General features: G+C 37.1%; 1 long non-coding RNA gene across 1 annotated transcript; it reads left to right on the plus strand.

Annotated features, from left to right (window-relative positions):
- The first annotated feature begins 13,164 nt into the window (after positions 1-13,164).
- LOC126948270 (uncharacterized) lies at positions 13,165-49,225 on the plus strand. The gene is made up of 4 exons (XR_007723386.1): positions 13,165-14,783; positions 44,664-44,729; positions 46,783-46,971; positions 49,074-49,225. It is a non-coding gene; the product is annotated as an uncharacterized LOC126948270 (long non-coding RNA).
- The last annotated feature ends 22,864 nt before the right edge of the window (positions 49,226-72,089 follow it).

Here is a 72,089-nt window from a genome sequence, read left to right on the forward strand (position 1 = left end):
AAACAAATGATCTGGATAAGAATCCTAGCTTCTCTAAGCCTGGCCTCAGTCTTCCTGGTACAGCATAGGTATAAAATGTACCTTTATTTTTTACTGAAACTGTATTTTCTTTCTGTAAAAAGCCCCCATTCTGCTTGAAGAATAAAACAAAAACCAAAAAACAAATATTAAACCCACCTGATTCTAATCACTCCCAAACAAACAGACTCAAATTTAGTGATGGAGTTAGTGACTGAGTTTTCATTGTCCAGCCTACACTGGCATTCTTCTGAGACAACCACATCCTAAAGTAATCCCTGGCTGGGATTATTTATTATTAACTATGTGCAGTTATGCATATCGTTGCTGCTACAGAGCCCCTTTTCTTAGCTAAAGGAACCAACACCAGGTTTTATCAATCCCTTTCTCATGCAGCTTCTCTACCCTTTCTTTTGGGTACTGAGAAGTCTTAGCTGCTCTCATACACCCCTCCAGGGTAGCCCGAAGCCATAACATGTTCCTATTACCCCTCATAGACTTCTTGATTCTAGTTTTCACACCTTTTAATGGGAGGGCATTAGCAAGGCTGCCAATCACCAGAGTCTGGAAGGGACTGGGAGTTCATAGGTCTTCTCAACTCTCTGAGAAGTCCTATTGCTGCTGCGAAGTCCACCTCAGATGTATCCTGGGAGAAGGTGGAAAGCAAGGCATGGAGAACCACCAATGTCCAAATGCTTTCAATTCTCCTCCTCACTTTATGAGAGTTTTATCTTGTCTGGATACGGATGGAAGTAGGATAAACTTGTTCTGGCTGAACACTGTCACATCCTAAAGTATCCTTTCATAAACTTTGTTGGAGGTTACATCAAAAAGCTATAAATTTCGATCTTTGATCTCTTGTCCCTTTCTGATGCCTCTTTGCTAGGCAAGATAACTCATATCTTTTAGCCCAAAAGAACATTTCAAATTATTAACCTACCACATTATTTCTTTCAGTTGGGCCAGAATCTGGTGAAGTTGTAAAAATGACACCTGTCACATTCACAAATTGAGTACCTGCAAAGGCTTTTGTCAGAGGAACACGTTCTTAAACTTAACTCTATTTGGCATATACTTTAGGATAAAACTTCGTAATTTATGGATTACATAAATTCTCCATAAAAAGTGCATATTCTTTTTTTAAAAAAACATTCTCAGAACAAGAAGAAGGGACATTATTTTTTTGGTGGCAGGTTTTTTTGTGTTAAAAAAGAATTGTATTTTTAAAATGAACCTGAGCATTCAGAAAAAGAGAGAGAGAATACTGTAAGTATAAAGAATACAGCTGAGATAGGTAAAAGTCAAACGGGCTTAAAAGTCATATTGCTACGAATATGATATATTCATTCAGAATACGTATTTTGGAAGCAAAGAAAAAGTATTCCATAGTTTTAGTACCAGCTGAAAAACATAATTGTGCCATAATGATAATTACTATGTACTAGGTGCTTCCATAAACTAGATGCTATACTCTGCTTTTTTCTGCAAATCATTTCTTTGTTGTTGTTGTTGTTGGCCAAAACATCTTCCATTTTTATTTTCTTCAACTTCTATTTTAGATTCAGGGGATACAAGTGCAGATTTGTTACCTGTGAATATTGCGTGATGCTGAGGTTTAGGATAGGAAGGATCCTGTCACCCAGGTACTGAGCATAGTACCCAACAGTTAGTTTTTCAGCTCTTTCATCCCTTTCTCCTTCCCACCCCTAGTAGTTCCCAGTATCTGTTGTTCACATCTTTATGTCCATGATTAACCAATATTTAGTTCCCACTTACAATTGAGCACATGCAGTATCTGATTTTTTGTTATTGTGTTAATTCACTTAGGATAATGGCCTCCAGCTGCATCCATGCTGATTTCTTGTTTGTTTTTTTTCTTTTTTAGATGAAGTCTCGCTCTGTCGCCCAGGTTGGAGTGCAGTGGTGCGATCTCGGCTCACTGCAACCTCTGTCTCCCAGGCTCAAGCAATCTTCTGCCTCAGCCTCCCAAGTAGTTGGGATTACATGTGCCCGCCACCATGCCTGGCTAATTTTTGTATTTTTAGTAGAGACGGGGTTTCAAGATCTTGGCCAGGCTGGTCTTGAACTCCTGACCTAGTGATTCCACCCCCTTGGCCTCCCAAAGTGCTAGATTACAGGCATGAGCCACCACATCAGGCCGATTTCATTCTTTTATGGCTGCGTAGCACTCCGTGCTGTATATGTACCACATTTTCTTTATGCAATTGTTTACCCTGTATATGTGTGTGTGTTTATACAGAAGTTCTTTAGTTTAATTAGGCCCTACTTGCCAGTTTTTGTTTTTGTTGCAATTGCTTTTGAGGACATTGTCATAAATTCTTTCCCAAGATCGATGTACAGAGTGTGTTTCCTCGATTTTCTTTTAGAATTCTTATAGTTTGAGGTTTTACATATAAATCTTTAATCCATCCTGAGTTAATTTTTTATGTGGTGAAAGGTAGGGATCTAGTTTCATTCTTTTGCATATGGCTATCCAACTATCACAGCACCATTTATTGAATAGGGAGTCCTTTCCCCATTGCTTGTTTTTGTCAAAGATTAGATGGGATGGCTGTAGGTGTGTGGCTTTATTTCTGGGTTCTCTCTTCTGTTTTATTGCTCTGTTTTTGGACAAGTACTATGCTGTTTTGGTCACAGTAGCTATATAGTATAGTTTTTAGTTGAGTAATGTGATGTCTCCAGTATTGTTCTTTTTGCTTAGGATTGCTTTGGCTATTCAGGCTCTTTTTTGGCTCCATATGAATTTTAGCACAGGGCTTTTTTTTTCCCAATTCTGTGAAAAATGATGTTGGTGGTTTGATAGAAATAGCATTGAATCTGTACATTGCTTTGGGAAGTTTGGCCATTTTAATAATATTGATTCTTCTTGTCCATGAGCATGGAATGTTTTTCCATTTGTTTGTGTCATCTATGATTTCTTTTTGCAGTGTTTTGCAGTTCTCATTGTAGAGATCTTTCACTTCCTCCATTAGATGTATTCTTAGATATTTTGTATGTGTGTGTAACTATTTTAAGTGACATTGCATTCTTGATTTGACTCTCAGCTTGGACACTATTAGTGTATAGAAATGCTACTGACTTTTGTACATTGATTTTGTATCCTGAAACCTTGCTAAAATCGTTTATCAGTTATAATAGCCTTTTGGCAGAGCCCTTAGAGTTTCCTAAGTTTAGAATCATATCATCAATGAAGAGACAGGGTTTGACTTCCCCGTTTCCTACTTGGATGCCTTTTGTTTCTCTTGTTCAATTGCTCTAGCTAGGATTTCCAGTATTATGTTCAATAGGAGGAATGAGAATGTCTTGTTTTGGTTCTCAAGGGGAATGCCTCCAACTTTTGCCAATTCAGTATGATGTTGGCTGTGGGTTTGCAATAGATGCCTTTTATTATTTTAAGATATGTTCATTCAATGCTGAATTTTTAACATGAAGGGATGTTGAATTTTATTAAAAGCCTTTTCTGCACCTATTTAGATGATCATGTGGTTTTTGTTTTTAGTTCTATTTATGTGGTGAATAACATTTATTGCTTTCCCTATGTTGAATCAACCTTGAATCCCAGGAATGAATTCACTTGATCATGGTGAATTAACTCTTTGGTGTGCTGCTGAATTCAATTTGCTAGTATTTTCTTGAGGATTTTTGTGTCTATATTCATTGTCTATATTCATCAGTAGTAGTTTTCTTTTTTCATTGTGTCTTTGCCAGGTTTTGGTTTCAGGGTAATGCTGGCTTCATAGAATGAACTAGGGAAGAGTCCCTCCTCCTCAATGTTTTGGAATAGTTTTGGCAGAATTAGTACCAGCTTTTCTTTGTATATCTGGTAGAATTCTGCTGTGACTCCATCTGGTCTAGGGCTTTTTGCTGGTGGTTTTGGTGGTAGGTTTTTATTTTTTAAATTACTGTCAATTTTGGAACTTGATATGCTCTGTTCAGTGTTCCAATTTCTTCCTGATTTAATCTGGGGAGATTGTGTGTTTCCAAGAATTTACCCATTTCCTCTAGATTTTCTAGTTTGTGTGCATAGAAGTGTTCATAATAGTCTATGAGGATCTCTTTTTTTCTTCCTAATCCTCTTACACTCATCTGAGGATCTTTTGTATTTCTGTGGGGTCAGTTGTAATGTCACTTTTGCCATTTTTGATTGTGCTTGTTTGGATATTCTCCCTTTTTTTCTCTGTTAATCTAGCTAGCCATCTATTGATCTTGTTTATCCTTCCAAAGAAACAACTTTTAGTTTCATTGATTATTTGTATGGATTTTGGGGTCTCAATTTCATCACTTTCACTCTGATTTTAGTTATTTCTTTTTTTTCTGCTAGCTTTGGGGTTAGTTTGTTCTTGTTTTTCTGATTCCTCTAGGTATGATGTTAGATCATTAATTTGAGATCTTTCCAACTTTTTGAGGTAGGCATCTAGGACTATAAACTTTTCTCTTAACACTGCTTTTGCTACATCCCAAATATTTTGGTATGTTGTGTCTCTGTTTTCATTTATTCCAAATTTTTTTAAATTTCTGCCTTGATTTTATTGTTTACCCGAAAGTCATTCAGGAGCAAGTTGATTAATTTCCATGTAAACATGTGGTTTTGAGAGATCTTCTTGGTATTGATTTCTATTTTTATTCCACTGCAGTCTGAGAGAATGGTTGGCATGATTTCAATTGTTTTAATTTATTGGGGCTTGGTTGATGGCTGAACATGTGGTCAATTTTGCAATATGTTCCATGTGCAGATGAGAAAAATGTATATTCTGTGATTGATGGGTGGAGTATTCTGTAGATATCTATTAGGTCCAATTGGTCAAGTACCAAGTAGAAGTCTAAAATTTCTTTGTTAGTTTTCTGCCTTAATGACCTGTCTAATGCTTTCAGTGGGGTGTTGAAGTCCCTCACTGTTGTTATGTGGCTAAGACTTTTCATAGGTCTACAAGTACTTGTTTTATGAATCTGGTTTCTCAAATGTTGGATGCATATGTATTTAGTATAATTAAGTTTTCTTGCTGAATTGAGCCCTTTATCATTATGTAATGCTCTTTTTTGTCTTTTTTTTTCTCACTGTTTTCAGTTTAAAGTCTCTTGTATCTAACGTAAGAATAGCAACCATTGTTCTTTTTTGTTTACTGTTTGCATGGTAGATCTTTCTCTAACCCTTAGAGCCAGTGGGTGTCATTACGTGTGAGACAGGTTTTTTGAAGACAGCAGATAGATGGATTGTGTTTTTTTTATCCAACTTGCCACTCTGTGCCTTCTAAGTGAAACATTTGGGCCATTTATATTCAAGGTTAATATTGATATGTGAGGTTTTGATCCTATCATGAAGTTTTTAGCTGGTGGCTTTGTACTTTCTATTAGGTGGTTGCTTTATAGAGTCGGTGAGCTATATACTTAAGTGTTTTTGTGGTAGCAGGTACTGTTCTTTTGTTTCCATGTTTAGAGTATCTTTAAGGATCTCTTGTAAGTCTGGTCTAGTGGTAACAAATCCCCTTAGCACTTGCTTGTCTGGCAAATATTTTATTTCTCCTTGCCTTATGAAGCTTAGTTTGGTGTGATAAAATGAAATTCTTTGTTGAAATTTCTTTTAAGCATTCTGAAAATAGGCCCCTGATCTCTCTTGGCTTGCAAGATTTCTGCTAAGAAATGTGCTGTTAACTTGATGGGGTTCCTTTTGTACATGATCTGCCCTTTTTTTCTAGCTGCCTTTAAGATCTTTTTTTTTTAGCACTTACCTTGGACAATCTAGTGCCAATCTATATGCCTTGGTGTTGATTATTTTGTATGATATCTCACAGATGTTCCCTAGATTTCTTGTATCTAAATATCTACTTGTAGCAAGATTAAAGAAGTTTTCTTGAATTATTCCTTCAAATATATTTTCCAGGTTGTTTACTTTTTCTCCTCTCTCAGAAATGCCAGTAACTCACAGATGTGGTTGCTTTATGTAATCCCATATTTCTTAAAGACTTTGTTTATTTCTTAAAAATCTTTTTTCTTTATTTTTGTCTGACTTAGTTCAAAAGACTGATCTTCTAACTCTGAAATTTTCTTCTGCTTGGTGTCATCTATTGATAAAGCTTTTGGTGGTATCTTGAAATTCCTTAAGTGAGTTTTTGTTTTGTTTTGTTTTGTTTTGTTTTTTTGGTTTTTGTTTTTGACATGGAGTCTTGCTCTGTCGCCCAGGCTTGAGTGCAGGGGCGTGATCTTGGCTCACTGAAAGCTCCACCTCCTGGGTTCCTGCCATTCTCCTGCCTCAGCCTCCCAAGTAGCTGGGACTACAAGCACCCACCACCATGCCCAGCTAATTTTTTTGTATATTTAGATATTTAGTAGAGACAGGGTTTCACTGTGTTAGCCAGGATGGTCTCAATCTCCTAACCTCGTGACCCACCCACTTTGGCCTGCCAAAGTGCTGGAATTACAGTCATGAGCAACCATGCCTGGCCTTAAGTGAGTTTTTTAATTCCAGAAGTTCTGATTGATTTTTTTTAAGATGCTTATTCCTTCCTTCATTTCCTGGATTGCTTTAGAAGTTTCTTTGTGTTAATTTTCAACCTGATCTTGGATGTTACTGAGCTTCCTTGCAATCTATGCTTTGAATTCTTTATCTGTCATTTCTGAGTTTCCATTTTGGTTAGGAACCACTGCTAGAGAGCTAGAGCAGTCCTTTGATGGTGTCACCACATTCTTACTCTTCATGGTGCCAGAATTCTTATGCTCTTTCCTTCTCATCTGGAGATGCTAGCACTTCTGATTTTTGTAATTGTTTTTGTGTGGGTAGGATTTTTTCTTTTTTGTTCTTCCTCAATAATATTATTATATTATTTTTATCTTTCCTTTTCCCTTTTTCCCCATCCCTAGGGGTTGTGACTGTAGAGAAAGCTGGGTAGGGTCGTATAGCTTTGCTTCCATAGCCACACACACTTCTTTTAGCAGGTGTTATATTGGACTGTGGAGTATAATCTACAAGCCTGCAGATGGCACTTACAGGTAACAGCTGGCTGTGGCCAGTGTGGCTGTGTATATACTTGATCTTCGTTTAGTGGCAGAAACTCTCTGTTGCTTCAGGCAATGAGATGATTTGTGAAATGTATGGTTGTCTGATCTCCCTGCTCAGCCCTGGGGAGGGGTGTACAAGGGGCAGACCTGGACTGGGAAGGTCTATGTACGGATGCTCCGATGTCAGGCATAGACACCAGTGCCAAGGGAGAATACAGTGAGAAGCCACCAAGTGCCTAGAGGCGTGCCTGGATGCAGAGCTAGGAAACCACCTTGGCTCTAAGTTCTCTGCACAGAGAGATCAGGGATGCCCTAAACTACCAATCCAGGAGAGCGAGTCCTCCAGATACCTGGAGATCTGCCTGAGCATGGAGCAGAGAGGAGACCCCTGCACCAAGATCTCTGGACAGGAGGGGTGGGGTAACTCAGGCTGCTGAACTAGGCAAGCAGGTGCTCTGAATACCTGTGAATCTCCTTGAGCATGTAGCGGAGAAGACCCCGCTGCACTAGGATCTCTACACAGTAAAGATGGGGTGGCTCAGGTTGCTGATCTAGGTGATCTGGTGCTCAGAATGCCTGGAGATCTGCCTGGACATGGAGTAGAGAAAACCCCACTGCAACATGGAAATGATTTTTTAAAATGAATTCCTACAACTGACTTACTGAGATAGGTATTTTTATCTCTATGAGGGAAATGAAAAAAAAACTCAGGAACAGAGAGAACATGTATCTTGCCAAATATACCTATAATAATTAAGTAATACTTCAAAATAGGTATTTCTGACTCTAGAGTTCTTAAGAATATCTTGAATTCTCAAGGCAAATATCATTGGTCTTGATCAGTTTTAAATTGTGGTTCACCTGATTTATAACTGTTTTATTTTTATACAAATTTGATCACAATGACTTAAAGCTATATAAACATTTGAAAAGATTATTCAGCTGGATTACTCATTAAGCATTAATTTTGATTAAAGGATATAAATACATATATATGTATTCAGGGTATATATATTTTGGTATTAATTTGTCTTCTTCTAAGGAGGGTAAACAAAATGTTTAATTATAAAGATGCATTGATTCATTTGGATCCCTGAGAACATTTTACAAGAAACCAATTCTAGTCATTTTAGTCATATCAATTGAAAAATTACTTATAAAGAGTGATAAAGAAGTAAAATATCATCATAAATATATAATATTTTATATTCAAGGTAATATTTTTTGTCTTTTATATTTAATGTGTCCAAAACTGATCTTTGTAACTATTTTCCTATTAAATCACCACCTACTATTTTAGTAAATTTGAGTAAGGCAGGTTCATCTTAATCTTGAAAATTTTTTGCTCCTATTAAGCTCCTTCATTATGAAAAATACTCACTTGGATTCTCTGAGAGGCTGATGAGCTGTTTCTAAAACCATATGTCCTCGAATCTGAGGGTTGAGTGACCTTAAATTTATATTTGAATTATCCAAATTATTTATAATTTAAGACAAAGTTCAAGCAAGTGAATTTATTAGATTGTCCTTTTCATTGAGGATCTTGCTTGGAGTTGGATTACAGAAGGAAGCAGCACAGTACCTAACTTCCAAACTCATCACTCTTGATAGATGTTTAGCTATGAAACCATTACAAGTGAGGATCAGAGGCTTAATGCTTACAAATAAATTTATTCATGATGCCAAGTATTATAGCTAAAGTAATTTACCTCTCAGTACTACATTTCATTAGGAAAAATTAGATGTAAATATATATCTTAGCAGAAAAAAATATAAATGTATATCTCACTGGAACAAACAGAAATGGTCATGCTTTTGTTCTGAAGTATATTGTGGTGAAAAAAGGCTAGAGGAAAAGAGAAAAATCTGAATACTTTCTGTGAGAACTCCACTTTATGAGTTTTATACAAATGATAAAATTTAATTGACAGGAATCTTTTATGATCACTTTTCAGGGGGACTAACAGCATTTCTGAGTCTCCAGAGTCAATACCGTGTGAAGTTTCATCATTTGGCAGTAAGGAAGCCAACAAGATCAGCAAACCATGTGTCAGCTATTTGTCTGCAGGTACTTCTTTCTGTGTGTGCTTACTAAATTATTTATATTTATAATCTCATGTAATCAAAGGGAGACAAATGATTTTGTTCATGTCACAGAGGAAAAAAGTTACTTGTTATTTCAAGTGCAAATGTGTGTAGTAACTCCTGCCTACTAAGAGGCATGGCAAATTTTTGTCCATAGAAATAGTAATCTCCTTACTGCTCTATTCCTCTGAATTATCTATTTTAGAATAGTATGCCACAAATGCAAACGTCTTGTGTAAGTGGGACATTTATGTTCCAGTCGTTTTTTCAGTCATGAAGAAGGAGAGAATTCTGCATTTTGATCAGCTCAAGTGCAAGCCCACAGTCTTGGGAGAGGAGATTCAAGTGAGAATCACAAGAGAGCAGGAATTATGAACCTAGGGTGATCACAGGAACCTAGGTACCTGCAATACATGGAAATCTAATGGGTCTACACAGTATAGGAGGCAGCATGTGTGGGTAGGTATATTCCAATGTGCAATATGTGCAAGTATAGTATTATAATAAGGGTATGACTCCATTTCTTAATGTTCGTCTGCTAGCAACTTTTAAGCTTCTTCTCTTCCTTTTCCTCTTTTGCCCCACATGTGGGCAAGCTGATTAGAAGCCTAATACTTTCTCCTTTGGCACCTGCAGGAAGTTCAAGCCACGTACAGGAATCCTCACCTCAGTCTTCCTCTCTAATTACCATAAAAACCCCATGCTAGTCTTTTTTCCCTCCTCTGTCAAATTACTTTTGGATTTGCTTGAAATCTTTATTCCTCAGAGAGCCTCATTATGTGAGTAGTAAACCTTTTCTTTTAATTAATTAATTATTTTTTGAGACAGTCTCCCTCTGTCTCCCAGGTTGGAGTGCAGTGGTGTGATCTCAGCTCACTGCAACCTCTGCCTCCCAGTTCAAGTGATTCTCATGCCTCAGCCACCTGAGTAGCTGGGACTACAGGCATGCGCCACCATCCCTGGCTAATTTTTGTATTTTTAGTAGACATGGGGTTTTGCTATATTGGCCTGGCTGGTCTCAAACTGCTGGTTTGAGACACCACATGATGTGGTTTCTCTGTATCCCCATGCCAATCTCATCTTGAATTCCCATGTGTTGTGGGAGGGAGCTGGTGAAAGGTAATTGAATCGTGGGGGCAGGTCTTTCCCATGCTGTTCTCATGATAGTGAATAAGTCTCATGAGATCTGATAGTTTTATAAGGGGGTGTTTCCTGCACAAGCTCTCTCTCTTTGCCTGCCACTATCCATATAAGACATGACTTGCTCCTCCTTGCCTTCCCCCATGATTGTGAGGCCTCCCTAGCCATGTGTAACTGTTAGTCCATTAAACCTTTCTTTTTGTAAATTGCCCAGTCTTGGATATGTCTTAATTAGCAGCGTGACAATGAACTAATACACCACACCTGGCCAATAAACTTTTTCATACACTCTTGGTGTAACACTCTCAACATTCAAACAAATTTTGGATATAGGTTCATTCCCTTGTGTTACATAAGCATGTAAGTACATTTCAGTATATATACACAGTTAGATTTTAGGTTTAGGTTGAATTTATATGGAGAACCCTACTATCAGAAAGATAATTCAAAACCTGTGAAAGGAAATAAGAGATCTGAGTAAATATTTTTCTGAAGTCTGTGTTTAAAATTCACATTGAGTGAACATAGCTAAAAAGTCATTTGGAAAATTAAGGAGCTTCTGAGAAAGAGATAAGCACTTTTAAAACAGCATCTAATACATAAACTTTTCTTTTTCTTTTAAATATCAGTGAGGTTTTAAAATCTCACCCATAGTTACAGAGTACAAAATAGAGTTTCAGGTGACTGTGGCAGGCATAGATATAGATTAACATAAGTTCTTGTATTTGCATGGCTCTAGTCAGAATCAAATCAAGGACAGAAATAGATGAGATAAAACCAAATATTGATAGAGTCTATCCATGAACTTGGCACTGTTAGAGATGGAAAGCCTGAGTATTACTTCTGTCAATTCTGGTGCAAGGTAATTAGACTGGTAAGAGCAAAGTATTATGATCAGATGCACTGAATGACATTTAATCACATAATGATTAAGAAAAGAGGCATATGGGCTGTTTGAGGTGTTAGGTGAGAAAATTCAGGGAAGTTGTATGTTTAATACATGCCATTCAAGAAAGGAACATTCCAACCATTTTTATGTCATCAGCATCAATATGGTTTCTTTAGAAAAGATGAAGTTTCGGGCTGGGCATGGTAATCCCAGCACTTTGGGAGGCTGAGATGGGTGGATCACTTGAGGTCAGGAGTTTAAGACCAGCCTGGCAAACACGGTGAGAGCCCATTTCTACTGAAAATACAAAAAATTAGCTGGGTGTGGTCGTGGATGCCTGTAATCCCAGCTACTTGGGAGGCTGAGGCAGGAGAATCACTTGAACCTGGGAGGTGGAAGTTGCAGTGAGCCGAGATCATGCCACTGCACTCCAGCCTGGGCAAGAAGAGCAAACCTCTGTCAAAAAAACAGAGAGAGAGAGAGAGAGAGAGAGAGAGAGAGAGAGAGAGAGAGAGAGAGAGAGAGAGAAGAGGAAAGAAAGAGAGAGAGAAAGAGATAAAGAGAGAAGAGAAAGAAAAGAAAGAGAGAAAGAAAGAAAGAAAGAAAGAAAGAAAGAAAGAAAGAAAGAAAGAAAGAAAGAAAGAAAGAAAGAAAGAAAGAAAGAAAGAAAGAAAGAAAGAAAGGAAGAAAAGAAAGAAAGAAAGAAAGAGAAAGAAGGCCGGGCGCGGTGGCTCAAGCCTGTAATCCCAGCACTTTGGGAGGCCGAGACGGGCGGATCACGAGGCCAGGAGATCGAGAGACGATCCCGGCTAACACGGTGAAACCCCGTCTCTACTAAAAAATACAAAAAAACTAGCCGGGCGAGGTGGCGGGCGCCTGTAGTCCCAGCTACTCGGGAGGCTGAGGCAGGAGAACGGCATAAACCCGGGAGGCGGAGCTTGCAGTGAGCTGAGATCCGGCCACTGCACTCCAGCCTGGGTGACAGAGCAAGACTCCGTCTCAAAAAAAAAAAAAAAAAAAAGAAAGAAAGAAACAAACAAACAGAAAGAAAGAAAAAGAAAAAAGAAAGAAAGAAAGAAAAAGAAAGAAAGAAAAAGAAAGAAAGAGAAAGAAAGAAAGAAAGAAAGAGAAAGAAAGAAAGAAAGAAAGAAAGAAAGAAAGAAAGAAAGAAAGAAAGAAAGAAAGAAAGAAAGAAAGAAAGAAAGAAAGAAAGAAAGAAAGGAAAGAAAGGAAAGAAAGAAAGAAAAAGAAAAGATGAAGTTTCAAAAGTCTATCCAAAGTGGCTTTGTCGGGTCATTCTACTTCTAGAGAGGGTTCTGAGGTTGAGGTCCTTGGATACACTATCCAAATTAAATCATGGTCTCTTGGAGAAATAATTGTTCCTTCCAAAATATAATAAAACCCAGTCAGCTCCCATAGGAGTTGTTAACATCTCATTGCTATATCAATGTTCAGCAGAAGCACAAGGAAGAATTACATTCAAGAAATTATTCTGACGGATAATATTTTGAGGTCTTGTTAAAGGTTATTAATGGTTATGTTCTCCAAATGATTTTTCCAACACAGTAGGAACAGATACACCAAACAGCCTGACTAAGAATGAGCACCGCCATTTTAATTAGCTGAGAACTGGATTATTAAAACCCAAACAAGGCCATGTGCAGTGACTCATGCCTGCAATTGCAGCACTTTAGGAGGCCAAAGCAGGAGAATCACTTGAGGCCAAGAGTTTGAGACCAGCAGGGCAACACAGTGAGACCACATCTCTTAATTTTTTTTTTTTTTTTTTTTTAGCTGAGCTTGGTGGTGCATACCTGTAGCCCCAGCTACTCAGGAGGCTGAGGCAAAGGGTATCTTGAGCCCAGAAGGTGAAGGCTCCAGTGAGCTATGATCACCCCACTGCACTCCAGCCTGGGCGACAGACCAAAACTCTGTCTCTAAAAAAAATTTTTTTTAGTTTAATTTTAAAATAAAAAATGAAACACAAGCAATGTTATAATCAATATTCAATAGAGGCACCGCAAAACATTTTTAAATGATAAAAATCTTCATTTAATTCAAATTAGGTTGCCTTAAATATTTCTAGTTAATACATTTTTTTCTCCATTTACCCCAAATTTTCATTCCACCATCTCTAAGTGAATGAAGGAAAGGTAATTCTGTTGTGGCACATTTTAGAAATTACACTGTTATTGAAGGTAAGAAATGCAGTAACTTTAGTTATACCAAGAGAAAAGTTATGATTACATGAGAAAGGCCAAATGGCTTACAGTTCACTTGCAGAAGCCAGTAGAATGCCAAAATAGAAATGTGTTTCATTGGAAATCTCCTTAAACAAAATCATGAAAAGGAACAATTCATATTTTAATGGATTCTACAAAACAAATTACTTTGAAAGAAGTATTAATATCATATAATTGTGCCTATAACAATATTAGATTAAATGGCAAAAACACACTAGCTGAAGCCACTTTGAAGATAGAACCTATAGACAATGAGCAGAAACAAAAATCAAGACTGTGGCTAATTGTTTTAAGAGACAAGAGCTAAAGAGTAGAGAAGAGTACTTTGCAAGGGGATAATTAGACCTGTGGGAGTCAGAATCCAATCTTGTTAACGGTATGAGGCTTTTTGTTCTTTTCCACAATCAATTATTTAAGCCTATTTCAGGAATTTACACAATGAATGCAGTCAAGGTACAGAGATTTTGGAGGACATGAAATTGTCCAGAGATGCACTGAGAGTAATTTAGTCTACACTGGAAAGTTTCCAATGTGTAAGTACTTGTAGAAGTTCTAAAATGGATTATTTTCTTCCAACTAAAATCTCTTGGGAAGACTTACACACTTTAGTGACTCTCAGGACTGACAGAGCCTAGCAAATAATCTGGAGACATTTGATACACTATATATCCATCAAATATTGGAAACCAAACACAAAAATAACAACTATCTATTAAGCACCTATAATATACCAAACACTCTGTTAGGAGATATATATATATGTATGTGTGTGTGTGTGTGTGTGTGTGTGTATATATATATATTTGGAGAGAGAGAGAGTCTCATTTAATCAAGGAAAGCTTTGAAAGCCTTTTATAAAAATGGGGACTTCGTGACTCTGAGGGCTTAAATAACTTCCTGAGGTCACTCAGTGGATTAGTGGAAGGCTGAAGATTAATAAAATGCTCAGATTTTACTCTCTCAACCTCCTCTTTGTAGATTCACATGATAATGAAATTAGCTCTAATGATTCCAGTATTTCAGTCATGTTTGGAGGTAAACTTTACACCATTTCTTGTTTTTTTCTGGTCACAAGATACTATGAATTATTAGTGACTCCTCCAAATTCTTATGTTGAAGCCCTAATTCCCAATGTGGTGGTGTTAGAAGATGGGCCCTTGTGAGGTAATTAGTTTTAGATGAGGTCATGAGTTTGGAGATTCTATGATTGGATTAACACCACTATAAGGGGAGGATGAGACTTATCTCTCTCTCTTCCCCATGTGAGGATACAGCAAGAAGATGGACAAGAAGAAAACCAAGTTTTGGTTGGCCATCTAAAAATCAAAAAGAGGGCTCTGTCACCAGGAATTGAATAGCAGCAGTTTGTTATGGACTTCCTAGCCTTCAGAACTGTGAGAAATAAATTTGTGTTGTTTAAGCCACTCAGTCCATGGTATTTTTGCTGTGGCAACTAAACTGATTAGAACACAAGGCTAAAGCTAAAACTCACAAATGTGACAGCAATGAATCAGGCCATTCTCTGACAGCTTCCATATTATAGGCTGCTTTTATGAACACTTCCTGTATTTGAAAATTTGATCTGTAGTGGTTAAAGAATGTCATATGTGGGGTCTAGCTCTGACTTCATCACTAACCACCTGTCTGACCTGTGGTAATTAACCTTCTCTCAATTCCTCTTCAGTCACCTCTAAACTGGTAATAATAATAATAGGATCTACTTCATAGGATTGATAGACAATATTAAATGAGATAAAGTGCCTGATGCCTACTGTATGCTCAATTTATGTTCAGCAACTAGAATTATAAAAAGCTGGTTTCTATCAGCAAAGCCAGTATTTCTAAAAATAAGATTCCAAGAGCTTTACAAAGCTGTTCACTTGATTTTTAAAATTGATTACAAATATTTGTTGCCTAGCATCAGAGAAATCTATAAAGAGTTTATATGGACAAAGGGCATCAAAAGACAATTTTCAAAAGGCAATATAATAAAAAATGTAAAAATTTAAACCTAATTAATCAAATAAATGTACAATGTGAGATGCCATTTATTATTTATTAAATTGATCACTCCCAAAAAGATACCACTCAATGATTAAAAGATTGCAGTAAAGAAAGTAATTTTATACATTGCTGAAAAGGACATTAAGGATAATAGATAATATTTTCTAAAAAAAGTACGAAATTTTTTAAAATATTAACTCTACATCTGAGAACCCCCACTAAGGAAATAATCAAAAAATGAAAAATCACCATAGATACAGATTTTCATTATAGTATTATGTAACTGAGTGAAAACTGAGAACAATCTAACTACCCAACAAGAAAATTGTTAGCAATAATCATGGTACCATCTTTTCTTGGCATATTATGTACTAATTAAAATTAAGGTTATGAGGATAATGTGGCATCATGTTAAAGATTAGGAAAAATAAAGAGAAAAGTGTGATATAAATTGTGTATAGAGTAGTTAAGGTTAAATGAGAAAGAGATGACCAGGAAAAAATGATTGCTAGAAAATTCAATATGTTAATAATTGTGTTAGGGTTATGGAATACGAAATCATTATTCTTTTGAAAAATTATAATTTCAATATTAATTATATATTTAAAAAACTAATTTCATTAAAATAGTATAAGTGATTGTGGTAAGAGTTGACTATCTTCAATTCTACATAATATTGGCAATTTTTAGAACAATTTAAAATTTCTGACTTTAGAATGTAATTTATAAATTAAGATAGTTTTTATATGAATAAGATCAAGAAAAAACAAGAACCAAATAGTAAAATTCATCCTAACAGACATTTATGCTTATTATTTTTAGAAGTATTTTCAGTCAAATAAATACTTTCTCAATATGAGTCAAATATATGATATAGGACTAATTATATTCATTCAATAGGTTAAAATTTACTCTGATTAATATCTTTAATTTCATATGTACATGGACATTGATAATTTGTTTTCTCAAAGTTTTGGCATAATCTCTTATCTTTTGGGAGTTTCTTTAGAAGGATCAGTCACAATACGAATATTGCTATATTCTTGCTAAAAAAACTTTTTAAAAAAATGTAGGGAAAGGTACACAGTCGATCATTACGGCGAGTAACCAGAGAAGGCTTTGATAAATAGACAGAGCTTCTTCATAGTAACAGAAGCAGCTCTGAGACCATGACAACAGAGAAAACAATCTACCCAGTGAAATTTAACATTCACTAAGGGTTATACGCAAGTGCTAGATACAGTGGACAGAAGAAAAGATGAACAAGACACAGGTTTTGGTGTCAACCTGAATTACAAACAGAGACTCTAAAAAGAAATTATGTTCAGCTGGGCACAGTGGCTCACGCCTGTAATCCCAGCACTTTGGGAGGCCAAGGTGGGTGGATCACATGAGGTCAGGAGTTCGAGGTCAGCCTGGCCAACATGATGAAATCCCATCTCTACTAAAAATACAAAAAATTAGCTGGGTGTGGGGGTGCGCACCTGTAGTCTCAGCTACTCAGGAGGCTGAAGCAGGGGAATCGCTTGAACCCGGGAGGCAGAGGTTGCTGTGAGCTGAGATTGTGCCACTGCACTCCAGCCTGGTGACAGAGCGAAACTCCATCTCAAATAAAAAAAAAAAAAAAATTAGCCAGGCGTGGTGGCATACACCTGTAGTCCCAGCTACTCAGGAGGTTGGGACAGGAGAATCGCTTGAACCTGGGAGGTAGAGGTTGCAGTGAGCCGAGATTGTGCCACTGCACTCCAGCCTGGGCAACAGAGACTCTGTCTCTAAATAAATAAACATTTTGTTTATTTGAAAATAGCGTGTTGCAATGGGAATATACATGCTGCAACAAACTTTGTGCTTATTCAAGGAAGTAAAGGAAAACAAATCTTTCTAAAGGAAAAAATGTAGAGGAGTACATAATTGTTTTGAAATAATTACCCTTGGCTACAAAGATCAATAACAAGGATGATACCAGTCCAAGTTTGGACAGGCAGTTGCTGAACAGATGTTCTTGGAGAAGTATACACACACACACACACACACACTTACATATATATGTGTAAAGGGAATCTTTTTCTTTATCAGGTATACAGGGAGAACCCTCCCTTCATGGACTTCCGTGACTCAATTTGTCAGGAATTTCTTAACATTAGTGACTCCATTTTAATTCTGAAAATTTTCACTCTGGCAACAAGTATGTATTTTAATAAGGAAGAGAATACATATGAAAACAACAATAAATACACACAAGTCACTAAAATATATTTCTTTCAGTTATGCTGGGCTGAAATTCTATAAAAGTGTTTTTTGCCAAGTAATTTTAGAAAATGTAAAGCAAAAGCTATTTTTATCATTTTACATTTATTCCTAAATACATACATAATATTTGTGCTCATTATAATACATTTGGTAAAAGGGGGAGATGATGAACAAAATTCCCCATAGACCCTGGCAGTGAACAAAATAGAATAAGAATACTATATCTATCTTTCCCATTGACTACAACCAAACACCCTGGACAAAGTACCCAAAATAAACAAACAAGCAACTACTCTGAAGATTAATAAATGAATTGGTAAAGACCAAACTTGATAAACAATCTTTATTGGGTGAGCTTCCCAATTAATTATCTCCTCTTTTATCTTTGTGATTTGATCCAAGGGCAGCTCCAGCTTCTGGGCAATTGGTTCAGGCAGCAAATTTCAGAAATAATCTTTCCAGCCTGCGGAACAGGAAAGGAGCTACTCTTTGCTTTAACGGCAGCCCGAACTGTGCATAACTGTGCAGCAGCAAAAGTGGCTAAAATGCCAAAAAACAAAACAAAGAACATCTTTCAAGATGGGGAACTAGGAAAAGAGAGCCCTGGGAGTCAGATAATACGGGAAAACGTGCAGAAAGGAGATAACTGAAAATCGGGATGCCTTAATTCTGTGTGTGAACTGACAAAAGTTCAGCTCAGCCCTGAGCTGTTCATATGTGGGATAGACAAAAAGCAGCATAGCAATGGCTTTTAAAACTCAATTGACTTTGGAATGCTCCCCGTGAAAGCTAAGACAGAACTTCCAGTTTGAACCTAACTAGGTTAATTGCCTGCTGAAACAGCCGCAACAATAGCAGAAAAGCCAGCATTCTCCAGTGTATTGTCATAGGTCTCAGAGTCTCATAACATACTATCAAAATGTCCAGGATATATTCCAAAGAAGTAGGACACCCTGAGAAACTGTCAAGTGAAAAACCATCAACAGATCAATAGATGGAATCCCTGAGATAAACCAGATGTCAAAGAATAATTATGTAATAGTTCGGTCGTTTTGAGTTTATTGAGACTTGTTCACAGCCCAGCATATGATCTATGTTGGTGACTGTTCCAAGTGTACTGCAGAAAAGTGTTTTTTGTAATTGTTGGTTTAGAGTTTTAAGTTCCCACGGGTTGTCATTTTTCTGGATTATAGATCCCACTTTCTTCTTTCTTTGCATGTCTAGTAATATTTGAATAGTGAACATTGCAAATAATATATTGTAGCAACTCTGGATACTCTTGTGTTCTTCTGGGTATTTTTCTTTTTAATAGTTGGTTAATTTTTCTGGATTCAAACTGTATCCTCACTCTTTCCTGTGTAATGCAGCAGCTGATAACTGCTTATTGCTCACAGCATCCAGCTGCTGTTTTTCTTATCCTTGTCCACTGAGGGTCTCTGCTGTGACTGCATGGCAGTCAGCTGAACACTCAGACAAAATGTGTCTTCACATTTTTAAGCTCACACATACATGGTTAAATTTCCAGATGTTCTAGCTTCAGGCTCTTTTCTGTACTATTTCAAACTAGTAAATTTTTAGGTTTTCCTTGCTAGATTGAAATATGAGTTGGGAAATACACCTAGTTAACAACAATAGCAAAAAAGCAGCAAATTCACAATCTTACCTGGTGAATCTGTCTTTCAAGACTATAGGACTCTTTGGTCTGTATTTGCCAGACACACAGGGCTCTGCTTTGCACATTTGTAATTTACTGGCCAGTTGGAGATTTCTGCAGAACTTAACATGCAGATTTTGGTTCTCACCCCTTCTGTAGTTCTCCTGCTTACAAGATTTCTCTTTCAAATACTCAGCTGCTCCCCTGGTACTGAGTTATTTCCCCTGCATCTTTCACCTGGTTAGGCTGGCTTTTTCTCTTTGTTATAGGTGTTCTTAAGGAGAATATCTGGTCATTTCCTACCTTTGGAAACACAGTTTTATAAGAGTAAAATTTCCTCTGGCTCTTGTTTATATTTGAATTCTTTCTACTACTTCTAAACAGTTCTTTAAAAAAATATATTATGTTTAAATGTTGCAACTTTTATTTGTGAGGTTTATGACATCACTTTGTTACCACTATCAGAATTCCACCCAACATCCTCCCAGGTTTTCGATCTGCACTCCCTTCATGGGCAAGTTTTCATAGCTGGTTTTGTTTTTGCCTGCTGTAATGGTGTTGAAGCTTTAACTGTAAATAATCATTTTAAAAGAATTCACTGTCAAATCTTGGAAAGGCCATCTCACTAGAAGTCAGTAGATCTGCATTTTAGTTTTATTTAACTTGAGCAAGTTGCTTGACTGCCTTGTATCATTGCTTTCTCCTCTAAAACTTCAGGAATTAGATGAGATATTCAATGACTTATCTAATAAAGTTTCTTTTTCCCATGACTAAGTCAGTAAACAAGACCTCTACTAATTTATAGGCGTAGTGATTGTCTAAGCTAAGTTTTCCTTCTGTTTCCACTTTCCCAGAAGAGAAACTACTGGTCAACTGAGATGTTCTCAGGAGTTGAATGAAGCATTTTATCTATCTGTTGGTTTCTACATCCTGTTTTCAATTAAATGCCAAAACGGTCATCAGGCACATTACTCTTAAGGATATTTTGCAATGTGCTCTAGTTTCCCAACCAGGGTTTCTCATTTTTGTTTCCTCAATTTGCTGTCAGTTTTCTCCCTTTTTTAGTATATCTGCTATCACTCAACTCTAATTTCCAATTCTTTCTCAGGATTTTAATATCAGGTTGCATTTTTTTCTAAATAAAAGAAAAACGATGATTGGCTATCTTGGCCCAGAGTATTTTTACTCTCTCCCCAGTTTAAAAGATGGATGCTGAGCTGTATTTTCTCTGCTGAATGACAAAGTAAACAAAATAAGAAACACGTCAAGAAAGTGTCAGGTGTTAGCAAGAGGCAGAGAATAACAAGTTGAACAAAGTATAGGAAGAATTCTACCAGAAATGAACACATCACAAAATATGAATAATAGTTTTTGTCGTCTTTCTTTTTACATCATATATGTGGAAAAAGTAATATTTATCTTATTAAGTCTAGTATGCTTATTTACTATAGCTGTTATATTTTCATTCAATTTTTTATTTATCAAAAATTACTACCATCTGCCATGGAGCACTGAATAAAACAAAGTGTTTCTCACACATTGTTGCCCCCCCAAGACACAGGAAGATGAAAAGGGCTACTTACAGTTGACAGTGATCATGGGATTCAGAAGTTAGGTAAGGCTTCTGGACAAGAGAGCAGAAGTAAGTAATTCAGTGATAAACTTCTTTTTAAGATGACAATATGAGTGATGAAATAGGAAAGGGAAGATGAGAGACTATCAAATGATTTGTTTTTGTTATTCTTCCACTGAATTAACCAAATTGTTTCTAATTAAATTTATTAAAATCCTATTACACTTCAAAAGAAATACCTGCTCATTTTCACAATTCAAACAAGAGTTAAGTTTGAAATTACCTTTCATAGTTATATTAAAAAAACATTGATTGATGTTGCATTATCAGGGAATGAACACCATAATAAATTTTCCTTTTATTGATTAAATGCACAGTGAGAATATGTTAAAATGTATTAACCTAATTAATATAAAATTGATGTATCAAATATTAAATTTGATACAATATTTAATATTTTCTAAATAAAAGAAAAACGATGATTGGCTATCTTGACCCAGAGAATTTTTACTCTCTGCACAATTTAAAAGATGGATGTTGAGCTATATTTTCTCTGCTGAAAGACAAAGTAAACAAAATAAGAAACATGTCATGAAAGTGTCAGTTGTTAGCAGTATTAATATCAAATATTAAAACTTATTGGCTCAAATTTATTTGTAGTACACATTGAGATTAATATGTGTAAATTTTAGAAATATACAATTGCATTTTCTGTGAATTTTATGATCAATTTATGAAAGAATTGAGAATATTTATTTAGGAATCTTCCTACATATCTTAAAGCAAATGATGTCTTCCAAAATAGTTTATTGAAAATTTTATTAAAAATTGATTTTCTGCTAGCATTTGTTCTGTAATACTTTGATTTCGGAGATGCTGAGTTTCTGAAGCTGGATTTCAAAATTTAAAAAACTAAGTCTCTCATGTTAGTTAGATTATATAGATACGCCTTGAATCATGGATTGTATATGTGATTAAGGAAATTTGATTTAATATGAAATATGAGAATACTATAATTTTTAAAGGATGTGTTGCATATTTGCTAATTTGTGAGAATTAGGACAGAGATAAGTGGAATGTAAGACTATCTTTCAAAATCCCTTATTATCCAATCCTTTTATTCTGGTGATGGGGATGCAAAGGAGAGATGAGAATTTCTTGGTAGTAAGAAAAGGTAGAAAGTTGGGAAAAGAGAAGTATATTTTTAGTAAGAAAATTAGGCTTTCTTTTTTATAACAGATGATTTATGTGTAGTCGACATTTACATAAATGTTCATATTTTGGTAAAGTAAACTTTTGTGTTTCTAAATTATCTTTACTATTATCAATAATATGTAATAAGCTAAGATATCTTGATATTGGTTATACAGACATTAAACAGATATCAGATATGATGACTAGGTTGCTACAATTTGAAGCTGTTATGCATCTAGATTTATACAAAAATGTAAATATTACTTATCATAGTAAAATGCTTAACAGAAATTGCTTTTTAAAGAATGTATGCTTTCTCCAGAGAATAATTTTGGCCTTGAAAAAACATATATATATGCTTTACTTATCTTTCAATGTTTACATCCCAATATCTTCTGAACAGAAATAAAAATTCTTGCTGTCAAAGATGGCAGACCAGGAACATTCATTTGTCTCCTATGCCTGTTAAGACCTCACTTAAAAAGAAAGATAAGGTGTGTGATTAAGAATAAACTCATAATGGAAAAAAAAGAATTGTGGAGGTTAAGGTAAGGGAGGATACCATCGTGAAAGGGAAATTTCACTAAATTTCTGCAAAACAGGAAGAGAATGAGAAATCACAGTTGAACAGAATGAGAAATCACAGTTGAACACAGAGAAATCACAAACTAAACAAACAGAAACCTGAGGTAGCTTCTGTTCGTAGTGAGCTGTTACCAAAATTTACTCCCATAAAATAAACTCTAGACAAATCTCTAAGGAAACTGAGCAGAGTTTTAGAGTAGAGCTAACCTGTATGCAGGTTTTACTTTGTCATTTGGCATTGCATTAAGCAGGAAATCCAGTGCCACACCAGTTCTGTTTGCTGACCACATCCACTTGCCTTGCTGCAGTCAGAATTTCCATTCCATGGAGGTCCATGTAAGAAAACAGTTTTATATACATAAACCCACACGTTGTACCAAAATTTTTAAAAGCGTAGCTCTTTGACAAATGTATTCTATGTTTATTGGACTGGTTTATGCAAATGTAGAGGTCAATTTTAGTAATGTGTATCTTCCTAGAAAATTAATGTTTTCATTCATGTTTTAAAATATGTTTAGATGGAGTTTAATCAAATAGTCAATTTTGATTATTTAAATTTTGTTTGTATCTGTAGTTATTTCTCCATCTTTTAAAAATTCAATTTTTTTATTTGTAATTTTTGTGGGTACATAGAAAATTGATATGGTTTGGAGTTGTGTCCGCACCCTAATCTCATGTCGAATTGTAATCCCCATTGTTGGAGGAGGAGCCTGGTGGGAGATTATTGGATCATGGGGGTGGATTTCTCCCTTGCTGTTCTTGTAATAGTGAGTTCTCTTGAGATCTGGTTGTTTAAAAGTGTGTAGCACCTCCTCCTTCATTCTCTTTCTCCTGCTCCCACCATGTAAGACTTGCCTGCCCTCTTTGCCTTCCTCTATAAGTTTCTTGAGGCCCCTCCACCTAGCCATGCTTCCTGTACAGCCTGTGGAATTGTGTCAGCTGAACCTCTTTTCTTTACAAACTACCCAGTTTCTGGTAGTTCTTTTATTTATTAATTTTGTTTTAGATGGAGTCTCCCTCTATATCCCAGGCTGCAGTGCAGTGGTACAATCTCAGCTCACTGAAACTTCTGCCTCCTAGGTTCAAGTGATTATTCTACCCTCAGCCTCCTGAGTAGCTGGGATTACAGGTGCACACCAACACATCTGACTGATTTTTGTATTTTAGTAGAGACAGGGTTTCACCATGTTGGCTAGGCTGGTCTTGAACTCCTGACCTTAAGTGATCCATCCACCTCGACCTCCCAAAGTGCTGGGATTGCAGGCATGAGCCACCGCTCCCAGCCTCAGGTAGTTCTTTATAGCAATTCAAGAACAGACTAATACAGAATACTTGTCCTGGGAAGTGGAGCATTCCTATCAAGATAACTGAAAATGTGGAAGCAGCTTTGAAACTGGGTAATGAGAACAGGTTGGAACAGTTTGGAGGGTTCAGACGAAGAGAGAAAGATGAGGGAAAGTTTGGAATTTACTAGAGACTTATTAAATTTTTGAAACCAAAATGCTGACAGTGATATGGACAGTGAAGTTCAGGCAGGGGAGGTCTCAGATGGAGATGAGGAGCTTATTGGGAACTGAAGTAAAGGTCACTCTTGCTGTGCTTTAGCAAGGAAACTGGTGGTGTTATGCCCTTGCTCTAGGGATCTGTGGAACTGTGAATTTGAGAGTGATGAGTTAGGGTATCTGTCAGAAGAAATTTCTAAGCAGTAAGGATTCAATATTTGGCCTGGCTAATTTTAAAGACATACAGTCATACATGTGTGCAAAGAGATTATCTGAAATAGGAGCTTATATTTAAAAGGGAAACAGAGCGTAAAAGTTTAGAAAATTTGCAGCCTGACCATGTGGTAGAAAAGAAGAACCCACTTTCCCGGGATGAATTCAAGCTGGCTGTAGAAAATTGCACAAGTAAAGAGGAGCCAAATGTTAATAGCAACACAATGGGGAACATGCTTTGAAGGTATTTTGGAGACCATCACAGTAGCCCCTCCTATCACAGGTCTGGAGGACTAGGAGGGAAGAATGGTTTTGTGGACTGGGCATAGGGCCCTGCTGCCCTGCATAACCTCAGGACACTGCTCCCTGCTTCCCAGGCACTCCAGCTCCAGCCATGACTAAAAGGGCCCCATATATGTCGAAGGCCACTGCTCCAGAGGTTGCATGCTGTAAGCCTTGGTGGCTTCCACGTGTTGTTAAGCCTCTGGGTACACAGAGGGCAAGAGTTTAGGCCTGAGAGACTCTGCCCAGATTTCAGAGGAAATACGGAATTGTGTGGATGTTCAGGCAGAATTCTGCTGCAGGGGTGGACCTCTCATGGAGAACTTCTATTAGGGCAGTACAGAGGGGAAATGTGGGGTTGGAGCCCCCACATAAAGTCTCCACTGGGTCATTGCCTAGTGGAGTGGTGAGAAGAGGGCCACCATCCTCCAGACCCCAGAATGGTAGATCCACTGACAGATTTCACCATGCACCTGGAAAAGCCACAGGCACATAATGCCAGCCTGTGAAAGCAGCTGAGGGGTCTGTACCCTACAGAGCCACAGGGTTGGAGATACCCACGGCCTTGGGAGCTTACCCCTTGCATCACTGTGGCCTGGATATGAAACATGGAGTCGAAGTCAGTTGTTTCAGGCAGTTTCTTTTTTTGGAATGGGAGTATTTAGCCAATCCTTGTACCGCTGTTGCATCTTGGAAGTAACTGACTGGTTTTGATTTTACAGGCTTATAGGCAGAAAGGATTTGTCTGGTCTCAGATGAGACTTTGGACTGTGAACTTTTGAGTTAATGCTGGAATGGGTTAAGACTTTTGGGAATTGTAGGTAAAGCATGATTGTGTTTTGAAATGTGAGAAGGACATGAGATTTGGGAGGGGCTAGGGACAGAATGACATGATTTGGATTTGTGTTCCTGCCCAAATCTCATGTCAAATTGTAATCCCCAATGTTGGATGAGGGGCCTGGTGGCAAGTGATTGGATCATGGAGGTGAATTTCCCCCTTGCTGTTCTCATGATAGTGAGTGAGTTCTTACAAGATCTGGTTTTTTAAAAGTGTGTAGCACCTGCTCCCTTGCTCTCTTTCTCCTGATCCCACCATTTTAGATGCGCCTGCTTTCTCTTCACCTTCTCCAACGATTGTAAGTTTCCTGAGGCTTCCCTAGCCATGCTTCCTGTACAGCCTGTGGAACTGTGAGTCAATTAAACCTCTTTTCTTACAAATTACCCAGTATTAGGTAGTTCTTTATAGCAATGTGAGAATGGACTAATATGTAGGTGTAGATATTTATGAGGTGCATAAGACATTTTGATACATGCATAAAATGCACAATAATCACATCAGGATAAATTGGGTATCCATCATCTAGAGCATTTATTTATTCTTTGTATTACAAACAATTCAATTATCATACTATTTTCACTGTAACCCATAGGTTTTGTTATGTTTTGTTTCCATTTCAACTTGTTTCAATAAATTTTTCAACTTTCTTCTTAATTTCTTCATTGACTCACTGGTCATTCAGGAATATATAGTTTAATTTCCAGGTGTTTGTATGATTTCCAAATTTCCTCTCCTTATAATTTCTAGTTTTACTACATTGTGGTCAGATAAGATACTTCATATAACTTAAATTTTTTTGAATTTGTTTAAGAATTGCTTCCTGGCCTAACATGTGGTCTATCTTTGGGAATTATCGACATACTGGGGAAAAGATTGTGTATCCCGCAGTCATTGGATACAGCAGTCTGTAAATATCTATTAGGTTTCTTTGTTCTATAGTGCAGGTTAACTTCAATGTTTCTTTGTTGATTTTCTGTCTGGGAGATCTGTCCAATGCTGAAAGTGAGGTGCTGAAGTGTCTCTCTCTCTTTAGCTTTGATAATATTTGCTTTATATATCTGGGTACTCCAGCATTGGGTGCATTTGTATTTACAATAGTTATATCCTCTTGATGAATTGACCCCTTTATCATTGTATAATGACCTTTTATGTCTCTTCATAGTTTTGGTCTTAAAATCTATTTTGTCTGATATAAGTATAGCTACTCCTGCTCTTTTTAGTTTCTCACTGGCATAGAATATATTTTTTCAGCCATTTTATTTTTGGTCTATGTGTTTCTTTTTAGGCAAAGTGTGTTTCTTGTAGGCAAAAGAACCTTGGGTGTTGTTTTTATATCCATTCAGCCACTCTATGTCTTTTGATTGAAGAGTTTAGTCCATTTACCATTTAATATTATTATTAATAAGTAAGGGTGTAATTCTACAATTTTGTTATTTGTTTTCTGGTTGCTTTTGTGGTCTTCTCTTCCTTCTTTCTTTCCTTCCTATATTCCTTTTAGTGAAGGTGATTTTCTTAGGTGATATGCTTTAATTTTTTGCTATTTATTCTTTGTTTATCTGTTCTATGTTTTTGATTTAAGGTTGCCATGAGGCTTGCAAATAATATAATCCATCACTTTAAACTGATGATAATGTAACACTGATTACATAAACAGGTGAGCAAACAGAAAACTAATAAAAACTCTACACCTTAACTTAATTCCCCTGCTTTTTACCTTTTTGCTGTTTCTATTTATATCTTATTATACTGTCTATATCTTTAAAAGTTCTTGTAGTTATTATTTTTGATCAGTTCCTTTTTTAGTCTTTTTACTCAAGATATGAGTAGTTTACACCCTACAGTTACAATGTTATAATAGTCTGTGTTTTTCTGTGTACTATTACCAATGGGTTTTGTACATTCAGATGATTTCTTATTGCTCATTAATTCCATTTTCTTTCAGATCAAAGAACTTCCTTTAACATTTCTTGGAGGACAGGTCTGATGATGAAATCCCTCAGCTTTTGTTTTTCTGGAAAAGTATTTATCCTTCATGTTTGAAGGATATTTTACCTGGATATAATATTCTAGGATAAGGTGTGGTTTTTGTTTTGTTTTGTTTTTTCTTCAGAACTTTAAGTATATCATGCCACTATCTTCTGTCCTGTAAGCTTTCAAGTGAAAGGTCTGCTGCCAGAAGCATTGGAACTCCATTTTATGTTTTTTGGGTTTTTTTAGATGGCATCTCACTCTGTTGCCCAGGCTGAAGTGCAATGGCACAATCTCAGCTCACTGCAACCTCTGCCTCCCGGGTTCAAGCAATTCTCCTGACTCAGCCTCCCAAGTAGGACTACAGGCGTGCACCACTACACCCAGCTAATTTTTGTAGTTTTAGTACAGTTGGGTTTTCACCATATTAGCCAGGATAGTCTCGATCTCCTGACCTTGTGATCCACCTGCCTTGGCCTCCCAAAATGCTGGGATTACAGTCGTGAGCCATCATTCCCAGCCTATTTATTTCTTTTCTCTTGCTGCTTTTAGGATCCTTTCTTTATCCTTGAACTTTAAGAGCTTGATTATTAACTTTCTTGAAGTAGTTTTATTTGGATTAAATCTGCCTGGTGTTGTATAATCTTCTTGTACTTGAATATTGATCTCTTTCTCTAGTTTGGGAAGTTCTCTTTTTTTATCCTTTTGAATAAACATTCTACTCCAATCTCTTTTTCTCCTATTTGAGGCTAATAACTCTTAGATTTGCCCTTTTGGGTTATTTTCTAGATCTCAGAGGCATGCTTCATTCTTTTTTATTTCTTTTTATTTTCTGTCTTCTGGCTGTGTATTTTCAAATAGCTTGCCTTCAAGCTTACTAATACTTTCTTCTGCTTAATCCATTCTGCTTTTAAGGACTTTGCTGCATTCATCGGTATGCCAATTGCATTTTTCAGCTCCAGAATTTCTTCATGATTCTTTGTAATTATTTCATTCACTTTGTCAAATTTACATGATAGGATTCTGAATTTCTTCTTTGTGCTATTTTGAATTTCACTGAGCTTCCTCAAAACAGCTATTTAATTCCCTGTTTGCAAGGTAACATAAGTCTGTCTCTCTAGGATTGGTCCCCTGGAACTTATTTAGTTTGTTTGGTGATATCATGCTTTCTTGTATTGTCTTGGTGCTTGTGATGTTCATCAATGTCTGGGAATTGATTTTTTTAGTATTTTAGGACTTGTTCTGTGGCTTAACATATGGTCTATCTTTGAGAATATTCCATGTGCTGAGGAAAAGAATGTGTACTCTGAAGCTCTTGGATAAAATATTCTGTAAATATCTATTAGACCCATTTGGTCTGTAGTGCAGATTAAGTCTGTTGTTTCTTTGTTGAGTTTCTGTCTGAAAGATCTGTCCAGTGCTAAAAGTGGTGTGCTGAAGTTTCCAGCTATTACTATATTGGGGCCTATCTCTCTCTTTAGCTCTAATAATATTGCCTTTATATATGTGGGTACTCCGGTTTGGGGTACATATATATTTAAAATTGTCATATCCTCTTCCTAAATTGACCCCTTTATCGTTTTATATAGTGACCTTCTTTGTCTCTGATAGTTTTGGTCTTGAAACCTATTTTGTCTGGTATAAGTAGAGTAACTCCAGCTCTTTTTTGGTTTCCATTGGAATCAAATATCTTTTTTCATCCCTTTATTTTCAGTCTATGTGTATCTTTATAGGTGAAATGTGTTTCTTATAGGCAACAGATCAATGAGTCTTATATTTTGTTCATTCAACCAGTATATGTCTTTTTCTTGGAGAGTTTAGTCCATTTACATTCAATGTTATTGATAGGTAAAAACTTACTTCTACCATTTTGTTATTTACTTTCTGGTTGTTTTGTGGTCTTCTCTTCCTTCTTTCTTTCATTCCTGTCTTCCTCTAGTGAAGATGGTCTTCTCTGTTGATATGATTTAATTTCTTGCTTTTTATTTTTTGTGTCTCCATTGTATGTTTTCTGGTTTAGGGTTACCATGAGACTTGCAAATACTATCTTATAACTCATTATCTTAATCTGATTACAACTTAACACTATTTGCACACACAAAAACACAAGCAAAAAGGAAACTAATAAAACCTTGCTTTAACTTTGTCTCTCTGCTTTTTACATTTTTGTTGTTTCTATTAATATTCACATCTTATTTTACTATGTCTTGAAAAGTTGTTGTAGTTATTACTTTTGATTGGTTCATCATTTATTCTTTCTACTTAGGATACAAGTAGCTTATACAACGCAGTTAAGTGTTATCATACTTTGTGTTTTCCTGTGTACTCACTATTACCAGTAAGTTTTGTACCTTTAGGTGATTATTTATTGCTCATGAACATCCTTTTCTTTCTGCGTGAAGTATTCCCTGTAGCATTTCTTGTAGGACAGATCTGGAATTGATAAAATCCCTCAGCTTTTATTTTTCTGGGAAAGTCTTTACTTCTGCTCCATGCTTGAAGTATAGTTTCACTGGATATACTCTCCTAGGGTAAATATTTCTTTTTCTTCAGCATTTTAAATATGTCATGCCACTTTCTTCTGGCCTGTAAGGTTTCCTCTTAAAACTCTACTGCCAGATGCATTGGAGCTCCATTATATGTTATTTCTTTTTTCTTCCTGCTTTTCGAATCCTTTCTGAATCCCTGACCTTTGGGAATTTGATTATTAAATACGTTGAGGCTGTCTTCTTTGAGCTAAAACTGCTTGGTGTTCTATAACCTTCTCATACTTGAATATCTTTCTCTACATTTGGGAAGTTCTCTGTTACTATCCCTTTAAATAAACTTTCTACCTCTTTCTCTTTCTCTTCCTCTTTAAGGCCAATAACTCTTAGATTTGCCTTTTGAGGCTATTTTTTAGATCTTGTAGGCTTCCTTCTGACTGTGTATTTTCACATAGCCTGTCTTTAAGTTCACTAATTCTTTCTTCTGCTTGATCCATTCTGCTGTTAAAGGACTCTGTCTTCAGTGTGCCAATTCCATTTTTCAACTCCATAATTTTTGCATGATTCTTTTTAATTATTTCAATCTCTTTGTTAAATGTATCTGATGGAATTCTAAATTCCATCTCTGTGTTATCTTGAGTTTATTTGCATTTCCTCAACATAGCTATTTTGAATTCTCTATCTGAAAGGTCACATATACCTGTTTATCTGGTATTGTTCCCTGGTGCCTTATTCAGATAATTTGGTGAGGTCATGTTTTCCTGGATGGTGTTGGTACTAACAGATGTTCTTTGGTGTCTGAGCATTGAAGAGTTAGGTATTTATTATAGTCTTCACTGTCTGGGCTAATTTGTAACTGTCCTTCTTGGGAAGACTTTCCAGATATTTAAAAGGACGTGGGTGTTGCGATCTAAGCTGTTTCTGCTTTAGGGGGGATCCCAAGCCCAATAACACTGCAGTTCTTGCAGACTCATAGAAGCATGGTCTTGATGGCCTTGCACAAGGTCTGGGAGAGTTCTCTGGATTACCAGGTAAAGAATTTTGCTCTCTTCTCTTACTTTCTCCCAAATACACAGTCTCTCTCTCTGTTTTGAAGCACCTAAAGCTGTAGATGGAGTGACACAAGCACCCCTGTGTCCACCACTATGACTTCTATGGGTCAGACCTGAAGCCAGGACAGCACTAGGTCTCACCGAAGGCCTGCTTTAACCACTTTAACGACTCCCTGAATACTACCTATGTTTGCTCAAGGCCCTTGGGCCCTAAAATCAGCAGGTAGCAAAGCCAGCCAGATCTGTGTTTTTTCCCTTCAGGGTGGCAAGGTCCCCCAGGCCCTGGGTGGGTCCAGAAGTGCCATCCAGGAGTCAGGGACTATAGTCAAAAACCTTAGAATTCTACCTGATATTCTATTACATAATGGCTGAGCTGGCACTCAAACCACAAGATGCCATAATTCCCACTCTTCCTTCCCCTTTCTGAAGGCAGAGGATCCTCACCTCCATAGCTAATGCCACGCCTGGCCATGAGGAATACTGCCAGATTACCACCAATGTTCCTTTAAGGTCAAGGTCTCTTAAGTCAGCTTGTGGTGAATGCTGCCTGGCCTCGTTCTCACTCTTTAGAACAGTGGGCTCCCTCTTGTCCAGGACAGGTCCAGAAATGCTGTCCAAGAGTCAAGTCCTGGAATTGGGGACCCCAAGATCCTGCTTGGTGCTCTACTCCCTTGTGGCAGTGTTGGTACCTAAGGTGCAAGAAAAAGTCCCCTTTACTTTGCCCTGTGCTTTTCTCAAGCAGAAGGAGTTTTGCCCCATAGCCAGCACAGCTGGTTATGTGCTGAGTCTTGCCTGAAGTCAGCAAGTCTCATAGGCCCACCAAGGCCCCTGATGGGCACCTCTCTATTGCTGCTGGTTATTCAGGACCCAAGGGCCCTTCATTTAGCAGAATACTGGCAGGACTGAGTCCTTTCCTTCAAGGCAGTGGGTTCCCTTCTGGTGCAGGGTGTGCCTGGATATGTCATGTGGGAATTAGAGCCTGGAATGGGGGCCTCATGACTCTAATCAGTGCCTTATTCTGCTATGGCTGGGCTGGTATCAAAGATGCAAGACAAAGTCCTTCCCACTCTTCCCTCTCCTCTCTTTAAGCAGAAGGAAGGGGTCTTTTTTGAAACCATAAGCTGTGCAGCCTGGGGTTAAGAGGGGAATGATGCCAGCACTCCCTAGGCTGCCCCAAGTGATGTCTCAGTATGTCACATGCCCCTCCAGTCCACTACCTCTGTGCCTAGTTCAGTCCTAGGACTTGCCTACAAGTTGCAGTCCTAATGGACTAAACTGCCTTTCATGTTTACCCAGGGACCCAAGGCACTGTGGCCCTTGGTGGTGAGGTTTGCAGGCACTCAAGTTCAGACCACTGGGCTAGGTGATTCCCCTCTGACTAGGGTTGGCTAAAATGTTGCCTTTGTGGGCGAGTGTCAGCTGGGGTTGGTCTAGTTTTCCTTTCTTGTCTAAGAGAACAGCCTGAGCTCAGTGCCTTCTGATTGCTGTGTTTTTTTTCTCCCCAGTTCCAAGAAATGCTCTCCACACCATGCTGCTGCTGTGGGAGGTGGGAGGACGGGCATCATTGGTGATTCAGGACTTAAAAAAGAAATCTTTTCAGTGCGTGTTTCAGCAATATGAAGTTAAAGCCAGGTACTGTGAGTGCTCATTTGATTTTTGATTCTTATAGAGGTGTTTTTTTCTGTGCAGAGAGTTGTTAACTGAGTGTCCTTGCAGGGAGGATGATCAGAGGAAGTTTCTGAGGATGATCAGAGGCATGTTCTGCCATCTTGCTCTGCCTCCTAATTATTATTAATCTTAATAGCTGTATCTAACATTTATAGCAATGTATCAGTTTCATGTACAAGGCACTATTATATGCTCAAGGAATGCACTAACTCATCTCATCATTACCAGTTTGCAGGTCAGAAGCAAGAAAACTGAGATTTAAGAGGTTATAGGCATCATGTTAAGTCATACAGCTTACTAGACTCTAAATTAGAACATGTAGACTCTAACCTAGGTCTCTCACTCCAGAGTTAATGCTCTGACATCAGAGCCACACACTGTGATGAATATGTGTAAGGGAAAGAGCATAGGAACTGGAGTCAGTTGATTTACATTCTAGTCCCATCTCTGCCACAGTAAGACCTGGTTCAGATCAATCAAGCTCTATGGCACTAAGTTAGAGTTGTACTAAGTGAGTTAAAAACTCTACTAAATAAGCAGCAATATTATGTGATCCTTGATTTGCTATTTCAGGAATAAGGATAGATTTATGCACTTCAAATACTCCTCATGGTCAGTCGCATCATCTGCGATATGGCCAGCTTTAAGTAAGGGCACATTCCAGAGTCATGGAAAAGAAAAGCTACCTGCCCACATTACATTGACATCATTAAAACTATACTGTCACCAAGTACTCTAACAGTAACCTAAGATTCCATGCAGGCCTAAAACCAATGCTAAATTCTCAGAAGCCATAGGGGTCAGCTGATGTCAGAACAGCCTACATCCATGTGATAACTGCAGTGGACATAATAAGCTTCAGGTTTAATCAATACAATAATATTGGGTTTGACTAATCCACTATTGGACCAACAATAGTCAGGTGTTAAGTAAGTACAATTTTGAATACAAAAACTACTTCAGTTTCTTAAGTAAATGCAAAAGAAAACAACCTTTTCAAAAGAAAGTAAAGATGAAAAAATAGATTTATATATATATATATATAAAAATGATGATATGGCAGAGTTCACAGTATAGCATTGAAGAAATAATAACTAGGGCTAAGAAAGAATAGTTCTCAGTATCTAATTGGCTAAAATTAAAAGGCAATCTCTTCAGGATGATGGGAGAAAAATTAACCCCCCAAATTTTTTATCTTTTTGTCACTCAAGGGACAAGTTTAGAACATATGAAATCTCACTGGTCAAGGTTGGATTCTGTGCCCACCTCTTGCTCGAGGGAGATGGCATCTTGTTTCATAGGCCAACTAAGAGAACTGTCATGGTTCCACAAAAGCTGAGCTAATGTTACAGAAGAAGAGTGGATGCTGCAGGAAATTATGACAGAGAACAGATAACTTCTATACTTACTACATTTTCCCCTCCATTGTACTCCAGAGAGTAATTTCACTAGACTTAGTGTAATACCATACATTAGAGTATTACCATATTTAATTTGGCTACATGTATCTGAAAACTCAAACAACAGTGCCTTAAGTATAAAGTTTATTTCTCTCTCACATAAAAGAGGTAGGCGTATAGGGCCATTCAACAATTAGCTGGCTTCCCTCTTCAAAGTCACCTTCAAGACGGCTTCTGAAACTTCATTCATGAAATCTGATTTTCAGGCAATAGGAAGGAGGAAGGGGGAAGGCAAAAGGCAAAAGAACATACCTCTCAAATGCGTCAAATTCTAATAAGCAGTCTTCCCAGAAGTCCCCCACACTTAAAATTACATCCCAATAGTCCAGAACTTTGTCACCTAGCTGCAAGCAGGGCTGGCTTTGATCTAGTCTGTTACAAGAGTGTATTACAGCCCCATTATGATTTGGGTTCTATTACTAAGGAAGGAAAGAGTGAATGCTGTCTCTTCATCTTAGAAATTACTCTTCTAATCTTCATAGTACAGGATTAATTCAGGGTCATTATAACAATCTGAGAGTTTTAAACAACTCAATTTTTAGCAATCAATGAAGTCATTATGTCTAAGATTTAAAGTCGTTCCCCCCTTCTTGCCAATCATTTGTATTTTTTTCTTAATTGGCTGCTATTTTCAATCAAGTACAATTGCTTTAAAGTGAAGTTAGAGTCACATTCCACTGATTGGAGTTGTCTTCTAATGATTAATGAGCCAGTCTTAAATTCACACTGAGCTTATTTGGAACATGATAGCATCGTTCAGTAATGAACTTTTGAGAGATTATTTATTTCCCGTTGCCGTATTTCTAATCAAGTGCTCATATACATAATGAATGCTTCAAGAGAAATCAGTTTTTGTCTTGTTTACAAGAAGAGTCATTTAAATGGCAAACCATAAGCATGTTAAGATAGATTGTCTAGTCAAACCTGAAAGTGAATTAAAATATTTTAAGAATTCATAAACTAGTGAAATATAATTATCTTTAAAATTCTTATAAAATCACATTAACCCAGAAATGTAAGACCTTGGAATTCATTTAGTTCAACCTTCAAACTAATGTCATGAATATAACAACCAGCAGGTGGTTCTCTAACATCTTGTGGACACCTTTGGAAGCTGAAAACTTATTACTTCTTGTCAGTCCCTTCCAGATGGCACCAATTGTTAGAACATTTCTTTATTAAGCAAAGCTACAAAATATACTTTCCCTATCATCATCTTTAATTTTTTGTCTTCTACCATGCCAGATGCCAGATATGTATGTGCTAGGTATTTATTTAGCAAAATAAGTTGCCATCAATACTGACAGCCATATTACAACAAATTTGCATTTTGGGAAAGGATAGTAAAAGTGGTGAAAAAGATTACCAAAGAGCTAAATAAGTTAGGAAAGGAGGATTAAGGATGACAGATTTGGTAGGGGGGAGGGGCTGGGACGCCTACTGTGATAGGCAAAATTTGACAGATACCTGAGGAAAGTGAGGGTCCTATCTAGGCAGATATTTAACTCTCTGCCCACACTTTGGGCAGACAAAACAGAAAGTGAAGAGGCCCTGGAGGAGGAGGTGAGTTTGGTTGGGTGTGTTTAAGGAGTATCAAGAAGCCTAGAGTTAGCAGAGCAGAGTGAGTGAAGAGAATATGGTAGATCTTAAGACAGACAGTGAGGTGGGCTGTGAAGGGGACATGAAGTCTTTGGAAGGCTTTGAACAAAGGAGTGACATGATATTTCTTAGATTTAAAAGAATAATTCTGTCTTATGTGTGAAAAATAGATTATAAGGCAAGGGGGAAGTAGAGAGACCATTTAGGCTGCTAAGTGGAGATGGTGGCTTATGCCAAGGTCTAACAATGTATAAATGGTCTGATTCTAGCTGTATTTTGAAAGAAGGGCCTATAAGATGCCTAATGGATTGAGCGTGCACAAAAGAACTAAATATAGTTCTTTTATATAGTGAATCAGATTATTTTAACTTGAGCACCTGGAAGAATGACTGTATCACTTACTGAAGTAGGGAATCTTGGGGAACAGGCACATTTATGCAGGAAAAAAATCAATACTTGATTTGTATTTTATTATGCCATTTAGGCATACAAATGAGGACACTGAGTAGGCAAATAGATATATAAATTAAAATTCATCTGAACACCATTAGTCCGATGTCTTTTAAAGTTGTTTGATTTATAGGATATCATCTATATTGTTTCCTCTTTACTGCTTTGAGAGGGTTGAGCTTGATGATGACAAAAATTTTTTTCAGGTTATATTTCAATATTAATGATATAATCCCAATAGTACACTGGAAGATTTTTCTTTGAGTTTGTAAATTAAGTGGATATTATAGTGTACCCCACCACCTTCAGGATGAAGTCACTTAGTTACCGAGGGTATTGAATGATTAGAGCTCACAGTTGCATCTTATTTGGAGAATTGGTCTTCCTTCTAAATGGTGCCTTGTATATCCCTTCCTCTGGGTGTAGTTTACATCCAATGACTGGCCAGTGTGGGAAGGATAATAAGACTTGGACCCTACAAAGGACTCAAACTCATCCTTTTTTATGGCTGCATAGTATTCCATGGTGTATATGTGCCACATTTTCTTAATCCAATCTGTCACTGATGGACATTTGGGTTGATTCCAAGTCTTTGCTATTGTGAATAGTGCTGCAATAAACATACGTGTGCATGTGTCTTTATAGCAGCATGCAGCTGGAATCCATCATTCTTAGCAAACTATCACAAGAACAGAAAACCAAACACCGCATGTTCTCACTCATAGGTGGGAACTGAACAATGAGATCACTCGGACTCAGGAAGGGGAACATCACACACCGGGGCCTATCATGGGGAGGGGGGAGGGGGGAGGGATTGCACTGGGAGTTATACCTGATGTAAATGACGAGTTGATGGGTGCAGCACAGCAACATGGCACAAGTATACATATGTAACAAACCTGCACGTTATGCACATGTACCCTACAACTTAAAGTATAATAATAATAAATAAATTAAAAAAAAAAAACAACAAAAAAAAAAAAAAAAAAAAAAAAGACTTGGACCCTTTGCCTTGACTTAAGAATACTCTTTTACAAGTACCTCACAGTTTTATTCTTCTGCTTAATTCTTTTCCTTTATTCCTTAGAGGTGTTCCTGAGAAAACTCCCTAATAGACCTCTGACACTCAAGTTTCCATCTCAGAACCTGTTGTTCAGGGAGCTCAACTTAAGCCAAAAATATTCTACGAAAGTGAATATTCACAAATAAAATGTTATAAGTTACAAATGTAATAGGAATACTAGTGATTAATTGAATTTGGTATTACTTGCATTATTTATTGTAGTTATCCAAGAACACTGGTTAGAGTATTCAGTGAGACTACATCCTGTTTAGAATTATTTTACCTAATGTACATTAATCCAGGCAGAATCAGTCTCATGACAAATATAGATTTCATTTGCCTTGTATTCTGTTTAAAGCTTAATTTTTGATTCATCCATAGACTATCATGCTTAAGGACATCTTATCAAAATTTATATTGAACAAAACAGAAAAAAATTAACCAAATAACACTTCAATGGCAAACCTACCTCAAAACAACATGCTAGATTCATTATTTTTATAATGTAAAAATTTTACAAAAGACACCAAGATCAAACTCTCAAAGCTTTTGTTCAGAATATCATCTATCAGTCAAATAATTCCTTTATGAACATGTTGCTTTTCATTCCAAAAAGTTGACATTTCTATGGTTAAGATTATCCTCTCATTTAAAAATCTCTCCCCCAACTTCCTGTGTCTTTCAGTATTATTTTTTAAAATACGAATAAATGGTTTTTTGATGGATTCAGTTTGTTTACTGGACTACTTACAAACCAGCAAACTTTAAGAGAGAGAATGTTTCTTCTTTTTTAATTCTTAAAACATTTAAACCTGCTGATTGAATTTTCTTAACTTTTGTTATATGTTTACTAATATTGATTTAAATTGTTTTAGAAACATGAGAAGAAAAACATGATCAATAAATAAGATATACCTGAAAACCCATTACTTAATTGCTTTCAAAAACCAATATCTTTGAGTACAGAAACATCTGTTTATCAGCTGCCTAGAAGTTGTTGACCCTCATTTATTTTGTTCTGTTAGAATTTTAACCTTCAATTTATTTCATTTTGTTGATAAAGTAAAACTATATCTTAAAAGAGAAACTAGGCAATGTTATTTTATTTAGATTATTTTGAAGTGAAGTACTCTATTTTCAAATTATATTTCATGAAAAGAAAATGAAAGATTGTTTTTCTAATCTTAGTTTTAATGACTGAGGTGATCTTTTGTGTATTGGAGATAAATTTCACATTTAAACTGTCTGGCTGAAAGTCCATTGTAGAGGGTTTTTTAGTTTTTCTTTGCAAAAAAATCCAAATAAAAAAATATGACATGGATTAAAAATAATTTAGCAGATCTATGATATTGTGCATCTCTTAAATGGTCTTACCAGTGATTACATAAGCTAGGTTCTTTTTTGTTTTGTTTCGTTTTGTTTTATTCAAATTGTAAAATAGGAAAAGTTTATTAGTTTCTTTATTCTAATCTTTTCAGTGACCTACAATGGTTCTATATAGGCCCTCAAAAACCAGTTAGCAAGTGGGAGCTGAATTCGGGGTTTTCTTTTTTTTTTTTTTGTAAAGTAGTCTCACTCTGTTCCCAGGCTGGAGTGCAGTGGCGCGATCTCGGCTCACTGCAACCTCTGCCTCCCGGGTTCAAGCGATGTTCCTGCCTCAGCTTCCCAAGTAGCTGGGCCTACAGGCACATGCCACCACGCCCAGCTAATTTTTGTATTTTTAGTAGAGACAGGGTTTCACCGTGTTGGCCAGGATGGTCTCGATCTCTTGACCTCGTGATCCACCCGCTTCAGCCTCCCAAAGTGCTGGGATTACAGGGGTGAGCCACTGCGCTCAACCTGAATTCAGTTTTCACTTGTGTGTTTCCAAACGAGAGAATTGAAAACACAACAGATGGGCATATTTCAGCATAATGGCAGGAAGAACCTTCAAACAATTACAATAGTACAAAATTCAAATGAGCAGTGAATTACCATTCCTTGCTATGCTTAGCTATCATTGGTCAGAAACCCTTATAACGAGAACTCAAGCATTAGGCAATAAAGCTGATGTCTCATTCTAATTCTATGATTCTCTAATTTCAATGGATGGTTGTGACGGCTTGTTTGAATATATCCCACCTCCAATTAAATTAGAAATGTTTAAAATTTAAATTGGAAAATTTTAATATTGAAGAAACAAAACCAAGTTGCTGAATTTTATTCCTCCCAGTGTTACAAAATCTACTCACAGCTGGTCTCTATTGATGGCTTGAATTGCCCTTTGATTTACTGGTTGCCATAGGAGGATCCACCTTAGCGTTGCTCTGAGAATTAAGCCCTACTAGGCTTTCTCCACAGTGACTCTTCTGGTTGCCCCTATGGCCATTTGTAGTAGGCAAAATAATGGCCCCTTAAAGATGTCCGTGTCTTAATCTGTGGAGCCTGTGAATATGTTGCTTGACATGGCAAAAAAGGGACTTTTGAGATATGATTAATGTTAACTGACTTGAGATAGGGAGATTATCTGGGTGGGTCCAATGTAATTATGCAAGTCCTTAAAACCTGAGAATATTTTCCAACTGCTGTCAGAGATGTGAGAATAAAATAAGGGTTAGACAGATATAATATTGTCATCTTTGAAGCTGGTATGTGGTGAGGGGTAGGGATGGGCATGAGCCAAAGAATGTGGGCAGTTCTACAAGTTAGAAAAAGCAAGGAAATGGATTCTCCCCTAGAGCCTCCAGCAAAGAAAGCGGCTCTGCTGACGTCTTCATTTGAGCTCAGTGAGACCTGTGTCTAACTTCTGACCTACAGAACTATTTGATCTGTTTGATTACAAATTTGTGGGGTTTGTTGTTGTTGTTTTGTTTTGTTTTTTTGGTGGTAATTTGTGAAGGAGGCAATGGGAAACTAAAAAACATCCGTAAATCCACGTGGCTTTACTTCTTCCAAAAGAGACTGTGAGAACAGCTGCCAGTATGCACGATCCTCAGAGCATGCAACAGCCCTCTCCTGCAGAAACTATGCAGTTGGATTGCATCATTGTCCTTCGGTTGGGTAGATTTGGGTATCTCCACACAACTATAATGGCGTATATAACCAGAAGATTTGTAATAGTGTTCTGAATGGTGACTCTGGGGAACATCTAGATCCAAGAGGGTTCTTTGAATCATCAACTTAAATATATGATCTTCAAAATTGTTTTGATCTAGTATATGTAGTATTGTTATTACATTTTAATTTTTTAAATCTTTTTATTGATCAAGGCTCAGAACGAATACTAGTGATCTGTTGCTGAAAAGCCAGATGTGACAGTAGTGGTGTGTGGATCTGTTTCAGCCAAAAGGACCTTAGGCACATTTACAAAGTAAAATAAATTTACTTTTGATGCCTTCTCACTTCTCTTCTGTGTCCATTACCTTTGGACTACCTTACAGCCCAACATGGGGCCTGCCATTGCGTAAAGTTGACATTACTCTAAAATTATTCCATTTCTCACTCACTTTCTTCCTTTCCTTAAGATTAAAATTATTACCTCAAAGTGTTTATCTTTAGCAGATAGAAAACCATCAGATTAAAGTAATTCATGTTAGCAGGTGAAGGTCTTAACCAGTGCAGTGGAAGGCTAGGTGAACTAAGTAAAACTGTAATCAGTGGGCTGAGCAGGGACTCATTTTTAAAGGAGAGGACTTTTAAAGGGATGTGTTCATTACAGGCCTTTAGCTCCACTATGCAATCATCAAGTATGCTTTGAATGTCTACTGGTGTTTATGATGGGGAACTGAAGGTTAAGTTCAAAGACCTTGGGGATAAACAATGCTGACTGAGTTCAGGCTCTACCATTTAGGGCTGTGACCATAGCTGTGATCAAGTTTCTATTTCCTCATCTGAGAAATAAGGATAACGACCATGCTAAACTCTTAGGTTTACTGTGAAGTTGAAGTGAAAGTACACATCACACACCTAACACAGTGCCTGGTGTAGAGTAAGGACTCGGCAACATGACCAATTAGTTATTCTCTGTCTCATGCTCAGGATAAGACGTTGTGTAAAGGCACAGGAAAACAAGATGACACAACCCTGAACCCCACAGAGCTTTCTCCCACCCTTCAGACTGTTTCCTGCCTGTGAACAGGCATCAGAAAAGCAACAGCTCTCACTTTTATAAAGTAGTTAATTCATACAAATCTGGAATTTTCAAACAAATTTTGATCAACAACGACAAAGCCCGTTACTTAAATCCTTGTGTATACATGATTTTTTAATGTACTGCTTTAGAATTCTTGTAGTTCAGGCTAGGCATAGTAGCTTAAACCTGTAATCCCAACATTTTGGGAGGCCAAGGTGGGAGGATAGCTTGAGGCTGGAAGTTTGAGACCAGACTGCTCAATATAGTGAGACCCTGTCCCTACAAAAAATATATATATATTTATATATATATCAAAATATTATATTTATATACATTAAACATATATTTGTATATTTATATATTAAATATATACTATATATTTTTATATAATTTTTATAATTATATATAATATTTATAATTTATATTTTAAAATATTTTTTCAGAAAACAAACAAACCAAACAAGAATTCCCACAGTTTAATGAGGAAGAAATGCAAAGGAGAAAATCCATAATTAAATCATAGAATTATTTTCCCCTTATTGTACACAATGAATAACTAACTGAAGAAAAGATTTTATTTAAAAACATGTCATGGTAGAGTGAAAAAAAGGGATATATATTTTAGAATATATGTCTACAGGTTCCTCTGGAATTCCAACTTTGCTCAGGATACTTTTGTTACTGCCATAAAATAGAAAAGTACCAGCCTGGCAAACACAGTGAAACCCCGTCTCTACTAAAAATACAAAAAAATTAGCCGGGCGTGGTGGAAGGCGCCTGTAATCCCAGCTACTCGGGAGGCCAAGGCAGGAGAATCGCTTTAACCCTCGACGCAGAGGTTGCAGTGAGCCAAGATCACGCCATGCACTCCAACCTGGGTGACAGAGCTAGACTCAGTCTCAAATAATAATAATAATAATAATAATAATAATAAAAATAAAAAGGCAGTCCTGAGTGAAGGTGACGACATCAAGACTGATTTGGTGAAGGTTGTTAGGTGACAATAATTATTAATGGCTCCATTTTGTGGACTAGAAAAACTAAACCAAACAAAAACCAAGAAAAACCCTCAATTTTAATTTTAGAATTCAAAAAAGATGAACCATAGCATGAACTGTTAGACAAGGCAAATTAATTCAAAAGGGGCCTTCTCGGTATTTCAGAAAAGAGGAATTGAGATTTTTTTCAAAAGTTAAATTTAAGAAAAAGCCTGATTATAATAAAAGCTGGTTTTCTTCTTAAGAGATACCATTCAGAATTGATTACCTTCTTTCACACGATACAACATTAGATATGATTGACAAGCATGCCAAAGGCTTCATTCTTCTAGCTGATTATCAACTTTTCTTCCTGGAAGCCAATTTCAATGAGCTGTTATATTTTGAAGTGCTGTCACAGATTTATTGGAAGGAACTAGAAATGTGAGTTCCTTATGTCTGCAATTCCAGTAGGAATTCCATGTCTGAGTATTTTAAGAAGTTTAACAATATAATTTTAAAGAAATTTTTAGAAGTGTAGGGAGAAATGGAGCAGAGTTACCACAATTAATTATTTATAGGAAAGCTGCAGAACATCAGAACAGTGCTTCCTATAGTCAATCATATTTAACTGCCTGTTATTGTGAGTTGATATATGTTGTTGCAAATAGTGAACTGAATACTTGACTAGCACATAAAAGTCAAATGTAATAGAATTGTTAATACTTTTTTGAGCAGAGATTGAGTAAGTACTCCTTGTAGCATAAAAGGATAAATCTAACTCTTAGAATACCTATTTTCTGCCGAAGGGAAGGTGTGAACATTTATACATTTAAAGTTAATCAGGCTGGGTGCAGTGGCTCACGCTTCTAATTCTAGCACTTTGGGAGGCTGAGGTGCGTGGATTGCTTGAGCCCAGGGGTTCAAGACCAAGCTGGGCAACATGGTGATATCCTGTCTCTACAAAAAATACAAAAAAATTAGCTGGGTGTGGTGGTGTGCACTGTAGCCCCAGCTACTCCAGAGACTGGGTTGAGAGGATCACTTGAGCCTGGGAGGGCAAGGTTGAAGTGAGCTGTGACTGCCCCACTGTGCCCCAGACTGGGCAACAGAGCAAGACCCAGTCTTAAAAAATTAATAAAGAATAAAGTTAATTAATCCTTCATGGGACAAATGAGTCTATAAGAATATCACAAACTAAGGATGTCTAATCTGGATGGAATGTTGTTATCTTTCTAGGAGTAACACTTGAAAATTACTTAGGACAGTGTCTGACACATGGTAGATGCTCAATAAATGTTAACTGTATCATCATTTAGAAATGGTATTAGGGGTCAGGCACGTTGGCTCACGTCTATAATCACAGCATTTTGGGAGACTGAGGCCCTTGAGTTCAAGAGTTTGAGACAAGACTGGCCAACATGGAGAAACCCTGTCTATACCAAAAATACAAAAATTTAGCTGGGTGTGGTGATGGGTGCCTGTAATCCCAGCTACTTGGCTGACTGAGGCACAGAATTGCTTGAACCCAGAGGTGGAGATTGCAGTGAGCCGAGATCACGCCACTGCACTCCAGCCTGAGCAACAGAGCGAGACTCCATCTCAAAATAAAAAGAAAAAAAAAAAAAAGAAAAGAAATAGTATTTGGTTGTGAGTTAGAAAGATCTAAAAATAAGTGGCTTAAAAATGCATTAACTTTTTGTTCATGTACCATGGAGTCCAGAAGTAGGCTGTTCAAGTGTGGTAGTATCTTGACTACTTTGACTACATTATATTATCAAACTCTCAGAACACTTCTGTTTTCTTCTTTGCCATCTGCTTAGAAGTTTACATCCTCAGAACCACCTCATGCTCACAAGATGGCTGCCTGGAGTCTATTTATCATATACAGGTGCAAAGAAGGAAGAGAAAAGAAAGGTGGTTTCTGCAAAGGGATGAATGCCAGCTGGACACACACACACACACACACACACACACACACACACACACACACACGTTTCTAGAGCCCTACCCAACAACTGTTGCCCAAGTATCACTAACCTAAACTCAGTCACATGCCTTCCCTTTTCTTTAAGTCAGATGGAAATATTGTATTTTAGCTGAATGCATTGCTAAACATAATGAAATCAAATTTCTGTTGTTAAAAAACAAGGGAAAATTATACATCGGTGTTATGTGGGAAAATTACAGAAAAGAAAGACATATGGGAAAATTGGATTTGGGGAGGGAACTAGCAATCTTTCCCATTGTTATTATTGAGATTATGTTTATTTGGAAGTTTACAAATAAACTAATCCTTTTTCAGGGGTTTGCTTCTCTGTGTGACTAAAATATTTTCCTTTCAGCAATGTGCTGGAGGAGCCAGCTTATACCTACTTGCAGGAACCAACTGAGAAATTATCAAGAATTTTGTAAGTCAGTAATGAAACATAGCCATTATTTTAAAAATAAATACTATAAATATGGAATTAAATAAATTATATTAGAAGCACATGATAGTAAATGCTTAGAACAGCTCACTTCCTAATTTTTTACTACGATTTACTGTTTTCTGTGCTGTTGAGGTGATGTACATCTATTGTATCTGTATGGTGAAAATATTATGTGATAGAAACCTATATAACGGTGTCTACTGTACCTCTCTTCCCAACTCTGAATTCAGTGACATCACTTTAGTAACTTAAAACTGGCCATATAGGGAATATTTACATCATAGAAGTTGACAAACACTAAAATGAGGGCCCGTTTCCCTGAAGAATAGGTTCTAAAAATCTACCAGCGTACTTCTGCCTTCTAATATTTACAAATACATTTTAATAGTTTGCTGTATTAATGGTGGCCAATATAGAGATCAGAGTATAGATAAATTTAACATTTCACTAACAGAACCACATACAGAAGGGTAACCAGTGAGTACATGAAGAGGGAAGGAACTGTTTTTCTTCTATTCATGTCTTGCTCTCATGGGACCAGCAACACCACCAGACAGATATTTCAGCTCCAAGCTAGAGAAATGAATCTTTTGTGACTAACTCCTTGGGGAAATGGGAAAGGAGAGGAACTGCTACATGTTTCCCCCTAAGGACTAATAAATTTGTTTATGTCTCTTTGAGCTTGAAGCACTCATCAGAAAAGGAAAAGGTACTTTAAAAAAAACCCACAATTCGCCCTCATCGCCTCTTTCATTGCTGCTCTTTGAAGCATAAATAAATGAGGCATTTGGGGGAAATAAATGTAATATTAAGCAGAAAGTAAATGAGACAATATAGTGAGAATCATTTAAAAGAGTCATTTATAGCTCCTCTTCTGTATCTAGTATTTAAATTGAGCATATTAAATTAAAATTAATGTTATTTTTTCACCTGGAGTACTTTCTTTTTGTTATCTACAATTTTGTGTAAACCTTCTGCCCCACTCTCTGGAGTTTAAGATGGTGCCAGAGAGATTTATAGGAGAAAGTAGTTTAACAACATACTGCTTTGGTGAGGCTATGGGGAAGAAAGAGCTCTTCATTGCTGAGGGAAGCGTGAATCAGTATGACCTCTGAAGAAAAATTTGGCAACATTTATCAAAACTGTAAATGCATATAGCCTTCGACCCAGTAATTCTACTTTTGGAAATATACTCTCCAGAAATACTTGTATATATACAAAATGATATAGGCTCAATTTTATTCTTTGTAATATTTTTGCATAATAGCTAACGGGTTAGAATAATTGTAAAATCCATCAATAGGAGTGGCTAAGTAAACTAAGATTTATTTTTACAGTGGAGTGTTACATGGCTGTAAAAAATAATAATAATCCTAGAAACTATACAGTGAAAAAAAAACCCAAGAGTTAGAACAGTATGTATAATACACCTTTTGTGAAAAATAAGAGAAAATAAAAATGTGTATTTATATCCTCTTGAATATGTATTACTCTGAAAAGATCTGTAGAATCTAAGAATAGGGATTTCTATGTAGAAAAAGAGGTTCTGGCTAGATGAGGGACAAGGTTGGAAGGAAAGGAGCATTTTTTTTATTTTAACTTTTATAACTATTCGTTTTTGGAGCCATGTGAATGTATTATGTACTTAAAAATACCTTAAAGCTTAAATAAATAGCTTGCAATACTTAAAGAGAAACTTCCCCTCCATCAACAGAGACGCTGTTTAGTGTGATTTAATAAGGAGTTCTAGCTGTGAGATGGCTCACTCACTCAAAGATATAAGAGAGCAGAGTTTAGTCATGCGCAGATTTAAAGGAATCAACATAAGAGAGTGAGGCACTGAGGGATTAGCAAGAGCAGAATGCCAGAAGCACCACTAGTCCAGAAGGAAAAAGGAATGAAGCACCTCATGGAGGTGCTGCAGAGACAACCTCTCTGAACAGAATGCAGCTACTGCCAGGAACAGTGAGGCAGTAAGGAGCAGAAAAAATCAATATCCCAACCTTTCTGTCCTCTCACCCCTGATCTCCAGCTAGTGGCACACAGAAGCCAGAGGGCAAGGAAGCCTGGAGTGTACTGTGGATAGTGGTCATCTTCCTGGGGGACAAAGGAAGACAGAGAATACGGAGAATGGATCTGGGCAACAAATGAAAAATAACCAGTGCAGGATATTAGGATGGCAGTTTGCATCCTGGATGTCTGTGTATGTCCGTACATACAGGTATGTGCTATACCAATTGGCTAAAGATGGCACCTATATATTGGGACCAATGTTTACTTCTTCACAGTAGGCTAGGACAATTCGCTCACATTCTGCCACTGCCAGCATCAAACTCAAATGTTTACACATTTGATTGCTTTAAAGCGATTGCCGAGGTAAGTATATTTTTTAGCCATTTAAACAGCCTACTTTGTATACCCCATGACACTCCACCAAATATCTACCAGTCAAAGATGAAATAAACCCTGGAGTTACAAAAGATGCCAAATCCCTGCTCTGTCTTGCAACTCTCTGATCCAGAGATTCTCCTCCTTGCTGCTGAATGACATCACCCTGACATGTAAGCCTCCTCTCTGATTCCCCTCTAGTTGAGGGTTCTCTTGTCCCCTTGACCTCCACCTCGCTGGGTAGTGGCCCCATCCAGTTGTTTCTGGCAAATCTGCTGCCACCAAACACTTCCCCTCCCTTACAACCTGTCAAAGTATTAATACAACTCAATAAAGGTCCTTATATACTACTGCCACCTAGTGGTCATGTTTTTTTTTCCTTGATCAGTCGTCAAATCCTCTATCTTATAACTACTCAATTCAATTGATGTAAGTGAGTAGCTGGTATTCAGATAGCTTTTCATAAATTATTCCATTTCATTCTTAAGCCTGTAGATTAAGTTCTATTATTCCTACTCAAAAGCTAACTGGCTTATCCAAGGTCTGAAGGCCAAATCCAAACCCTTCTTCCATACCATATATAAGACTCATTCAATCCCCCGAACTCTCTCATTTTCCCTATCCCTCCATTGTTGTCTAGTGCACAATATTTATTATAGTTTGCAATATAATATTGGAAAGGGGGGCATTAGAGTGCTATTCTCAGAAGTTCATCTGATGGCCAGACGTTAGCAGATTCATGAAAAAAAGCAACCTAAAGACTTTCTGGATCTTCTGTTTTTAGTAAAGTTATATAACTAACTTTTTGAAAAATCTCCCACTCTAAAAGTTTTTACGTATGTTGGGTAAAATATGATAACCTTATTTTTAAATGTAAAGCTTAATTCATAAGATGTAGAAGGACATCCCCACGGAATGAGAAACAAAGTAGGCTATCATACCACCTGACATCATGTCTGATGAGTATATCTTCAAATCTCTATGTCCCAACGCCTTGGCATTTTGCAGCTCCACATAGGACAGGAAATTAGGTCTTAGTACACTCAAAAACAGAGATTTTGAACAGGGGATCCATATACATCTGAGAGTCATAAAAGGCCACATTCTCAAAGAATAATAGACTTGTAAAATCTGCTCCCCAGCAAAGAGGAACAATAAGAAAATCAATCACTCTTGGTGTAGCCTCTGGGTTAAAAGTAATCTTGGGGGTTGGGATTCATCTTTCACTTATTGTAATGTCTAATAAACCCCAAACCAGACAATTAACTTTATGTGGTTCTAGACTGATAGTAACACAGAACACCTGGTAGAAACAAAAGCAAATACTCTCTAAAGAGATGCCCAATCATCAGAGACCTCATTGAATTCCCACTGATGAAGCTAGTCATTTAAGTAAATTCACAATCTAAAATTACGAAGCATAGAAGGCATAAGGCCACAATGAGAAAGAGCCAGTAAAACCAAGAAAAATCCAAATTTGACCTTCAAGGGCTTTGGCTATTCAAATTATTGAATGAAGAATGACAAGCACACAAACATATACCCACAATTATTGAATAAAAAATAATATAATGTGGTTTTAAGATTCTCAGAATGTTTGCTAAACATAGCATTGCATTTCTTGATTTGTTACAGAATGGATAAGGAGATTCCATGATTTAGTCTTCTGTTGACTAATTGGAATTTTCTTTTTTAAACACATAAGTGGGGGGTGAAAATGGAAAGTGTTTGTAAAACAAATGAAAGTCCTCTTTGAAACTAAAAGTATAATAGTAACCCTTAGAAAAAATTTTAGTAATTTGAGAAATAGCATCCTTAAATGTGGTCTCATGACTTAGCGAGCATTATTTTCTCTGTCTGTAAAATGAAAATTTTAGGTCAGTCTATGGGTGAGAGACAAATGCTTTTTCTCCTCTCTTATGCTTCCTTTTGCAGGCTTGAAAAAGAAGGTTCTACTATTTTTGAGAACTCTGCTATATTTCATAGTGGTAAGCTGATAAGTTTCTCAGTAAAAACATAAACCTAGATCTATCATGTTAATATGGAATCATTTCCCAGGTACATTGTTAAGTGAAAAAAACTGAAGATACGGAGCAGTGTCTAAATGTCTTATTTGTGTAAAAAATATACATATTATACTTATTTATATGTGAATAGACTACTCTTACAGGAATATGCAAAAAAACGATATTTGCTTGAGGGAAGATGCTAGTGAATTTGGAGATCTGGAAAGGAGTAAAACTGGCCATTTTAAACCTCACTTAATTGTTATTTCAATTTTAGAAACTAAGTTAATAGAAAATAGACAAATTCTCTCACTAACTAGCAGAAAGCTTCTTTAGTTAATGATTATGCATTATTTGCCATACATTTAGGCAATGCAATATCTAACATGTATACTGTATTAAACAGCTTGACTATGTTTGCTTAGGTCTAACTCCTGGCCCACAATTTTTTAGCTTTATGAAGTTGGTCAAGTTACTTGGCCTGTCACTGCCTCAGTTTTGTCTTCTATTTAATGGCGAAAATAATAAAATTGATTTAAAAATTAAATAAGCTAATCCATATAAAATGCGTTACACAGTACCTGACACATGGAAAAATCTTAATGAACGTTAAGTCTAATCGTTATTTCAAACTTGCTGATAATTTTCCAGTTCCTAGATTTCAAACACCTGCATGTACTTGAAATCTCAAAAATGGTCACTAATTAAAGTGGACAGAAAATTTTAATACATTATAGGACACTATTATTTGATAATTCTTACAGATTCACTTTCAAAACTTCTTTGGTCAGGCATATTTTGAAGATGACAGAACCAGACCGAAATATCAGAATACGATCAATATTGTTGTCTTACATAAATGTTTGTTCCTCAGGCTATATACCCTCTGATGTGCACCTGCACAGAAACATTACATTTCACAGTTTGCCAAATATTTCATGAGTATTAGGAAGTGCATCCTGTAAGCAAGAAAATTAAATATGCACTTGGTTTATGAAATCATATTGTTATTCCATTTGAAATAACAAGTGAATGAAATCCTTCAGTAATACCAGTTGAGAGAAAGCTTGGCTTCCAGATAATTCTAATTTATTATTTTACAAGGACAAATATGATTAATTATCAAACAGACAAAAATACCAGACTTCACTGATGACCATAATTTCTCCCCAAAGGTCTGATTTACATTTGAAGCCAAATTGTAACAGAATGTTCAGTTTATAAAGTATTTCTTCTGAGCCCAGGGAGTTGGGTGATTTTTAGCCACATGACAACCCTCTTCTTGGTGGAGAACGTACTTTGACTTTCCTTGACTGTTAAACAGAGCTAGCAATCTATGGATCAAATTTTATTCCAGGGTTTTTGTTGTTGTTGTTTTACCATTTAGCGTTAGTTAAAACTTATTTTTTGCACATGGTAATGACATTTACTTTGCTTCAGGTGAGTCATGCTGATAAGCTCAGATATTTCCTATTATTACTTGAATATCTAGATAAATGTTTTAATAAACTACATGTTTCTTAAATACCTCTCTAGTAGTTTACTATTGCTGCCTCACAAATTTCCATAAACACAGTGGCTGAAAACAACGCAAATTTATTATCTCACAGTTTTCTTGCTACAGGAACCAAGGTATGGGATAACTGGAGCTTTTGCTCAGGGTTTCACCAGGTTAAAATCAAGGTTTGTGTTGGGCCTGCAATCTCATCTGAGATCCAGGGAAACTGTCTTCCAAGCTCACTGGTTGTTGGCAGAATTCATTTGCTTACGGTTGTAGGACTGAGGCCCTCAGCTCCCAAAGGCCGACCGTTACCAGCCGTGAGGCTTTCTGCACAAGATGGTGGTTTGATTCTTCCAGGCCATCAGGGGAGCATCTGCTACTGCCTGGAATCTCTCTCTCTGGTCTGTTACAGCCAAGTTTTATGTAACTTAATCTAAACAAAGGACTGGCTACCCTGTATATTCATAGATGCCACCCACACTCAAAGGGTGGGTGTGGATTATACAGGGTTGTACAAGGAGAGTGTGAAATTCAGGGGCCATCTTCAAATCCTGCCTGCCACACTGACTATTTACTGGTTATTAACAGGGAGAGAGGCAAAGAGGAATGGATTTGACTTGAACTGTGACTGCACTGAAGCAAAATATCAATCTAAATTATGGTATGCCCAGCTGTTGTTGCCCCCAAGTTTTCTTACAAAAATGTGGTCTTTCAATGGTGGTAAAACACGGTTTTAAAACTGGATTTGCAAAATCATAATTGAGGGGTGCCATGAATATACATGGGAGAGAAAATAAGGCTTATGGATTCTAGAATTATGCTTTTTTTTTTTTTAGGAGGATAACATATGTTGTTGTATTAGGTCATTCTTGCATTGTTGTAAAGAAACACCTGAGACTGGGTAATTTACAAGAAAAGAGGTTTAATTGGTTCATGATTCTGCAGGGTATACAAGTAGCATAGCACCAGCATTTGCTTGGGGTGGTGGCAAGTGTCTCACATGGAGAGAGAGGGAGCAAGACAGAGACTGGGGGCAGGAAGTGCCATGCACTTAACCAGATCTCATGAAAACTCACTCACCATTGCAAGGACAGCACCAAGCCATGAGGGATCCACCCCCATGACCCAAACACCTCCCACCAGGCCCCACCTCCAACACCAGGGATCGCATTTCAACATGAGATCTGGACAGGGACAAATATCCAAATTATATCAGTTGTCTGCATAAATTATTTCATCAGGATGCAGATTAACAAATAATAACTGTGGGTGAGCCATAATAAGATTCACCAGTTTTAGTGCCCATTATATGAGGTGCTCTACACAGATTATTTCCTCCATTCTTTGCTATATAAAAAGATTGAAGCTCAATTAATATTAATAATGAATACATTCTAAAAAGTTAATAAATGCCAATTTCTTGCTCAATATCCATAGCTAGTAAGTCTCAAAGCTAGGGTTTCAAATCTAGTTCCATTTGAGTTGAAGTCTATTCCCTAAGTACTACACTGTTATTCAAAGTAGGAGATCCAGAAATGTCCATGCAGCTTATCCACAAACGTTTATTGAGGGCATAGTATTTGCCAGGCACTGTTCTAACCTCAAGAGATATAATGTGGAATAGATATACACGAGCTCTACCTTCCAGAATAAGGGTTCAAGTTTCTGCTAGTGTCTGAGCTATAAAATTTTCTTGTATCAAATGACAAGTATACCTGTATTATTAATACTACTAATTAGTAACATTAGGAATACTGTTCTTTATTGAATATAATCAATTTGCTTGGATTTCTGATATAGCCACAATAAATTTAAATAAAAATTTTTTCTAACTATAATAGAATACTATGACATTTTTATTTGCTGTTACTATAATAAAGCGAGTAAGAAACCCTGTGTGTGTGCGTGCGTGTACTCATGCTTTGGTTTCATTTATTGAAAAATTAGCATTAACCATCACAGAATTGAAAACTAGTAAACATTGAATTATAACTTGGATTGTTCTTACATAATGCGTGTCTTTGGGTTCGAACAAGGTTATCCATATGCCGGAGCATGTACTCTGGACATGAACAAAGAGGGGTACTCACTAAATATACAAATAAATAAATAAATAAGAGTGAGATTGATAGAGAGTGAGACATTGAGATGATTTAGCTTTAAAACATCCAAAATTATGAAAGCAGAAAATCTGGAAATAAATCCAATCTTAATTATCTGTGCACATGCAAGTTTTATAGTCACATGCTGCATAATGAAGTTTTGGTCAATAATGTACCACATGTATGACGGGTCCAAATATTGTAATACTGTATTTTTACTATACCTTTTCTATGTTTAGATATGTTAAGATACACAAATACTATTAAGTTATTATTGGCTACATTATTCAATACAATAATGTGGTACAGGTTTGTTCCCTAGGAGCAACAGGCTATACCATGATGACTAGGTGTGTAGGAGGCTACACTATCTAGGTTTGTGTAAGCCTACTGTATGATGTTCACACAACGACAAAATTGTCTAAAGATACATTTCTCAGAACCTATCCCAGTCATTAACTAATGCATGACTGTAACTATTTTTATTTTGAGTTATATGAAAGGAGAAAATCAAACATAACATAATGTTTTCAGTGATTTGGGTCTTCTAAAAACCTTAATCCACTTGATTTTATTTTGAATCAGCTATTTAACATCTTTGTTTTACTACAAAAAATCTTTGAAATGAACTGAAGCACACATCATTTCAATGGTTCGTAAATAACATGTTAAACAACTTCTATGAATTACAGAGAGACAACTATTGCCACCTAATGTTGGCAATGCAAACTGCAGTAGCTTCTTTAATAAACATCTGCAACTTTTACAGCACATCAGACTAAAAAAAAAAGGTATCAATTTAATATGCAAATTACACTGAAATAAAATAATGGCAATGATAAATATGGAAACATGCATTAATATTAGAAAAAAATAAGAATTAGAAAATAATCTGAAATGAATAAGAATTAGAAATTCTTAATAATATTAGAAATACACTATTACATAAGATATTATATAATGATAGGACTTTTTAAAAACTTTATGCCTTGTGTTAATACCTGACATTAATAGCAGTCTGATAAACTTTTTCATCATGCTATTTCTGTTATTATGCAAGCATAATATAACATGAGAACAATTATTTTTTATGACTTCATCTAGGTTTTTTAATTATGCTGGAAAAATTACTAAATATGCAGGGATAATTTCTTTGAGTTTGCCATGAAATAAAATCTAAATATTTGATAGTGTCTTTGTAATCATTTTGTGTTCAGGTGTTTAAATATTTCATAACTCTCATTTTTTGCTTAAGAAGTATATTTTAAATGTTTAGTTAAAACATATATATGTATGTTTGTATATATATAATAATGTTTATTATATGATTTAAGATGAATTACTGTAATTTCAAAGTCAGATTAGTCAGTCAGTACAATGACCTAATGGGGACGTGATAATTCCTGAAGAGTCAGCAGAGATAGTGTCCTATCTAATGAGATTTATAGGTTGCTCAGATTACTGCATTGTCATATTGCCCACAATTCCACTGCATATGAATTTCAAGTCATTATTCCTCCAGTTAAAGTGAGTTTCTCTTTAAGTAGACTATGTCATGTCTTCCATCATGTGTTTGTGTTTGTTGCACCTTGTTGACATCAGTGCTCTTTGGAAGGGGCACATGGGACAGAGGATGCTGATGAATGATCAGTGGGGAAAGCTAGTCCTGACCATGAGGTACGGCAGGATAGGGCAAGAGGGGATGTGCCTAGTGTGAGGCCTCTTTCACTCTGGCACTGAATTTCTAAGGGAACTCAATGAAAGAGGAAATTTTGAGGGCAATATTGAAGGCCTAGAGAAACTGTTTACCTTCTAAGCTATGTTAGTGGTAAAAGTCTGGGATTTCGAGTCAGAAGACCTCTATGAATTGGTTCTATAACCCTTACTAAATCATCAATTAATTTTTCAAGCCTTGGTTTAGTATTTATTTATTTATAAAAGGATACGAAGATGCTTGTCTAAAACATGCACAATTGCTTGCTCATGTGACAGCTAAATCCTTCCCCTAAATTGCTACAAGCTACTGTATAATTAGACTATACATTGCTATAATGTGTCAGCTAATTATATCCCACTGGCTTTGGTGAAGCCATAGCTGGGAAATTTTATGGTGTGGAGAGAAAGATATTGATTTTTTAAGGCACAAACTTGCTCAAGAGAGGAAGATATTGCCATTTACCTCACATAAGTCAGCAGTGACTTTGAAGGACAAATTTTCTGACACATGAAAAACTGGAAAGGCACTCCATTCTTAGTTTTAAATCTTTAAACCAAGAACATATCTGTAAGAGAAACTGCTAGTATCTACCACATGCCCATGATCTCCTTTCTATTTCCTACCTGCTTTTAGTAGGGTGAGTCCATGTGACTAGTTTTCCAGTAAATGGACTATAGGAAGAAGTGACATGTTTTCTTTCAGATGAAGAAAATTAAGAACCAGTGTGGTTCCGAAATTTTTCTCCCCCCTGCCACAGGGATTTTGTGTGTTCCAGGTGATATATTAAGGCCAATATAATATAATATAGCAAAATGTAGTTTAATACAGTATAATATAATGTCATTATATAATATACAAAATTAAAGATAGTCAATAATACATTATATATAATATATTTTACAATACTACATATTTATATTAATTGCATATATTACATGTTATTTGCAGTTACACATAATTTAATATATAATCATGTTATGTAATAGCCAAATAAGAAGACTGACTGATTCACATTGAACCATGATTGTGACCTAAGAGAGGAATAAATCTTTATTGTAAGTCCCTAAGAATTTGGATTTTTTGACAGTCTTAATTACTCTGGCTAGTGTAATACTTTAGGGTCAGAACAAAAGATTTGGCAAATATTTCATAATCTCTCGTCTGTTCCCTGGTGAACAGAAGCCATATTAGAATGTGAGAAATAACATTTCATTACAGGAAGTTAACAGGCAGGAGAGATTTATCCTTGCTTAGAGAAAATGATATTCTAATGAGGCCAATTACCATAATGTAATTGGAGTATTTGTTCCGAAGTCATGAACTTTCCATGTCTTAATGATATCTGGGCTTAAAAACTCATTTTTTTATAGATACTAGTTTACAATTTTTTCATCTCTAGGTCCAAAGGAAAATATTTTGGCAAATATAAGAGTGGGCTGGTGGACTGGACATCCAGAATTATGTCAACTAGTTGGGGTTGGGTGTGGGGGCTACCCAAGAAAAGGAATGAATTCTCTGGCACATATAGTCAGAATCTTTTCCTTCTTTTCTGAGTTGGTTTCCTATCAAGTTAAACAGAATTTTTTTCTGCACTTATATTTTCTCTACCAGGCTCAGAATATCTATCTGAATCTAGATAGATTTTGATAATCTTTGATGGTTTTTATTCTATATACCAATGCTGTTAATTATGTTTGTGCACCTGAACAAAACAATTTCTCATTTCAAATAGAGGTACTTGTTTTTTGTGAGCAATTTTGCATGTGTGGGAAAGAAACGTGTTACACTGAAGAAAAATATTCCCATTATTTATACTTGGGTTACGGATGTTGGTGCCCAGAAGAGTGTAGGTCTCATATACATTTGTTGTGTAGGTGAATGTATGAATAAATGAATGGATGGATGGATAAAGGAGTGAATGAATAAATCCTGAATGGGAACACATGAAATCAATCAGGGAAATTTTCATGAATTCATTTTAAGGCACATAGTCGTAGACTACAATATATTTAATCATGCCTTGTATATTGAAATTATTAGGATAAATATAACTGACAAGATAGATTTTTATATGTAAATCTTATATTTTTCTATTCAATTTATTTTTATGTATTTAATTTGCTTTATGCTGTTGCAAAGGGAATATTACCTTCTATTTCATCCTCTAACTTGTTGCTACTTGTTTACAGGAAGACTTTTGTACTTAATTGATTTTATAGGCAACCAAACACAGGCATATCTCAGAGATGTTGTGGGTTTGGCTCTGGACCACTGCAATAAAATGAGTCACATGAATATTTTGGTTTCCCAGTGTACATTAAAGTATGTTTATAGTATACTGTAGCCTATCAAGTGTGCAATAGCGTTGTGTCTAAAACACAATGTATATAGCTTGATTTAAAAATACATTATTGCTAAAAAAAAAAAAAAAAAAAAAAACTAGCAATCATCTAAGCCTTCAGCAAGTCATCATCATCTTCTGCTGGTGAAAGTTTTTGTTCCATGTCGATGGCTGATGACTAATCAGGATGGTGGTTACTGCAAGTTGAGGTTGCTGAGGCAACTTCTTTTTTTTTTTTTTGAGATAGAGTCTGGCTCTGTTGCCCAGGCTGGAGGGCAGTGGCGCCATCTCGGCTCACTGCAAGCTCTGCCTCCCGGGTTCACACCATTCTCCTGCCTCAGCCTCCCCAGTAGCTGGGACTACAGGCACCTGCCACCATGCCTGGCTAATTTTTTGTGTTTTTAGTAGAGACAGGGTTTCAATGTGTTAGCCAGGATGATCTTGATCTCCTGACCTTGTGATCCGCCTGCCTTGGCCTCCCAAAGTGCTGGGATTAGAGGCGTGAGTCACCGCACCCGGCCGGCAACTTCTTAAAATCAGACAATAAAGTTTGCCACATAGATTGACTCTTCCTTTCATGAAATATTTCTCTGTAGCATGTGAGGCTGTTTGATAGCATTTTACCTACAGCAGAACTTCTTTCAAAATTTAAGTCAGTCCTCTTAAATACTGATGCTGCTTTATCAACTAAGTTTATGGAATATTCTAAATCCTATATTGTCATTTCAACAGTGTTCACAACATTTTCACCAAGAGTAGATTACATCTCAAGAAAGCACTTTTTTGGCTCATCCATAAGAAACAACTCCTTATTAGTTAGTTCTACCATGAGAATGCAGCAATTCAGTCACATTTTCAGGCTCCACTTTAAGTTGTAGTTCTCTTTCTATTAATATTTTCACCACACCTGCAGTTACTTCCTCCATTAAAGGCTCGAACCCTTCAAAGTTATCCATAGGGGTTGAAATCAATTTCTTCCAAATTCCTGTTAATGTTGATGTTTTGATCTCCTTCCATGAACCACAAATGTTCTAAATGGCGGTTAGAATGGTGAATTCTTTCCAGAAGGTTTTTAATTAAATTTGCCCAGATCCATCAGAGGAATCACTATGTATGGCAGTGGTAGCTTCACAGATTGCATATTTTAAATAATAAGAACTGAAAGTTTAAATTGCTTCTTGATCCATGGGCTGCAGAATGGATGTTGCGTTAGCAGGCATGAAAACAGCATTAATCTCCTTGTGCATCTCTATCAGAGCTTTTGGGAGATTAGATGCTTTGCTATTGAGCAGTAGTCTTTTGAAAGGAATCTTTTTTTCTGAGTAGCAGGTCTCAATAGAGGGTTTAAAACATTCACTAAACCATACTGTAAGAAGATGTGCTGTCACCCAAATTTTGTTGTTCCATTTACAGCGCATAAGCAGAGTTGATTTAGCATAATTACTAAGGGTCCTAGGATTTGCAGAATAGTCAGTGAGCACTAGCCTTAACTTCAACTTACCAGCTGCATTTTCCCATAATGAGAGAGTCTGTCAGTCTATTTAATCTACAGTATAAAATCGGCTCTTTAGTGTAGTCACCTTCATAAATGATTTTAGTTTGATCTTCTGGAAAATTTGCTAGTTTCTTCATCAACACTTGCTGCTTCATCTTGCTCTCTTATGCTTTGAAGATGGCTTCTTTCCCCAAAAACCTCATGAGCTAACCTCTGCTAGCATCACTTTCTTCTGCAGTTTTCTTACCACTCACAGTCTTCATAGAATTCAAGAGAGTTACAGCCTTGTTCTGGATTAGATTTTGGGAATGCCATGGCTGGTTTAATCTTCTATCCAGACAACTCAAATTTTCTCCATATCATCAATAATACTGTTTTACTCTCTTATTATTTGTGTGCTACTGGAGTTGCACTTTTTCTTTTTTTTTTTTCTTTCTTTTTTTTTTTTTTTTTTTTTTGTGGCAGTCTCACTCTGTTGCCCAGGCTGGAGTGCAATGATGCGATCTCGGCTCACTGCAACCTCCAGCTCCCGGGTTCAAGTGATTCTCCTGCCTAAGCTTCCCGAGTAGCTGGGATTGCAGGTACCCGCCACCACACCCGGCTAATTTTTGTATTTTTAGTAGAGATGGATTTTCACCTTGTTGGACCAGGCTGGTCTCAAACTCCTGGCCTCAAATTATCCACCCACCTCGGCCTCTCAAAGTCCTGGGATTACAGCGTGAGCCACCACACCCAGCCTGAAGTTGCACTTTTAATTTCCTTCAAGAACTTTTAATTTTCTTTTCACAACTTGACTGTTTGATACAAGGGTCTAACTTTTTGGCAGATCTCAGCTTTCAACACGCCTTCCTCACTAAACCTTTCTAGTTTTTTATTTAAAGAGACAGATGTGTGCATCTTTCTTTCACTTGAACACTGACAGGCCATTGTAGGATTATTGCTTGGCCTAATTACAATACTGTTGTGTCTCAGGGAGTAGGAATGCTGAGGAGAGAAAGAGAGATGGGGGAATGGCCAAGTGGTGCAGCAGTCAGAACACACACAACATTTATCAGTTAATTTCACTCTCTTATGTGGGTGCAGTTTGTAGCATCCCAAAACAATTATAATAGTAATATCAAAGATCACAGATCACCATAACAGTTATAATAATGATGTAAAAATTTGAAACAATGTGAAAATTACAAAAAAAAAAGTGACACAGAAACAAAGTGAGAACATGCTGTTGAAAAAATTGTGCCAATAGACTTGCTTGATGCAGGATTGCCACTGACCTTCAATTTGCCAAAATGCACTCTCTGCAAAATGCAACTAATGAAGTGCAATAAAATGAGGTACATCTGTAATTGAATATTTAAGCTATTTGTAATATTTTAAAATCTAAATTATTTTATCTTGAAGTTTCAACTATATGATTAAGTGTACTATAAAAATGAAAAAAGTCTCAAATTTTCAATTTTTCTGCCTCTCATCTTTCAATTATATAATTGTGTTGGTTGATATCAATAGGGTAAAATTTGAACATAGCTGTGACAGTGTTTTTTTATTTTTTCTAAGACAGCAGAATGGAGGCTTTGTTACCATACTTCGTCTACTTGGAAATACAAAATCATTTTAAAAGATTCACATTGTTACCTTTTTAAATTTTTTATTTAACTTTTATTTAAAGTTCAAGGGTACATGTGCAGACTTGTTAAATAGGTAAACTTGTGTCATGGTTTTGTTGTACAGATTATTTCATCACCCAGGTATTAAGCCTAGTGTCCATTAGTTATTTTTTCTGGATCCTCTCCCTCCTCTCAAACTTCACCCTCTAATAGGCCTCAGTGTCCGTTGTTCTCATGTATGTGTCCATGTTTTCTCATCATTTAGCTCCCACTTATAACTGAAAACATGCAGTATTTGGTTTTCTGTTCTTGCATTAGTTTGCTAAGGATAATTGCCTCCAGCTTCATCCATGTTTTTGCAAAGGACATGGTTTCATGGTCTATATGTACTACATTTGCTTTATCCAATTCACCATTGATGGACAATTAGGTTGATTTTCGATGTCTTTGCTATTGTGAATAGTGCTTCCATGAACATATGTGTTCATGTGTCTTTATAACAGAATAATTTATATTCCTTTGGGTATATACCTGGTAATTAGATCGCTGGGTTGAAGGTATTTCTATTTTTAGGTCTTTGAGGAATTACCACACTGTCTTCCACAATGGTTGAACTATTTTACACTCCACCAGCACTGTATAACTGTTCCTTTTTCTCTGCAACTTCACCAGCATTTGTTATTTTTTGACTTTTTTTTTTTTTTAAGACAAGAATCGCTCAGTCGCCCAGGCTGGAGTGCAGTGGCAAGATCTCGGCTCACTGCAAGCTTCATCTCCTGGGTTCACGCCATTCTCCTGCCTCAGCCTCCTGAGTAGCTGGGACTCTACACCTGGCTAATTTTTTTTGTATTTTCAGTAGAGACGGGGTTTCACCGTGTTAGCCAGGATGGTCTCATTCTCCTGACCTTGTCATACGCCTGTCTCGGCCTTCCAAAGTGCTGGGATTACAGGTGTGAGCCATCGCGCCTGGCCTATTTTTTGACTTTTTAATAATTGCCATTCTGATTGGTGTGAGATGGCATCTCATTGTGGTTTTGATTTGCATTTCTCTAATGATCAGTGATGCTGAGCTTTCTTTCATGTGATTGTTGGCCACATGTATGCCTTCTTTTGAAAAGTGTCTGTTCGCGTCATTTGCCGATTTTTAAATCAGGTTGATTTTTTTTCTTGTAAATTTGTTTAAGTTCCCTATAGATGCTGGATATTAGACCTTTGTCAGATGCATAGTTTGCAAAAATTTTCTCCCCTTCTATAGTTGTCTGTTTAATTTGTCAATAGTTTTCCTTTGCTGTGCAGAAGCTCTTTAATTAGATCTCATTTGTCATTTTTTTTTGTTTTTGTTGCAGTTGCATGTCTTTGTCATGAAATCTTTGCCAGTTCTTATGTCCAGAATGTTATTGCCTAGGTTGTCTTCCAGGGTTTTTGTCCTTTTGGGTGTTACATTTAAGTCTTTAATCCACCTTGAGTTAATTTATGTATATGGTGTAAGGAAGGGGTCCTGTTTCAATCTTCCGCATATGGCTAGCCAGTTTTCCCAACACCATTTATTGAATAAGGAATCCTTCCTTCATTACTTGTTTTTATCAAGTTTATCAAAGATCAGATAGTTGTACGTGTGTGGCCTTATTTCTGGGTTCTCTATTCTGTCTCATTAGTGTATGTTTCTGTTTTTGTACCAGTATCCTGCTGTTTTGGTTACTGTATCCCTGTAGTATAGTTTGAAGTTGGGTAGCAGGAGTCCTCCAGCTTTGTTCTTTTTGCTTAGGATTGCCTTGGCTATTTTATGATCATTTTGGTTCCCTGTGAATTTTAAAATAGTTTTTTCTAGTTCTGTGAAGAATATCAATGGTAGTTTAATAGTAACAGCCTTGAATCTATAGGTTGCTTTAGACAGTATGGCCATTTTAATGATACTGATTCTTCCTAGCCATTAGCATGAAATGTTTTTCCATTTGTTTGTGTCATCTCTGATTTCTTTGAGCAGCATTTTGTAGTTCTCCTTGTAGAGATCTTTCACCTCTCTGGTTAGCTGTATTCCTAGGTATTTTATTCTTTTTGTGGCAGTTGTGAATGAAATTGTCTTTCTGGTTTGGCACTTGGCTTGGCTGTTGCTGGTTGGTAGGAATGCTAGTGATTTTTTTGTACATTGATTTTGTATTCTGAAACTTTGCTGAAGTTGTTTATCAGCTGGAAGAGCTTTTGGGCTGAGACTATGGAGTTTTCTAGATATAAGATCATGTCGGCTGCAAACAGAGATAGTTAACTTCCTCCCTTCCTATTTGGATGCCATTTATTTCCTTGTCTTGCCTCATTGGCGTGGCCAGAACTTCCAATACTGTGTTGAATAGGAGTGCTGAGAAAGGGCATTCTTGCCTAGTGCCAGTTTTCAAGGGGAATGGTTCTAACTTTTGCCCGTTCAGTATGATGGTGGCTGTGGGGTCGTTATAGATGGCTCTTGTTATTTTGAGATATGTTCCTTCAACACCTAGTTAATTGAAAGTTTTTAACACGAAGGAGTGTTGAATATGATCAAAAGCCTTTTCTGCATCTATTGAGATAATCATGTGGTTTTTGTCTTTAGTATGATTAATTACATTTATTGATTTGCATATGTTGAACCAACCTTGCATCCCAGGGGTAAAGCCTACTTGATTGTGGTGGATAAATTTTTTGATATGCTGCTGGATTCAGTTTGCAAGTATTTTGTTGAGAATTTTTGTACTGATGTTCACCAAAGATACTTGGCCTGAAGCTTTCTTTTTATGTTGTGTCTCTGCCAGATTTTGGTATGCGGATGATACTGGCCTCATAGAATGAGTAAGAGAGGAGACCCTCTTCCTCAATTTTTTTGGAATAGTTTCAGCAGGAATGATACCAGCTCTTCTTTGTACATCTGGTAGAATTCAGCTATGAATCCATCTGGTTCTAGGCCTTTTTTGGTCAGTAGGCTATTTACTACTGATCAGTTTCAGAGTTCATTATTGGTCTGCTCAGGGATTCAGCTTCTTCCTTGTTCAGTTTTGGGAGAATGCATGTGTCCAGGAATTTATCCATTTCTTCTAGCGTTTCTAGTTTATGTGCATAGAGGTGTTCATAATATTTCCTGATGGTTGTATTTTTATGGGGTGATTGGTAATATCTTTACTTGTCATTTCTGACTGTGTTTATTTGAATCTTCTCTCTGTTCTTCTTTATTAGTCTAGCTAGCAGTCTATGTATTTTACTATTTTTTCAAAGAAACAGCTCCTGGATTTGTTGATTTTTTTGCAAGATTTGAAATGTTTATTATATGTAAGATATATGTTTATGGATAAGGAAACCCCTAAAAACAAAGGAAAATGGAACTTTAAAAAAATTAGGTTTTACATCTTTACAACTCATTAATAAGATACCAAATTCAAGAGAGATTATAGTTACATTGTTAAATGTAATCTTCTGTGAATGAAAGCTAATAATGACTTAAACTGATGAGTTACAAATGCATTTATTTGTTGGTAATTAAAAACAATACTTAAGAACTTAAGCATCTTGAGTAGTAGTTTAAGCTACACAGAGCAAAGAAAATTATTGTGTGTGTATATGTATTTATATACACAAGATATATATATTTATTTATATATAAATTTATATAGATATTTAATTCTGGTGACATTTTCTTAAATTCCTGTTAAAAATATAATCAATATTAAAATCAGCAAGGCCAGGCACGGTGGCTCACGCCTGTAATCCCAGCACTTTGGGAGGTGGAGGCAGGTGGATCATGAGGTCAGGAGATCAAGACCATCCTGGCTAACACGGTGAAACCCTGTCTCTACTAAAAAATACAAAAAAAAAATTAGCTGGGCATGGTGGTGAGCGCCTGTAGTCCCAGCTACTCGGGAGGCTGAGGCAGGAGAATGGCATGAACCCAGAAGGCAGAGCATGCAGTGAGCCCAGATCATGCCACTGCACTCCAGCCTGGGCGACAGAGCAAGACTCCATCTCAAAAAAAAAAAAAAAAAATTAAGTCAGCAAAATGCCTTTGACTGATACCTGGATTATTTTACCACTTAACCTGGTTACACAGTGATTGATAACTCTCATTGCAGCATCTTGTGGAAAATATTCAAACTACATTTAAAATGCTTTTTTAAAATGGAGAAATCTATTGTTCCATAAAAAATTGTATATGTAAAACTACAGGTTGACTATGGTAATAGTAACTTAACTATATCCAACTCTGAAGGTAGAAAAATCCCTGAACAGAAATATACAGCCTAGTTATAATATGGATTCATTGATCTTTTCAATCTCCTTCAGTTCAGCTCTGATTTTGGTTATTTCTTGTTTTCTGCTAGCTTTGGAGTTGATTTGTTCTTATTTCTCTAAATTTCTTTCAGTTGCAGTTTTACATTCTTAGTTTGAGATCTTTCTAACTTTTTAATGTGGGCATTATTGCTATGAATTTCCCTCTCAACACTTCCTTAACTGTGTCCCAGAGATTCTGGTATACTATATCTTTGTTCTCGTTAGTTTCAAAGAACTTCTTGACTTGTGCCTTAATTTCATTATTTGTCTGAAAGTCATTCGGGAGCAGGTTATTCAATTTCCATGTAATTGTATGGTTTTGAGTGAATTTCTTAGTCTTGATATCTAATTTCATTGTGCTGTGGCCCATGAGATTGTTTGTTATATTTCAGTTATTTTGTATTTTCTGAGGAGTGTTTTGCTTCTGATTACGTGATACACGTAAAACCATTCAAAAGATCAATGAATCCATGTTATAACTAGGCTGCGTATTTCTTTTCAGGGATGTATTTAAGGATATGTGCCTTGTGGCGATGGGAAAACATGTATATTCTATTGTTTTTGGGTAGCAAGTACTGTAGATGTCTGTCAGGTCCACTTGATCCAGTGCCGAGTTTAGGTACTGAATATCTTTCCTAATTTTCTGTCTTGATAATCTGTCTAATATTGTCAGTGGGGTGCTAAAGTCTCCCACTTCCATTATGTGGGACTCCGAATCTCTTTGAAGGTCTCTAAGAACTTTCTTTATGAATTTGGGTGCTCCTGTGTTGGGTGAATATCTATTTAAGATAGATCATCTTGTTGAATTGAATCCTTTACCATTATGTAATGCCCTTTGCCTTATTTGATCTTTGTTGGTTTAAACTCTATTTTGTTTGAAACTAGGATTGCAACCTCTGCTTTTTTTCTATTACCCATTTGCTTGGTAGATTTTTCTCCATCCCTTTATTTTGAGCCTATGTGGGTCACTGCATGTGAGATGAATCTCTCGAAGACAGCATACCAATGGGTCTTCATTATCCAACTTTCCACTCTGTGTCTTTTAGTTGGGGCATTTAACCTATTTACACTCAAGCTTAGTATTGATATATGTGAGTTTGATCCTGTCATCATGATGTTAGCAGGTTATTTTGCAGACTTGTATATGTGATTGCTTCATTGTGTACTGGTCTGTGAATTTCAGTGTGTTATGGTAGTGGCTGGTACATCTTTTCCTTCCACATTTAGTGCTTCTTTCAGAAGCTCTTGCAAGGCAGGTCAGGTGGTAGTGAATTCCCTTAGTATTTGCTTGTCTGAAAAGGATCTTATTTTTCCTTACTTATGAAGCTTAGTTTGGCCAGAAATGAAATTCTGGGTTGCAATTTCTTTTCCTTAAGAATTCTAAATATTGGCCTTCAATCTCTTCTGGCTGGTAGGGTTTCTGCTAAGTGGTTCACTTATTAGTCTGATGGGCTTCCCTTTGCAGGTAACCTGATCCTTCTCTCTAGCTGCTTTTAACAGTTTTTTTTTTTTTTTTTCATTTCAATCTTGGAGAATCTGATGATTATGTGTCTTGGGGATGATCTTCTTGTGAAGCATCTTACTGAGGTTATCTGCATTTCCTGAATTTGAATGTTGGCCTCGCTAGGTAGATTGTGGAAGTTCTCAGGGATGATATCCTGATATATGTTTTCCAAATTGGTTCCCTTCTCCCCATCTCTTTCAGGGACAACAATGAGTAATGGATTTTGTCTCTTTACATAATCCCATATTGCTTGGAGATTTTGTCCAGTCATTCTCATTGTTTTCTCTGTTCTTATCTGACTGTCTTGTTTCAGAAAGCCAAGCTTTAAGCTCTGAGATTCTTTCCTCTGCTTGATCTATTCTGCTATCAATAATTATGATTTCATTATGAAACTCTTGTGGTGTGTTTTTAAGCTCTTGTCAGGTCACTTATGTTCTTTCCAATATGGCCGTCTTGTCTCTCAGTTCCTGCATTATTTTATCATGATTTTTAGCTTTCTTGGATTGGGTATCAACATTGGGTACTCGTGCATCTCAATGATCTTCATCCCTATCCTTATTCTGAATTCTATTTCTGTCATTTCAGCCATCTCAGCCCTGCTCAGAACCTTAGCTTGAGAGGTGATGCAGTCATTTGTAGGAAAGGAGGCACTGTGGCCTTTTGAATTGTCAGGGTGCTTGTACTAATTCTTTCTCATTTTCGTGGGCTTATCTGCCTTCAATCTTTGAGGTTGCTGACCTTAGGATTTTTATTCTTTTATCCTATTTAATGACCTTCAGAGTCTGATTGTGGTATAATCAGACTCTGACTGACTTCATTTCTGGGAGATTTTAGCGGGGCAACACTCAGCTCCCAACTCCTAGATTGCATGCTGTAGCTCTGGGGGACTTGTACTGGGTCCTGACTTTGTTCTCTGGCTTCTTGAGGTTAGGAATCCACAGTGTTGGGGGTGGCTAGGTGCTCCTGGACCCCTGGTTCTTATACTCTGATGGGTGGTATCAACCAAAGCATTTCATAGTGTAGTGATAGTGGGATCATCCTTGTAGTGGCAGCTATGGCAGAGTGCTTGTAGGTGCCGGGGTGCCTGCCTCCCTGCAGGTGTTCACCACAGTGGTGGAGGCAATGCACCCGATGGGGATTGGCTGTTGGCAACTGTGCATGGTCATTCTGGAGATGGTGGTGGCTTGGGGGTAAGGTGCTGGCAGGCACAGGTCTGGGTGCCTTCTCTGTGCTCCACAAGCAGGAGTGGTCACTCAGGATAGGGGAGGATCTGCTGTTCTCTGCACGGTGTTAATGCAAGGATAGGGCACTGGTGGGAGCAATGCTGGCTGGATCAGTGCATGCCAAGACTGTATCTGCAATGGCAGTTGACAAATCGGAGGAGGAATGGGGGCAGACTGCACTCCTGCGCTCTAGCAAAGCAAGGAAAGCAAAACCTCCTTTCACAAACACATGCCAGCAAAGCAATGTGGGGAGTTCCATGGGCCCAAGGGAAGCTGCAGTATAGGGAGGGAGCATGGGGACTGGTGAGTGGCTATAGGGGCCTACAAGCCACAGGGCTCTCCACAGGTCAATCATGTTCTGCCAGTGCAGAAGCTATGGTGCGGGCCCCAGGGCACCCGAGACTCCCCTGCAAGCAGGTATGGCGAGACTGTCCCCCGCACTCATGAAAGGCCAGCAGACCAAGGGGTGCTCAGGTGGGACCACCCCGTCTGATGGGCAAGACTGCTCTGCAGAGTTCAGGTCAAACAGTTCCACTAGGGCTAAAGTCTCTTTTGGGAGCAAGCTGAGCCTAGGGAGATGGCCATCCCTGACCATGCCCCACTGTAGATGCTCCCACACCAAATCTTCTGGGCTCCACATCATCTGGCTTGCTGCCCCTACCTCTTCTCCAAGCAGCTCTTCCTGACAACTCCAGTATCTGTGGTGGTCAACGGATTTCCTCCTGCAGGCATTTCAGAGGCCAATGGCAAGAGTAACTTGCTCCTTGCCAGTTCAACTTACTCGTTTCCCTGGGGCTGTTGTGGGTCAGAAACAAGTCCTGGTGTGTGGTAGCCCCATGCAGAGTTCCCAGCTTTCTCCCACTTCAGCATAGCTTCTGTGTCTTCCTCCATCCACTCTCAGTGCCTTCCTTCTGAAGATCTGTTCGGATCATGCCAGTCGTCTCGATCCCTCGGTGAGAGTTGTTTCACCTGACTCCATCTAGTCAGCCATCTTGCCCTCCCTGACTTACACTGTGAACTTTTATCCAAGAAAAAACATAGCAGTTCAACATGAAGGGGAAAGAAAACTTCAGATACTGAGAAAAAGAAAGCAGGGAGCAGCTCATCTGGCGGGGTCTGGCAGAAAATTGTGAGTGAATCATCAATGCATGATACAGGGAGTAATTGTCTCTGTGATACACATTCTCACTGAAGAACCAGGGAGTCCAGGCCACGGAGGAGCTCCCTGACCCTTTTACGCCCTGTATCTGACTTGGAGAGCAGTCAGGAGACTGTGAAAAGGAACAGCACTGGGAAGTATCCTATGCATGTTCCCAGACTGGGCACTGATAAAAGGATGCCATTTCTGATCCTAGCTCACTAGAGAACCTGCCAGCTAGCAGAGGTAGCCATTACTTGTTATGAGAGTCTCAGGCTAGGGATTTGCAATCTGGGCTCAAGCAGCGGAGGAAACTCCATGTCCAGAACTGAGGGGTGATTGTGGCATGGGCTCCAGCCTTGGGCACTGGAGTTTCTTAATGAGACTGGACTGGGAAGGGTTTACCCTGAAAGGTGTGGTTTTGACCTGGCTGTGTGTTTTGCAGCCTAGTGTGGATTCATCAAGGTTTATGTTATTTATGTTACTTGGCTAACTTACCTCAATTTGCTGCCAGTGTCAAGTCATGGGAGAGAGACTTACCAGGCTGGAGGCATGGGAATAAAGTGGGTCTCACTACCACTTGCTAGGTTGTAGAGCTCTAGCTGCCCTCTTTCTCTGTGCTAGGTCTTTGGCACGACAGCAATTGTTCCACTTCTTGCTGGGGCATTTTTCCAGGGACCATGGACTGCCCCCATCCGCTATTGGGGCTGGGGCTTGCATCCACCACCAGGGGACCCAAATGCAGGCTTGCCTGGCCCAGCCCTGCCTCAATTCTCTCCCCAACTCCCTTGGGGGCAGAGCACAGGACCAGGATTATGGAGTGTTTTAGGGCCCAATCCATTGCCTGGGACATCAGAGTACTTCTCCTCATTAATGAAGGTCAAGTATAAACCCTACTGTCATCACTGCATTTGACTGTCACTTGTAAGCACCACCTGCTAGCCAGGAGGTTGATCTGCATAGCCCATTACAACATCTGCTAATGCAAGTGCACAGTGTTCAAGAAGGAGACAAGCTTCATGTGACTTCTGCTACCACCACCACCCATGCCACTCCTGCTATTCAGGAGACCTTGAGCATGCCAACCTGCTCAGTACCTCAATACTACAACTGGCATTTGAGAAAGATACCACACTAAGGCTATTTATATCCAAGGAAATCATACAAAGTCTATACTACTGAATATAAACAGAAGTAAAGCCATATGACCCAACTTAACATACACCACAATCACATCTTCAAGAAAAAATGTCCCACACCAATGAAAGTAAATTCAAAAACAATAAGAAGAGAATGATTCTCCAGATGCCAAAAAATCAGCGTAATAATATTGGAAATACGAATAAGCAGGATGCTATGACATCCCCAAGAGAACATGTTAACTCTGTAACAATGGGTCCTACCTAAAATAAACATTGTAAAATGTCAGCTAAATAAATTAAAATATTGATTTTAAAGAAGCTCAATGAGATGCAGAGAAATCTGAAAACCAATAAAAAGAAATCTGAAACCCAATAAAAAGAAATCAGAAAGGCAATTCAGGATATGATCAAGAAATTGACCAAGTAGACTGATTAAAAAAAAAAAAGAAAAAAAACAGAACTCCTGCTCCTGGAAATTAAAAATTCAAAGAAAGAATTACAAAATACAGTTGCAAGCTTCAACAATTAACTAAACCAAGTAGAAGAGAGAATCTCACAACTGGAACATAGATCTTTTGAACTGATCCAGTCAGACAAAACTAAAGAGAAAAGAATAGAAAAGAATGAACAAAGCCTTCAAGAAATGTAGGAGTACATAAAGCAACCAAACTTAAATTCACTGGTATTCCCAAGGGAGAAGAAAAAAGCAACAAATTTGGAAAACCTATTTTAGGAAACAATTGGTGAAAACGTCCCTAGTCATTTTCGTTTTTAGGTTTTTTTGTTGTTGTTTTTTGTGACAGGGTCTCACTCTGTTCCCCATGCTGGAGTGCAATGGCATGATCATGACTCACTGCAGCCTCAACATCCCTGGGCTCAGATGATCCTCTCACCTCAGCCTCCTGACTAGCTGGGACAATAGGTGCACCCCACCATGCCCAGCTAATTTTTCTATTTTTCATATTTTTGTAGAAATGGGGTTTTTCCATGTTGCACAGGCTGGTTTCTAACTCCTAGGCTCAAGCAATCTCCCTGTCTCAGCCTCCCAAAGTGCTGGGATTACAGGCATGAGCCACCACACCCAGTACTTCCCTAGTCTTGCAAGAGATTTAGACATCTAGACACAAAAGGCCCAATAAACACTAGAAAATACATTGCAAGACAAACTTCATCATACCACAAAGTCATCAGACTGACTAAAGTCAATGTGAAGGAAAAAATCCTAAAATCAGCAAGAGAAATACATCTAGTTACCTACAAAAGACATCTCATCAGTCTAACAGTGGACTTCTCAGCAGAAATAAACCTTACAAACCAGAAGAGACTGGGATACTGTTTTCAGAGTGCTTAAAGAAAAAAAAATTGTCAACAATAAATTTTTTATCCTGGCAGAATAAGATTCATAAATGAAGGTTAAATAGTCTTTCCTACATGGGGAAATGCTGAGGGAATTTGTCACCACTCTACCAAACTTGCAAAAAATGCTCTAAAGAGTTCTAAACACAAAAACAAAATGTCAATATTTGCCATTATAAAAACACATGAAAGTCAAAAACCCACAGGTCTTATACACTAAGGAAGAAGAGAAAGAAATCAAATGACAACATCACAGAACTCCAGCAAACCACAAAGACCTAGGGGGAAGAAATAAACCAAAGAATCCACAAAACAACTATATAACAATGAACATTATGACCAGAAACACAATCTCAAATATCAATATAATGTTGTATGTAAATGAATTAAATGATATACTTAAATGATATAGACTAGAATAATGAATTTTTTTAAAAATAAACCAACTGCATACTGCTTATAAGAAATTCATCTTATGAAATTTTAAATTCACCTTATGAAATTCACCTTATGAAACCAACTGCATATTGCTTGTAAGAAATTCACCTTGATGGTAAATAAATGGACAAAAAATATTTCATGCAAACGGAAACAAAAAACAAGCAGGGGTAGCTATACTTACATCAGATAAAACAGACCTTAAGTCAAAGAAAGTAAAAAAAAAAAAAAAAAAGACAAAGATGATTATATAATGATAAAGGGAACAATTCAACAAGAGGATATAACAATCCCAAATATATATATGCACTCAATACCAAAGCACCCAGATTCATAAAACAAATATTACTAACTTAACGAAAGAGATAGACAACAACACAATTATAGTGGGAGACTTCAACACCCTACTCACAGCACTAGATAAATCATCAAGGCAGAAAATTAACAAACACAATTTAAAACTTAAATTTGACTTTTTTTTTTTTTTTTTTTTTTTTTTTTTTTTTTTTTGAGATGGAGTCTCACCTTGTCACCCAGGCTGGAGTGCAGTGGCACGATCTCAGCTCACTGCAACCTGAACCTCCCAGATTCAATCGATTCTCTTTCCTCAGCCTCGCAAGTAGCCGGGATTATATGCACCTGCCACCACGCCCTGCTAATTTTTGGTGGGGGATTTTGCCTTGTTGCCCAGGCTGGTCTCGAATTTCTGGGCTCCAGCCATCCACCTGCCTTGGCCTCTGAAACTGTTGTGAGCCACCACGTCTGACCTTAAATTTGACTTTAGACTAAATGGACCTAACACACATGTACAGAACTTTCTATCCAACAACCACAGAATGTACATTCTTTTCATTAGCACATGAAACATTCTCCAACATAGACTGACCATATGTTAGGCCAAAAAACAAGTCTCGATAAATTTTTAAATACAAAATGTTATCAAGTATATTTTCAGATCACAGCAGAATGAAACTAGAAATCAATATCAAGAGGAGCTCTTTAAACTATACACATGTGTAGAAATTAAATAACATACCCTTGAGTGATCTTTGAATCAATTAAGAAATTAAGATGGCTATTTTAAAGATTGTTGA

The sequence above is a fragment of the Macaca thibetana genome, chromosome 2 (assembly GCF_024542745.1).
Source record: "Macaca thibetana thibetana isolate TM-01 chromosome 2, ASM2454274v1, whole genome shotgun sequence".
Taxonomy (NCBI): Eukaryota; Metazoa; Chordata; class Mammalia; order Primates; family Cercopithecidae; genus Macaca; species Macaca thibetana.